The sequence below is a fragment of the Thalia democratica genome, chromosome 6 (genome assembly GCF_965202585.1).
Source record: "Thalia democratica chromosome 6, ktThaDemo2.hap1.1, whole genome shotgun sequence".
Lineage (NCBI taxonomy): Eukaryota > Metazoa > Chordata > Thaliacea > Salpida > Salpidae > Thalia > Thalia democratica.
The window spans coordinates 59,986,324-60,058,412 of record NC_139170.1 but is presented as its reverse complement, the minus strand read 5'-3'; the positions used below and the strand labels follow the sequence as shown (position 1 = coordinate 60,058,412).

At 23.3% G+C, this 72,089-nt stretch overlaps 2 protein-coding genes across 2 annotated transcripts; both read right to left on the bottom strand.

Annotated features, from left to right (window-relative positions):
• Nucleotides 1-21,297: 21,297 nt before the first annotated feature.
• Nucleotides 21,298-37,404, bottom strand: LOC145839281 (uncharacterized). Its single transcript, XM_082946878.1, has 2 exons — nucleotides 37,100-37,404; nucleotides 21,298-21,916 (listed from the first exon to the last, which is right to left on the bottom strand). The coding sequence occupies exons 1-2, from the start codon at nucleotides 37,402-37,404 to the stop codon at nucleotides 21,298-21,300; spliced, it is 924 nt and encodes a 307-aa protein (XP_082803004.1).
• Nucleotides 37,405-41,804: 4,400 nt separating this feature from the next.
• Nucleotides 41,805-59,398, bottom strand: LOC145839280 (uncharacterized). The gene is made up of 3 exons (XM_082946877.1): nucleotides 58,948-59,398; nucleotides 51,498-52,058; nucleotides 41,805-42,415 (listed from the first exon to the last, which is right to left on the bottom strand). Exons 1-3 carry the CDS (start codon nucleotides 59,396-59,398, stop codon nucleotides 41,805-41,807), a joined length of 1,623 nt encoding a protein of 540 aa, XP_082803003.1.
• Nucleotides 59,399-72,089: the final 12,691 nt, after the last annotated feature.

Below are 72,089 nucleotides of genomic sequence, written 5' to 3'. Positions count from 1 at the left end.
TTCTCTTTGAATCATTCTGTAAAAAATTAATTTTATAGAATAGTTTAAATTATTACGAGAAAATTGCTTTTAATTTCTTATTTTTGAAGTATTCATGTAAATTACTTATTTTTATAGTTAGTTAAAGCTAGTTATTAGGTGTTAAAAACCATAAATCTAATCACAACTAATAACAATTAACAAATACTTAAAATGTTGAACTGTTTGAAACAATTTGTTATATAAGAAAACTACTTAATATTTTTTTGATACGTCTTACCATATAACTGTACTAAAATAAGAAATTTTGGTTTCTTTCATATTAAACTGTTGGCAACTGTTGTGTCTGGCACGGTAGTTGAATCGTTTGCGATACTAAGATTAATTATAATATATTATTAAATAGATAACAATAAAGACTCCGTAATTTTCTTTTTTTTTACAAATGAAGTTTGAAAACTTGCATTAAAATAATCGACTGTGTATCAAGCCTGCGTTTGTAAATTTAGATCTTGTATAACTTGGAAATAGTCAAAACTAATGCTTCCACATTTTATTTCTGTGTCGTTTACAAAACAAACGGTCGGTAATTTTGTCTTCAAAAATGTATAACACTTGCTAAGAATTGCACACAAACGTAAGCGAACGCAGTTTGTTTTAAATGACATTTATACAGTTACTTTTTCAGTTAAACTTTTTGTTATTTCTAATAAATTTTCTAATCAACAATCAAACAAGTATTTAATTACTTCATAGATGAAAACGCGTTCTTTCAAAATTTAATATTTAGTTCGTATAAGCAAGTACTAAATATTTAGGTATATAACTATTTAACTTACATTTTTATGTACAATAAACGTATACAAACAAAGAGATCAACTTTATAAATTTAAAAAAGACAAAGTATATCAACATTTAGTTTACCCACAAAACTGTCATGCAGATTGAAATCATTTTCAGGTAGGTAAGTATAAAACTCGAAAAAAACAGTTTGGTTTAATATAATTATAAAGTTAATACAAACTATGTAATTTAAAGAGCTCCATGTATGGCTTAAGTAGTTAGTTAACTACAATTTAATTACTTTAACTAAAAAACCGACTTATAAGAGTAATTCAAAGAATTTTAGTATAAATAAATTTTACAAAAACATTTTAAGTTTGAATAAATGAAACTAGGTTGTAAGAAGTTTGACAATCATAGCAATAAGTAAAAAGACTTGTACATTTTTTTAAACTTCATTATAATTCAAATTTTATTGAGTTTAAATTGCTAATTAGTAAAAATATGCTTTAAAATTAAACTTAAATTAATAATTCAAACGCTTATTAGATTCTAAATTAAATAGAAACGCGTTCTCTATATTTTTAATATTTAGTTCGTATAAGCAAGTACTAAAAAGTTAGTGTATTACCATTTAACTTACTTTTAATGTTTTTATGTAAAAAGACTTATACAAAGTCTGAATTTGACAATCGTAGTAATTAATTAAAATAACGTATACAAAATTTAGCATTACAATGAAGTTTAAAAATGTATACTTGTTTGACAGCAATAGGTATAAACTAAACTCTTAAAAACTATCTTTTCGAGTAAATTTATTTTGACAAACTTCACATTATAAATCTTTTTTATCGTATGAACTAACATATGTCTCTTTGCACTTCTTTTTCTAGTAAAACTCGTTTTATTTTTAACTACATAAATAGTTTAAAAAGTAATCAATTGTATCTAATTTTAAAACCGCAAAAAATTGGCATAAAAAGTAGTAATAAAATAATTAATAAAACACAAAATACATTTATGTAAAAGATGTGTACTATATAAACACATTTTGCAAAAAATACAACATAAGTTAACAGTTTTTATTAAATATTAATATGTTCATATATTTTCGAAATTCAAATCACTTTGGAAGGTAGTCATAAACTATACTTCTAAAAACTTTACACCTTAATTCTGATTGTTGTTGTTTACTCAGTTCCTTATGAAAAGTTCGTATATGATAATCACGACAAGAAATTTGATTATACCATTTGCCGCATTCTGCACAACCATAAGGTTTTTATCCTAATTAAATTCTGAAGTGTGTAACTAGATGTCCTTTTCGTGAAAACTTTTTAGTGCAAATATCACATTCAAAAGCTTTTACTTTAGTGTGAGTCAACATGTGTCTTGTGAGACTACTTTTTTGAGTTAATTTCTTTTCACAAACTTCACACTGAAAATCTTTCTTTCCATTGTGTACTAACATATGTCTCTTAACATTTCCTTGTCGAGTAAAACTTTTGTCGCATTGTTCACATTTGAAAAGTTTTTCTTTAGTATGAGAAACCATGTGTCGTTTTAAATCATGTTTACGAGCAAACTTTTTTTAACAAACTTCACACTAAAAGTCCTTTTTACCACTATGGACCAACATGTGAGATTTTAAATTTTTTTTGTTACCAAACTCTTTATTGCAAACACTACAACTATAAACTCTTTTCATTGAATTTTCTTTTTTATTTTTAACATTGCTCATGTTGAGAAATTAAACAAAACTAAGCTTTAAAATTGTTATAATAAAATATTCAATTATGTTGAATTAAGAATAAAAATCAAGATAAAAAAAGAGTTTAATAAAAAAACTCAAATAATTAAAAATAGAAAAAAAACTACGGTTTAAACACACATTTTAATAAAAGTACTAACTTTTGTAAGTACACTTATTTTTAAAATGTTGAAAAAAAGAATATATTAGTTTTAAAAACTATTAAATAAATTATTAATTAAAAAAAAATTAAAACTTTGAGACAATTACTAAAACACTACATTAAATGAACGAATAAAATATTTAATGTCATCTAAAGTAAGTAGTAGTCTGAAACATACAATCAATAAATATTTATTTTTTCCAGTTTAATACTTGAAAATAAGCCAATGATAAATTATAAAAACTACAAAAGCTAAAACTGCACATTACTAGCTTGGGGTTAATATTGAGGCTAAGTTTTTAAAAACCCTCCTATACAAAACAAGCTGGATGCTACTTGCATCGTTTTAAACTACATAATGTATCCACTAGACTTTATTTATATACCAGAAAGTTGCACCTAACAACTAACTTTTACTGCTGAGAAGCATGTTAGTAAGTCAAATTCTAGCTAATGACTTTAAAATAAATTAGATTGCAAGTACAACTTTAATTGTAACAATTTTGTAACTTTATACAATTCAACTTATAAATGATAATTTACCTTATTTAACAAATAAGATTTAATCTTTCTTAACTTTTTAACCACTTATTTAAATTATTATCCATATACTAATTACATGTTGTTTACAATTATTTATTTAACTTTTGAGAAGTATAATAAACCACGGTAAAGTTTTATTTACTCGCGATTTAAATCTTAATGTACTAGGATTTTTTTTCTTTAAAAAACTAAAAATACAATAATAAATTTTTAATCATCAAATAATAATATAACTACGGTAGTTTCAGTACAACCGTTTGGTTTTTTATTTTTACATAATTAAATAAACAAAAGACGACACTGAATTTTACGATAAATTTGTTTAGTTACTAAAAATTAATTTAAAATAACTTACTGTCGGTGTTCTGCAGAAAATTGAATCCAGAAAATCTTAAAACTCAACCAGCGACAATGTTATTTAATTTACTAAATTTATTTCTAACAAAAAAGTCTTTTGAGGTAAAAAATTTTGTTTAAAATCATAAAAAGTGGTTGTTAGTAAATAAATATTAATAGCGGTTCAATGGTGTAAATTGCCTAACATTTATGTATAAAAACCTATATATTTTCTAAACTTTTAAAACACCTGCAGCCCTCATTGTTGCTACTTGGCTTGCAAGTAATTAGTTTTAGAAAAGTTTTATTAAAGAATGTCTATCCCTAATGTAGTAAAATTGAATATATTGAAATCAAAACTTTGGTTTAATAACTAAAAGAAGATTTATTTTATCACCATTTGTAAGCGTTAAACAATTCGTAAAGACAAAAAATCAAGTAAAAAACTTTTTATTTTACCTTTTACACAGATGTTTTTTTACTGCAGCTGTTTATAATTTAGTTGTAATCTAATTTAAAAAGAAATGTAATTACTGTGTAACCAGTCGTTTTTAATTTATTTTACATATTAATACACATTTTTTAATTTAAATTTGAAGTTTTTATAACCCAACTAATATGTTTAAGTAAAAAACTTATTTAGAAAGATAAATAAAATACAATCACCACCCGTTGTTTGTAAATAAAAGTTCATATAAAACAATATTCAATTGTAAGATTTTTATAATATTATAATACGTTTTATAGTTTTTCTAAGTTTAGATTTCCTTTAATATGAAACAAGTTTTAACAAAGTTAAAATCAAAGATATGCTATTAGAAATATATTGTTTTTATGTAATAATATAAAATTGGATTAACTATGATTTTAAATAATGTTAATTTTATTTAACTGAAACTTAAGTATAATTTTTTTGAGATAGTTTTTTACGTCTTTTAAACGTAAATATATGCGTAATTAACGATATGTTATTTATAATAAGTTTTTTAAAAAATTTTATTTGAACCGTAGTTTGTTTAAAGTAAAACCTTTCCATTAAACATTTAAAAAAACATATATTAAAACTTAAAATATTATTTTTTTCCTTCTAGGATGCTTTAGCGCTTAAATCTTGTATTTACAGACTTAATTTTGTTTTAATATTTTATTTTTATGTTGCTTCTAAATAACTTATTTAATTTGATCAAGTGAATTTTTTAAATTTTATTGATTTCATAACTTTAAAAGTCGTTGAAAACCTGCTCAACAACCAAATAGTTGGATACCTGGGAATTGTGTTTTATTTATGACTAAGTATTAACTGAACAAGGCAAGCAAAGGTTTAAGTAAGTACTTAATGACAGATAGCAAAAGTAGAATTAATTTTAAATGTTTTATATATGTTTTAAAACCAATTGTTTTAAAAATTCATGTGCAAGGAATAACTTTTATGTGTTATACTTTAGTATTTGTAAAGTATTTGTAAACTTATTTTTATCTTAACTATTGTAAATTTAGTTTTACTTTAAAGTAAAACCTAGTTATATAGACTTTAACTTTATAGATAGTTTATATGAAAAAGATATACAAATGTTAAACAAAGTATTAAACAACAAAAAAAAAATCTATTTTATTTAACTAGTCAACAAAATTAGTACATATAATTGCAAAACCTAACATACTGATAAAACATTCGTACACAATGAAACAATTTGAAAAAATAAAATAGTATTGAAAAACTAATATTCTCCATTATTTGTAAACTTCAATACTTATTTTAAAGAAAAACTGCTTCAATTGTTTTTAAAGTCTTAAATATTTATCGACTTATTTATATGATTTTTCTATATATAGTCAAAGAATTACTTTTAGATTTTTTTTTTAAATTTAAGTCTGTAAAACATTACAGTATTGAATTTTCTAAGCCTTAGCTAAAAACTAAAGTGTTTATTTATTTTGGACTAGTAAAGATAATATAAATAGTGTGTTGTAAATATTTATGTAGCCATTAAAACAGCGATTTTTCACTTCTGTGAAAGCAATTTAAACCAAAAGGCTACCTTAAAAATAATTTTCAGATAGCCAGTAATTTTTTAGTTTGCATATCAATAAATTTTCCTTATATTTTAGCTATCGACTTGAATTAAAAGTATATTATAATAAAATATTATTCTTTTTTTAAATTTAGCCACAGTTGCTAATGACTGCTCTTGGTTAGACTTTTATAGTTAAAAAAGCCATAATATAAATTTGATAAATTTTGTCTAGAAAATTTTATTATTCAACTTATAACACGAAATTTAAAGTAGAATTTGCTAAACTATTTATAACCGAAACCTTCTTCAACATTAATTTTTAAATTAAAATAAATCAATTTCTAGTTTGAAAAGCGAGTTAATTATAAAGTTGATATAAAAGCTTAGAATTACAAAAATAATACTTATTAAAATTTGTTGTTAGCGATTTTAAATTTTTTAGTGAATTTGTAAGTTTATGATAGAAAACATGTAGCATTACAATTTTTATATATCATCTGTAAAAATCTAATTACAAATGTTACACTTAACTATATTATCATTTACAACTTGAAATACCTTAAAGGTTAAATACAAACTTTTTTGTAGTATTTGCCTAAAATTTAAATTCTAAATGGTCTTAGATAAAACTGTTAGAATTTTAGTGAACAGCGGCTTGCGTGGTATTTTACTATACTGGAATAAAACGGGCAAATGTAAAGTTTTAGCAACAACTATTTAAAAATTCTCTTTAGTATAATAAAGATTATATAGCAAAACCGATTGTAAATGAAATATAATGAGTTTATCTGTTTAGTTTATGGATTTATAAAAGTAAAAACTTTAACTCTATACTTTTCTCATAATTCCTACACTGAAAATAGCTATATTTAATATACAGTAACAAAGTTTACTAAAATAATAAACTTATGTTATTTGGAACTACAATGTAGGTAAATTATAATCACAGACAGCACTTTAGTTATAAGTAATTATAAGTTTGTTATAAGTAAAATATTGGTGTTATTTTTACGATATAAAAATTATGTGGATAACTTATTTTGTATAGGTTTTTATTTATCCCTGTACAGCAATTTGTTCTTAACATATGTTATATGTAGAAATCTTATATTGTGCTGTTTATTAGGTTTTCATGACTGCAAAACTTTTAATAATTAAAAAAGTTAGCAAAACAATTAAATAGCTTTTAGTCTTCAATATAAATTAAAACTCTGTAAGTTTATGTTAAGTAACTAATTTTTCTGGTGGTTTAAAACTCTACTGTGTAAATAACTTTATTAATAGTTTTAATCATTTATAACCAAAACGTTTTTAAAACTGATTTATGCATTAAAATTAATTATTTTTTTTACTGCAGAAGTATTTATCTAGTAATTAAACTAATAATTTTAAAACTAATGTCTTAATTTCATAATTACAATTTTAATTGCGAAGTTAAACATAAATATGAAGTGGCTTGATACGTTAAAAACTTAATAATGAAACATTGAATGAAACGTTTTAAAATCATTATTGTTAAATATGCCCTAATACTTTAAAAAATATTAATAAGAATATATATTAAAGAAATTTTACTTATTTTGTGAGGATAGATGTACATTAATTTTAAGATAAATCTAGTTAAACATGGATAAAATAAAGCTATTAAAACGTTATAATTAACAAAGTCATCATTTTTAAATTTTGCAAGAAAAATTATAATTATCGATCGCAATTAATTATGCACAAAAGAGTCCATTCAGGAGACAAACCATTCAAGTGTTAAGTTTGTAGTAAAATGTTAGCAAACAAAAATTTATTTGAAACGTCATATGTTGGTACATACTGGTAATAAAGACTTCCAATGTCATATATGTTTGAAGTGTTTTACTCGTAGTAACGATTTGAAACGACATATGGTTACTTACACCAACGACAAACTATTTCAATGTCATTTGTGTAACAAAGGTTTTACTGTGACAGGTAGTGTAAAGACACATATGTTGGTACATACTGGTGAAAAAAATTTCCAATGTGAACTTTGTAAGAAAAAGTTTTTACTACAGAGCAATTTAAAAGTTCATATGTTGACTCACACAAAAGTAAAAGCTCATGAATGTTCTATTTGCATGAAGAAATTTTCACTTAAAGGAGGTTTAGTACAGCATTGCAGAATTCATTTAGAAGAAAAACCTTATTGATGTGCGGAATGTGGAAAGTGGTTTACTACTAGTTCTGGTCAAAATCAGAATATAAGTTCACATCATAAGGATCTAAGTAAAGAACAACAATCAAAATTGAAATGTAAATTGTATAAAAGTATCGTTCATGATTATCTTAAAGCAATCTCTGAATACTGAATTTAAATTAGACTTACTGATGATATTACTTAAATGAGGCTTTTTTGTTGGTATTGTAAACAATCATACATTGGAAAACTTTATTACAATGCTGAACTATATATATGTAATATTACTATATGCTACGATTGTCAAGTTTACTTTAAACTAGTATTATATATTGTTACAAAATTGTATTTTTAAACTGTTTAGTTTTACGTTGAATACAAAAGTTAAAGTTTTTCTTAATATTAAATACAAAAGTTAGGCACACATGGAACACTTTGTAATACATCGCCTTTAAGTATAATATAAAATATTTATTTTAAAATTAAGTTTTATAATTGTTATATTTATTGTTTTTTTATTTCTACTTGTAAGTTTTTTTAATTAAAGCTTTTAGGCTAAAACTAAGTGTTATATCAAACAATCGATAAAAAATACTTTTATGTTTATCTTGAATGTGTTAGACGATAAATGTATAGGTTTTTAAAAGATAGTTTTTATAAAAAGAATGCAAAAAGAAAGTGAATGAAATTATATGGTATTAAATTTTTCTTTTACTAAATCAAAATGTTGTAATGTAAGTTATCACAAAACGTTCTCCTTGAAGAAAATTAATCTACTTAACATATTGTAAAATATAAAATATTTTAAATTTTCAAGTTTTTTAATAGTTTTCCTTCTCGTTTTATTTTACTTAGTTAAATCTAATAACATTAAACTAGTTAGTAGATTTCTTTTATATTAATATCACAATATGTATTAACTCTATTGAAAATATTTTTGAAAACTGTTTTTAAAAGATCATAATAATTTCAAAACAATATTTACTTTTTACAACATTTTTCATACTAGGAAAAACAATTAAATATTAAAACTTAACTATTTTAATTATTTCATGTAAATTTTGTATAATATATATTTAAGGCTGTAAGGATTTAATTAAATACTTACGTTTCTTTTTAAAGAAAATATTTAACTTTAAACTAATTTTAAAACGGATCTTAGTTATACACGTTAAAGAAAGAACATATAAATGTAATTTATGTAAAAAATATTTACTAGGAAAGGTAATATAAAATATTAAATTTTGCGTTTAAATTTCTAAACACTAGTTTATAAAAGTATTTTTATTTCACAGGAATGTGATATTTGGGTGTAGAAGTTTTCTGAATAAGGTCAATTATTTGCAGACCTAAAAATTTCATTGTGAGAAAATTATATGGTTGTGCAAAATGCTTGTTAATAGTTCTAATGGTTTCAAGTATATTTTTATTAGTAGCTAAGTGAATAACAGTAATCAGAACAAAAGTGTATATGACACAGAACTATTGTTTATGATTATTGCTATAACATAATCTTTTATATTACTTTAACTAGTAGAGCGTAGTTAATTTTGATATTAAAACATTAAAAAGGTGTCATTTGAAATGTTGATTGACTTATGAGTCTTTTATACATTTAATTTATGAGTCATGTATCTATATAAGTTAGCAGTTAAAGGTAAATACATTTATTCAATATTTACCAAAAACACATTTCATAAAACTATAATGTATATTTCTATTAGAAAGTTTTTTATATGTAAGCATTTAATATTGTGGACATAATTTAGATTAAACTATTTACCTTTATATAGTTTAGTTTCCGTCATTAAGTAAACATACTTTTAATCTCAAACACTTAATTTTAATTGTTACACTGTTTGACAAGTATTAAATGTTTTACAATATAACATTTTTCAGATATTAAAAACATTACCTATTTGTATTTCTTTATCAATAAATATATCAAAAAAAGGGTTTATCATATGTTTTAAAAAATATATATGAAAAATATAGCTTAATTACAGCCTCACCTGAATTGATGGCAATTATATGGTCTAAAACAAATCAAAAATTTTTTCAACAGCTATAAATGAATATAAGGAAGAATAAATAAAGTATATAAATAGTATCTACTAACTTATCTGTTAAATTCTTTTTTTTTAATGATGTAAAAATGCAACGAGAAAATGCTTTTAAAAATCATATAATTTTTTAATTTGTTTAACATTTTCTAATATATTGATTAAATAAACATACTCTAACTTTCGCATTATTTCTCTTTAATTAGAACGTGTTGTGTAAATTAATTTTACAAAATATTTTGAATTAGTACGAAAAAAAACTGCACTTACTTATTTACATAATTGCAGTTTTTATACGACATATTTTTATTTATACTAATAAGCAGTTATTAAATGCTTTTTGAAATATCAATAATTTTACTAATTTATCAAAATAATTAAAACTCATAAAAATTAATTAGTAATAAATTAACAAAAACTTTGTTATAATAAACTGGATGCAATAACGTTCTAATGTTAAACAAAATTCATTATAAATTCTTCAAAACATACTATCATCTAACTTCACTAACACTAGAAACTTTGTTGTATTTACGTTTTTAACTATTGACAACTGTTTTTTCTGACATGGTAGTTGAAACGTTTGCGATATTTTAGTAATTAAATACAAAAACGATGTTTTAATAACAACAAAAACTCAGTAAAAAATTTTTGTTCTTTACAAAAAAAGTTACAAAACTTGCATTAAAATTATCGACTGCGTATCTAGCAATACCAGTTTCTTTTTTTGAGTGTCTTAAAATGAACAAAATTAAAACTCTATATTTTTTGACAACCTTACAAAACAAAAAGTAATGTAAGTTTAGCAACAAAGAAATACTAACATTTCACTCAAACGTAAGCGAAACCAGTTTGTTTTAATTTTATGACAATTATATAGTTATCTAAGAAGTAAAACATTTTGTTATTAGTAAAAACATGCATAAAACTAAGTTTGAATTGATATATCAAACGATTAATAAATTCTAAAATAGATAATAAGGCGTTTTCTCAAGTATTAATATTTAATTGTATCAGGAAATACTGATTAACTAAATTAATTACCATTTGACTTACCTTCAAAATCTTTATGTACGATAAACATATATATACAATAATATCAATATTATAAATTTATTTTAAATGTTTTTAAATATAGTTGAGCATTTAGTTTATCCAAAAGACTGTCATGCAGATTGCAGTCACTGTCAGGTAAATAAATATAAACCATAAAAAATCAGATAGGTATTGACAAGTTATAAAATTAATATAAATTATGTATTTCAAAGAGCGCCATGTATAAGTAATTAAATTATAAAACAAACTTATATGATAGTAAACAAAATTTTAGTAAAATTATATTTTGTAAAAACGTTTTAAGTTTGAATAAATGAAACTAGTTGTGACAAATTTGACAATCATAGCAATTAGTATAAAGACTCATACAAATTTTAACATTATAGTGAAGTTTAAAATACATATACTTAATTGTAAAACCAGCAATAGGTCTATACTAAATTCAATATCCAGATATTGCTTTAAGGTAGTCATGAACAATACTCCTCTGTATTTTACATTTAAGTTCTGATTGTTGTTCCTTACTTAAACCCTTATGATGAGTATATATATGTGTATTACGATTAGAAGCTGTAGTATACCACTTTCCACATTCTGCACAACCATAAGGTTTTTCTCCTATATGAATTCTAAAGTAGTTTACTAAACTTCCTTTCATAGAAAATTTCTTCATGCATATATCGTATTAATGAGCTTTTACTTTGTTATGCGTCAACATATGTTGTTTTAAATGACCATTTTGAGTGAACTTCTTTTGACAAATTTCACATCGAAAATATTTTTTAACCATATGAATTAACATATGATTCTTTACACTTCTTTTTCTAGTAAAACTTTTTTCACATATTTCACAACTGAAATTCTTATCTTTAGTGTGAGTAACCATGTGTTCTTTTAGGTGTTGTTTTTGAGTGAATTTTTTTAAACAAACTTGACACTCAAAGTCTTTTTTGCCACAATGAAGCAACATGTGTCTTGTCAAACAACTTTTGTAAACAAAACCTTTTTTGCAAACATCACAAATATGAACTTTTTTGTTCAAATTTTTAGTAACTGTTTTGTTACTGTTCATGTTTTAATAAAGTAATAACAATGCTAAAATGTAAAGTACTATTTAAGCGTTGACAAAAAAACTCAGCAACTTTTTAAAGTTAAATGTTAAAAATAGTGTTAACGCTATATTAAATTTAATAAATATAATAACAAGTTAATTTTGAAGCATTTTTCCCTAAGTCTACTAAATAACTTTAGTTTTATAAACAGTTACCTTTAGATACGTGATAATATACATTTTACATGTTTATAAACATATATAATTAATTTTATATTTATTAGTATTATCTAAAGATATCAATGTAACTACATTACAGCCATTTGCAAACTTAAGAATAATTCTAAAGTGTATATAAAATAAGAACATGTAAATGCTCACAAATATGGTCAATTGATTGGTTTAGTGAAATACCTCTCGGTCATCGAGCCTCACATAACATATTTTGTAAATATTTATTGAGAAGACTTAATTAAAGCTGTAATAAAAACAAAATTTTAAGACCAATACAAAAACATATATTGTTTTTTTAATATTTTTAAATAAAAACGAAACTAATTTCAAAAGTAGTGGAGCGCACTCTGTTTCAAACCCTTTTTTGTCAACATTAGCAATATAAACCATAGTAACCACACCGTCTCCTAATATTTTTATTTTTTAAATCTTGTAGGTTTAGATTTTTCTTCTTATCCTTTTGACAAAAGCAACCACAAAAAAACGATAAAGAAGTCAGTAATAATAAAAAAAAGGGAGAAGTTGTAAAATTACAAGTACAGTAGAGCTAAGAAGAATACACAACCAAATTTAAAACAATTAGTTTATTCTACTTCGATACTTTTAATGATAACAAAACGTTAATTATATTCAAAATAATAAATTATTAACTACATACAAACAATTACGACCATAAAAAATTCCAACCAGTTTTATACCCAACCGATTAGTCCCAAATTAAATCAACTTCTACTAAACCACTTTTGTTTTCGATGTCACTTTTACACAAAATATTTTTTGTTTTTTTAAGATAAAACTTAGTTGACTAAATTATTGTTTTAAAGTTTTATATGTTTCGTTACTTAGTATGCATTTTAAAAGTTTCTGAAGCGTAATATTGTACGGTATACCAAAAGTAAAAAATATTTTCTATTATGAAATAACTACAGTACTGTATTCGTTTTTCTAAATGCCCAAAAGTCAATCATCAAGAAATCTACAAAATATATTAATCGTCATTACCTTTAAAATATCAATTAAATTATTTAATTATATAACATAATAGCAACTAGGAAAAATTCCGGCCAAAGGATATATATTAATGATATTTTTAAAAAAAAGTCATTTTATACTTTTACTCATGGATAATGCTCTTCAAAATTTTTAGAAAAAAAAAAAAAAGTAGATTACTTTTATTATGTAACAAGATGGAAAGAGCAATTCGTTTTTGTAAATGTTATTATTTTCATATAACTAATTTTTTTTAATGTTAAACATATCGAAAGAAAATAGAGATACTTTTAATTATAATCTACAAACCTATATGCTAGCATAAATTTAGTATGCTATAAGTTAAAATTTATTATACTATATTTAGATATTAGTTTACTTACTTGAAATCATTTATATCCTTAGTTATTAAAACTTTATCTATACTTAATGCTGTATTGTTAAATACTATTAAAAGTTTTTCTATTCAATTTATTTGGAAAAAAAGTTTATCTAAACATAAAACTGAAGAATTAACTGTTTTAAATAAGCAAAATATATAGGAGACAGTTAAACAAAAAGTTTTTCAAATTCACTTTATTCTTTTTTTTAATTTAACTATAAAATAGTGTTTATTAACTACAAATTTTAGAAAAAAGGATTAGTTTTAACAATCTTTTTGTAGTTAAACAAATTGATTAAAATAACTTACAGCTATTTGTAAAGTTTTTTAACTGTCTTTTTATTTAATAAAAATCAGAATTGTTCCACAGTTTTTTATTAGTATGCAAGGGACTACTTAATTATTTCTTGGAATTTTTTAAACTACTTAAGCTTATACATTACCAAAAAAAAATTATTAAACTACTACTAATATCAAGCTACTTTTTAAAATATTTTTTTATTATTTACCCTGTAAAAAAAGCTATAGTATAACAATTCTGAAACTTTTTACTGTAAAGGTATAAAAAGGAAGAAAGAAAAATTGAACGCTCACAACTATGGTCAATCATTTAGTAAAAGTATTAAAATATTAATTTCATTATATTTTTAGCTAAATTTCGATACTAATTCTAAAAAATGGTATGAACTATTTTTAAACCCCTTATCTGTCAACATTAGCAGTAAAAACCATAGACTACAGTGGCGACACACTTTGTTTTTTTTTTTACTTTAAAATTTTTGTTTTTGCATTTTTTACAAGAACAACCACAAAAACATGATAAACATGTCAATAACAAAACTAAAAGGGAGAAGTAACAAAATAACAATATATAACATAGTTCTTCTATTTTAGTATATATAAATAAAAATTTATACAAAATTAAACTGTTGAACATAAAATATCTTTTTAATATATACTGTCTTGTATGTGCTTATAATTAAATAAAAATCGAAGCTACTTATTATTATTATTTTTATTTTTTTTATGACCGACTTACAAACACTAGTTTTCACATTAACCACCAGAAACAAAAAAGAAAAAAAAAACATAAAATGATATCAAACTTATTGTTATCTGAATGTTAAAAAACCAAACTTAAGATCAACTTAATAAAATGATTAGTTAATTACTTTCACATAATTGAAAAATACGTTTTGACAATACAAGTTAATAAATTTTTTTTATTTAAAAAGTAGTTATAACAACTATTTAAAGAAAAAACAATCATACAAAATTAGAAGGCTAGCATAAAAATTTAACTATGTTACTTCACAACTATGTTTCACTTTGATTTAACAACTTATTACAATAAAAAAACGATCAGATTCTATTAAACAGCATATCAGTTAAAGATGTAATTTAAGTCAGATAATACGTCCAATAAACTTAAGATTCTGTTGAATGTAAATAAGACAATGAAAAAATAATGTAATAGAAAAAATCTCAAAATCTCACAAAATTTACGTTTGTTAGTTGTTCAAATTTAGTTTCTAGAAATTAAAATGAGAGAAAACTATGAAGTTTATTTTTTTAAGTGTTTAATAGTATACTTTTTCATACTTAAAGTGTTTATTAGTATATTTTTTTATATTATTTATTCACTAACAAGTTGAAATAAGTTTAAATTCCCGTATAAATATAGCCGGCTTATATGTTGACAAAGTTGAAATTTTATGTATCAAAAAAAAAAGTGAATGAAGCAAACCATTAAAGTTGTATTTAAACTTCAAGCTCTAAAAATTTATAATATAATATCAATTTTAACCCTTATAAATTCTCACCCGATCAGTTAAAACCTAAAAAATAACTTATTTTTTTAGATTAATTCTCACTTATACAGTTCCAACTGAAATCAATTCCTACATAAAAACTTTAGTTTTAATTTTACACGGTGTCATTTTAAGTTCATAAGTATGTAGTATTCCTATTATTTCGATGGTTAACTTAATATTGAAGAATTTTTTGATTATGCAGTTTTCGTAAGTCTTTTTTCAATGGTCTTTTTTCAAAAAACAAACCTTACCTCTATTCATTAATTTTTTGTTCAATTAGACAAATAAAATGCACTTGCAAACAAATATATCGTAACTGTTTAACTTAAAAATAAAGTAACATTTTTTTAAACAAGTAGTCTAAAACAGTATTTTATTAAAATAGTGATCTTGCGTATTAAGCCAGATCTAACCTTTTTAGTTTAGATCAAGACAAACACCAATTTAAAATCCTAATGTTATGGATCTGGTAAATCAATGAATTTGCTTTTTATATTTCAGCTACATTCACTGAGTATGTTTAAACTATCATTAATTTTTCTTAGAGAATCTAAAACATTTATTTTGATAGGGCGCATCAAAATACACACTTATGTGCAAACAATAAATTAATTGGTGCACGAGAACTTCAGGGTCTTATCAATGTTCATAAATCAAACTATCATGTTTAAATAAATTCTTCTGAAACAAGTCTGTTTACTTAATATAAAATTTTCAAATAAATAAAATTATTTTAGTCGACTATATGAAAATAAGCATTCATAGGTAGGTAAGCATCTATCATGTAAAATTAACTAAATAAAGAAATACTTATAACTAAAAAATTTTCAATAAACGGTTAAGATAAGACCGTCGTATTTATAAGAACATGAATTATAATTAAAGTTGATGCGTAAAAAATTGTTCATAACCTTATGTTTCATTTAATCTCTGTTACTATTGTAATATAAAAATGTTCACTTGTGTATAATGTGCATTTTTAATATATTTAAAATACTGCAAATACTCATAAGCTTGGTAATAATAAGGTTAAAAAACAATTTTAATAACTATATTTGTTATAACTAATGACCAAGAAAATAATAAAAACTTTTTTATTTATTAAGAATTTTGTTTATAAAGCGTTTAATAGTAAAAATATTATGAAACTTAATGCAGTGTACTATTTTTTTGTACTGCTAAAACGTAATGCTATAGTATATTGTGATTTTTTTAGTAAGTTACTATGTTTTTAAAACGAATTGACCAAAACCAGTAATGAAAACAATTGAATATTTATTAAATTTAAAATTTCTAAAAATATCTTAAAACTAGTAGAGTTATTAAGTCAAAATAATAAAATGTGTTACTTGAGGAATATATATATATAATTTAAAATTTTTCATTTTTTTAGTTTATTAATTTTATTAAAGTACAATGAAAGTACACAGTATTTTGAATTTTTTTATTAATAAAAATTAAGATGCTAAAAAAAATTAAAAAAGTGACTCAAGTTGATTTAAAAGTTAAGCCGAAAAAGTTGGCAAAAGTGTGAATAATAAAATAACGTATAAAACACAAAAACACATTTATGTAAAAGATGTGTACTTTATAAAAAAAATTAGCAAAAGATTCGACGAAAATTGTCATTTTTTATAAAATAATATCTAAACTTTTTTTTATATCTTATCAAATTTTAAATTATTTTGGAAGGTAGTCGTAAACTATACTTCTATAAATTTTACACTTTAATTCTGATTGTTTTTGTTTACTTAGTTCCTTATGAATAGTTCGTATATGATAATCACGACTAGAAATTTGACTATACCATTTACCACATTCTGCACAGCCATAAGGTTTTTCTCCTAAGTGAATTCTAAAGTGTTTCACTAAACTATTTTTAAGTGAAAACGTTTTCTGGCAAATATCACATTTATAAGCTTTCATTTTATTGTGAGTCAACATGTGTATTTTTAGATTACATTTTCGAGCAAATTTCTTTTCACAAACTTCACACTGAAAATCTTTCTTTTTATTATGTACTAACATATGTATCTTCACACTACCTTTCATAGTAAAACTTTTGTCACATATTTCACAATTGAAATTCTTTTCTTTAGTGTGAGAAACCATGTGTCGTGTTAAGTCATGTTTACCAATAAATTTCTTTAAACAGACGTGACACTGAAAATCTCTTTTACCACTATGGACCACCATGTGTCGTTTCAAATCATGTTTACGAGCAAATTTCTTTAAACAAACAGGACACTGAAAGTCCTTTTTACCATTATGAACCAACAGGTGTCCTGTCAAATGACTTTTGTAACCAAACTCTTTATTGCAAACATCACAACTATAAACTCTTTTCATTAAATTTTCTTTGAGGTTTTCAATTTTACTCATAATGCAGAAATTTAACAAAAATAAGCTTTAAAACTGTTGAATGAAAATATTTGATTAAATTGTAATAAGAATGAATAGCAAGAATAAAAAAATATTAAATTAAAAAATTTATATCATTAAAAAATAAAAAATAAACTACGCTCGAAAACTCTCATTTTAGTATAAGAGCTTTCTTTTTGTAAATAATACAAACTTTAAATTTTGAAGAATATAAAAAATTAGTTTCTAATGCATTAATTAAATAATTGATTAATGAAAAATAAAAACAAATCAGACGACTTTTTAAACAGTACATTTAATGAACTAACTAAGATATATAGTTTTGCTTATGCTAACATCTTAAGTAAGTAAAAGTGATTTAATATCCAGATTAACTAAAACATACAATCAATAAATAGTTTAAAAGTCCAGTTTATTACATAAAAATAAGCGAATATTAAATTATAAAAACTACAAAAGCTAATACTGCACATTACTAGCATGGGGTTAATATTGAAGCTATTTTTATAAATCTTCCAATACAAAAAAAAGTTGGATGCTACCTGACTCGTTTTAAACTACATAATGTAACCACTAGACTTTATTTATATATCGGAGGTTGAACCTAATTACTATATTTTACTGCTGATAAACATATTAGTAAATCATATTCTAGCTTATGACTTATAAAAAAAATTAGATTGCAAGTATAACTTTAATTGTAACAATTTTATAATTCTTTACAGTTCAACTTGTAAATGATAATTTACCATAGTTTATAAACAAAATTTTACCTTTATTAACTTATTTAATCACTTATTATCCTTTAGAAAATACATCGTAGTTCATAATTTTTTATTTAAAATTTTAGAAGTGTAATAAACCACTGTAAAGTTTTACTTACTTGCAATTTTTAATCTTTAAAATTGATTTTTTTTCATATAAAAGCTAAAAAGAAAATAATATGTTTTATACATCAAATACTAGTATAACTAGGGTAATTTAAGTACGACCGTTTTGTTTTTTTATCTTTTACATAATTCAATAAACAAAACACGACAATTAGTTTTACTATAAATTTGTTTAGTTACCAGAAAGTAATTTTAAATAATGTATTGTTGGTATTCTACGATAAATTAAATGCATACATATCAGTTTTAAAAAATTGCAAAACTCAACCAGCGGCAATTTTATATAGTTAACTAAATTTATTTTTAACTAAAAAGTAGTTTTAAAGGTAAAAACTTCAAATAATTTTCGTTTCTTAGTTGTTCGAACTTAGTTAATTAAATTTTAAAAGAGAAAAAACTTTTTTAATTATTTTATTTAAAATATTTAAAAGTCTACTTCTTTTTATTATTTTTTCAACATTAAATTGAAAAGTTCAAATTCATGTATAAATATAGCCCAGTTATATGTCAATAAACTTGACATTTTATGTATGAAAAGAAAAACTGAATAAATCAAACAATAAAAGTTGAATATGACTTTCAGCTTTAACAATTTATAGTATAATATCAATTTTCACCCTTATTAATTCTCACCCAATTTTAAACTAAATCTAAAACAAAAGCTAAATTTTTAGCTAAATTTTCACTAATACGATTTCAATTGAAATCAATCCCAAAAAAAATATTTTCTGTTTTTGTTTAACTTTTAAACGGAACATTTTGGAGTTCCTTAGTATGTATTATTCCTGTTATTTTGCTGATTAACTTAACTTTTAACTAATTTAATGATTTTACCATTTTCGTAAGTCTGCTTACGTCGACTTTTTTCAAAAAAAAAACACACCTTATCTCTATTTTTTAAATTTTTAGAGGTCAACTTTGAGCAATTTTGACAAATAAATTGCACTTGCAAACAAAAATGTTGTAACTGTTTAGCTCAAATAATAAAGTAATTTTTTTAACAAGTAGTCTAAAACAGTACTTTATTAAAATAGAGTGATCTTACGTATCCGACCAGATCTAACCTTTTTAAATCCGGACCAAGGCAGACCCTAATTTAAAATCATAATGTTATCACCAAATTTGCTTTATTTGTTTCAGCTACTTCAACTTTTTGTGGTTAAATAATCATTATCTTTTCATATAAAAATCTAGAGCAGTCATTTAACATCAAAGTACACATTAGAGTGCAAACGATTTATTTATTGGTGCAAGAGATATTTAGTGTGATTTAAATTTTCATTTATAAAACTATCCTATCTAAACGCATATTTCATAAACAAGTCTAATTATTTAACACAAAATTTTCAAATAAATTATATTATTCTAGTCTAGTATTTCAGTCTAGTATTTCATAAAAAAGTACTCATTATGTAGTTATTAAGCAAATAACTAAACTAGAAAAATATTTAGCATATAACATAGAAATATTTAAAACGAAAAAGCATTTAATAATTGGTTTACCTGAAACTATGTTTTTTATAAGAATACATTTTAGCAAATAAAGTTAAAGCATATAAACTTGTACAAATCTAAATGTTTCATTTAATCTCTTTTGCTATTATAAAATAAAAGTGTACACTTGTGTCTATTGTGAATATTTTAGTATACTTATACTACCGTACAATTAAACCATTTTTCAAGCATAATAAAGTTACTAGCTAATATAGTTATATAATTTACTTTTTATAATAAATCTCCAAGAAATTATTTAACAGTCTTTTTCTTTTCAGTTATTAATTTAATTTATAAAGCGTTTTAATTTAATTTGTAAAGCGTTTAATCGTAAAACTATTATAAAACTTGTTGAAATGCACCATACTTTTTTGTACTGCTTAAAACGTAATGCTATAGTTTATTTTATTATTTTTAGTAAGTTATTACGTTTTTAAAGGGAATTGACTATGAGCAGAATTAAAAAAAATAAACTTTAAACAAAATTACTATTTTTAAAGAGTTTTCAAAACTAGTAAATTTATATAGCAAAATAAAGTCGCTTTAAGATAATATACAACAAATATTTATTATAAATATTATAAATAAAAACAAATTATACAGTAATCTTCCTTTATTCTACCAACATATGTTTCTGTGTGTCAACGAATCAAAACAATTCAACTGGGTTGTTAATGGGAAAGATAACTTCTTTTAACAACCCAGTTGAAGTGTGTTGATTCGTTGACACACAGAAACATATGTTGGTAGAATAAAGGAAGATTACTGTATAATTTGTTTTTATTTATATTCCAGTGTAGTTACCTCACTAGGATCTTTTAACAAACGATTAAAACTATATTTTGAACAGTTATAAATATTATAATCATTTTATTCAAGTACAATAGAAGGAAATCAATCAATTACAACGCTTGCAATAAGATTTAATCATAGTAGATCATAACCGATCTTAGCTGGTTAACTTAAATTAAAAACAACAAACACTATAACTAGTTTTAAAAAATTCAAATGGATTAAAAGTGAAAGACCAAAAAATGATTTAAAAATAATATAATAACAATATAAATAAATAGAAAAAACAAAAATACATTTAAGAAAAAGACGTGTACTTTATAAAAAAAGCTTTCAAAAAATAAAAAAATGTTACCGTTTTTACAAAAAAGCTTTTTAATTGTTTGTTTATATGCTGTCAATCATAATTTAAATCACTTAGGAAGGTAGTCATAAACTATACTTCTATAAATTTTACACTTTAATTCTGATTGTTTTTGTTTACTCAGTTCCTTATGAAAAGTTCGTATATGATAATCACGACCATAAACTTGCTTATACCATTTACCACATTCTGCACAGCCATAAGGTTTTTCTCCTAAATGAATTCTGAAGTGAGTTACTAAACTTCCTTTTTGAGAAAACTTCTTCATGCAGATATCACATTGATGAGATTTATTTTTATTGTGAGTCAACATGTGCATTTTTAAATTACCTTTTTGAGAAAACTTCTTTTCACAAACTTCACACTGAAAATCTTTCTTTCCATTATGTACTAACATATGTATCTTTACACTACCTTTCCGAGTAAAACTTTTGTCGCATTTATCACATTTAAAAAGTTTTTCTTTAGTGTGAGAAACCATGTGTCGTGTTAAGTCATGTTTACGTGTAAATTTCTTTAAACAAACATGACACTGAAAGTTTCTTCTACCACTATGGACCAACATGTGAGTTTTTAAATTTGTTTTGTTACCAAACTCTTTATTGCAAACGTCACAAACATAAGGTGTTTTCATTAAACTTTCTTTAACATTTTCAGCATTGTCCATGCTTCATAAATTCAAAATAACTACGATAATAGAATTTAAAAAAATAATTAAATTAAAGTAAGGTTAACAATTAATAAACTGATAGGTTTAATTTACTAGAATAAAGTATATAACAAAACTCTAAAACACTCATTTAAAAACATAACTTACTCTTTGTTAGTATATTGAATTATAAAGCGTTCAAGGCAAGATTACATTTAGTATTCAATGTCATAAACTTAAAAGTTGATTAAAGAAAAAAAAATGAGACAATTTTAAAATTAGTATATTTGATAAACTAAAATAATAAACAATATTAAGTTTACTAAATTCTTTTTAACATCTAAGAAAGGTAGAAATGATTTTATATCCAGAAATATTGAAACTTACAATCAATATTTTTGTTTCTTCTGTTTTATACATAACTTTAAAAAACTTTAGACAACTTATTGAAACTTAAAGAGCTAACATTGCACGAAACTGACCTTTTAAAAATTATTTATAATAATGTTCTTCCAGTACCAGTTTTTTTAGTTATATAAAACTATAGAAAAAAAACGATAAAGTTTTAGCATCAAATAAAAGTATGATTATGTTAATTTCACTACAACCGTAAACGTTTTAATATAATTTGATTTTTTTTTAAAATCTTAAGTATGAAACATAGTTTCTTTTATCATTATTAATTAAGTACTATCTATAAGGTTGCTTGTTCATTTATTCAACTAATTATCTATTAGCACCAACAAAATAAAATTATAAATAATAAATTCATATAAGTTAAAAATTTAAACATTAAAAATAGTCCGTGTTCTAAGAGTTAACACTTTTACAACTCTAGCACTAAGCACTCACTAAAACATATATCAACTTAAAGTTTTCTAACTCTATTAGTTGTGTCGTAAACGATTAAAATCAAAATGCACTAAAATACAATTTTTTTGGTCACTAGTGTTAATATTATAACTATATTACATAAAATATTTAATTATAGTTTCAATATCGTAATTGTATTGCAACTTATCGAGCAGTGCAAATCAGGTAAAGAATTCATCTTTAAGTTTATGATACTCAATAAAGCTTAAATCTAATAGAGTTGGGGGCTGGTCAAATATGCACGAAAGGACTTTTGCACAAAGAGTCAAATGTGCACGAGATATTAAAGATGAAAAAAAAACATTAAAAAATAAGAACTTCTAAAGTAAGTATTTAAACTACTTTTGTTGTTAATAAATTTGTTTTATTTTTTTAAAGTTTTTTTAAACGATAGGATATAGTTGTAAACACTTAGTTCTAGGTAAATTACGTATTTTTTATTTGAAACATATTAATTTTAGTTTGATAGTTTTTAAACTTTATCTTAGTTGTATTAATTAAAAAAACTAATTAAGTATTTTTAATTTTTTGAATTATACAAATGAACTTTGTTATTACACATTCAACTAGTATTCTTACATACTTTTACATTACATCACCTAGGCAAAACTAAAATGACAAACGCAAAATTTTTAATAAATTATAATATATTTTAGATAAAAAATTGTTTTAATTTAATCATTATACAAATTTAAGTCGTGAAACAAGTTTTAAAACATGTAGTTTTTACACAAACTTATTAAAAAATTTTGCTATTACAACAAACATTAAGAAATTAAACGCATTGAATCTAACAATTTTAAAAGCTATTAATCATTTCGATATATATTGATTTTAAACGATATAAACAGCGCTCAAAAAGTTTGTTCTAAGACCTGGTGTATAAAGGAACCTTTCGGTTATCGAGTCGTACACCACATACTTATATTTTTTTTACGAGCTACTAGATTTATTTTTTTATCATTTAAAATTTTAATTTTTTAAGTAAAACAATCAGTTTTACGAAATGAAAGAAAAAAACTAGATGAAAATTCACTAAATTTTGTGTAAAAAAATATACTTAAAAACTTGTTCAGAACCAAACAAACTAAAAATAGATATACCTTTAAACAACTTATGAAATTAGATAATCAATACTTAAAGCAAACATTTGATTAATTCTAATCGTTACAAGTATGTATATACTTATTCATCATAAAGAGCTAAGTGGAGAACAACAATCAGAACTTAAGTGTAAATGACATAGAACTATTGTTTATGATTATATGCCATAAAATATACTTTTGTTTTACTTTAACTAGTAAAAGCGTAATAAAAATTGAAAACGTCTTATTCAAAGTGTTGTTCAATTTATAAGTATTTTAACCATTTAGTTTCAAAGTTATGTGTTTTTATAAGTAAAAAAATTTTAATACTAAATGTGTGTTTTAAACATTTCCCAAAGAATAAGTTTTGTAAAACCAAATTGTAAATTTTTACTGAAACGTTTTTTATTTAAAAATCGAAAACATTTTTAGCACCTTTTTATTTAAATTATTTGCCTTTAATAGTTTTGTTACCATCACTAAGTAAACATATTTTAAATCTTAAACACTTAATGTTAATTGTTACAGTATTTTATAAGTATTATTTTTTTGTAATGTTAATAAAAAACTTTAAAGTTTAAAACACTAAAAACTTTGGCTATTTTTATTTCTCTAACTACAAATATATAAATAAATAGTAATTACCAATACCACTAGAAACATATTTAATGATTATAGTGTGATTATACCCTTAAATTAATTTATTTATAGCATTATTTACGCTTATGCAAACCAAATTTGTTTTCCACAGCTTTTAATAAAGATTAGTTAGATTTTACTTATAGAATAAACAAATAAATATCTATTAACTTATCTGCTAATTTCTTTTATTTAAAAAACGTTAAATTGTAACAAAGAAAAAAGCTATAAAAAATCCTGAAATTTTATATTTAGTTCCAAAATTTAAAATATGTTGGTTAAATAAAAATACTTTCACTTTTAACGTTATTTTTTTTTTATCAGAACACTCTGAGAAAAATTAATTTTATAGAACATTCTGAAAAAGTACGAACAAAACTGCATTTATTTTCCCATATTTACAGTACTTATGCGACGTATTTTTGTTTAAACTAATAAGCAGTTATTAAATGCTTATTAAAAAAAAACATTTTTTTAAAATTTATCGCAACAATTAAAACTCAACAAAAACTAATTTTTACTTAAGTTTAAATGACTAATTAAAAATATATTAAATTTTTAATAGATGAAAACGCGTTCTCTCAAGTGTTAATATTTACAAAGTTTACAAGTACTAAATAATTATAATAATACTAATATAATAGTATAAAATAATAATAATTCAATATAATACAATAGTTATACTAAATAAGTTAAAGTATATAAATAGTAATATAAGTATATTACTATTTAAATTACTTTTAAAATTTTTATGCACGTTAATTCTATATAAACAATGCGATATATATAGACAATTTATTTAAAACAATATAGTTAAACACTTACCTTAACCAAAATAGTGTCTTGCATATTGCAGTCAATTATAGCTAGGTAAATATAAACTTAAAAAAAAAAATTTTGGTTTGAGAAAAGTTTTAAAGTTAATATAAACTATATAGTTCAAAGAGTTTGATTTATGGTTTGAGTACTTAATTATAAATTAAGAACTTGAATTATAAAAACAACTTATAGGTATAATAAGCAAAACTCAAAATTAACAAAGTCTTGCAAAAGCGTTTTAAGTTTAAATAAATGACACTAGGTTGTAGCAAGTTTGACAATCGTAGAAATTAGTAAAAAGATATATAAAAAGTTTGCATTTTAATGAAGTTTAAAAAACTTATACTTGTTAGTACGTCTATTTAAGCCACAACCGCAGCCATAAGCTTTCTATCCTAAATAACAATCCCTACCTAAATAACTTCTGTTTTAGTTTCATTTTAAACAGTGTCATTTTTAATATCAAAAGTATGTATAATTTCTGTTATTTTACTGATTAAGTTAATATTTAACTAATTATTGATTATACAATTTTCGTAAGTCTTTTTTCGTTGGTTTTTTTTTTCGAAAAACAAGCCTTATCTCTATTTATTCATTTTTGGAGGTCAACTTTGAGTCATTTTAGTCAAATAGACAAATAAAATTCATTTGCAAACAAAATTGTAGTAACTGTTTAGTTCAAAAAATAAAATAATATTTTTCTAGAGAAGTAGCTTAAAACAGTTGCTTTATTTAAATAGTGATGTTGCGTATTTGGCCACATCTAACTATTTTAATTCCAGATCAAAGGAGATTCTAATTTAAAACTCTAACGTTATGGATCTGGTAAATCACTAAGTTTGCTTTATTTGTTTCAGCTACATTCACTGTATATGTATAAAATACAATTAATTTTTCTTAGATAATCAAGAACATTTATTTTGATGTGGCGCATCAAAATACACACTAGTGTGCACACAATTTATTTATTTGTGCACGAGAACATTAGGATCATTTCAATGTTCATAAATCAAACTATCATTTTTAAATAAATTCTTTGTTAACAAGTCTGTATACTTAAAATAAAATTTTCAAATAAATAAAATTTTATTTGTCTACTATATAAAAATAGGCATTTATTAGGTAGGTAAGCATCAATCATGTAACCAAACTAAAAAAAAGACATATTTAAAACTAAAAAGAATTCAATAAACGGTTGAGACAAGACCGTCGTATTTATAAGAATATGAATTATAATTAAAGTTGATGCGTAAAAAATTGTTCATACCCTTATGTTTCATTTAATCTCTGTTACTACTGTAATATAAAAATGTTCACTTGTGTATAATGTTCATTTTTAATATAATTTTAATACTGCAAATACTCATTAACTCGTTAATAATAACGTTATAAAACAATATTAATAATTTAATTTGTTATAACTAATGACCAATAAAATATCTTAATTTTTTTTTTATATTGTATTTCGTTTATAAAGCGTTTAATAGTAAAATTATTATAAAACTTAATGCAGTGTACTATATTTTTTGTACTGCTCAAAACGTAATGCTGTAGTATATCATGATTTTTTTAAGTTATTATGTTTTAAAAACGAATTGACCAAAACCAGTAATGTAAAATATTAAAATGTTAAAAATTTAAAATTTTTAAAGGTTTCTAAAAACTAGTAGAGTTAATAATCAAAATGATAAAACATGTTGCTTGAGAAATATATATATAATCTCAAATTATTAACTTTTTGTTGAAATATCTTTATTGATGTACAGAGGAAAAAAATCAATTGGTTGTAACGCTTGCAAATAAGATTTAATCATAGTTGAAAAATCATTTTAACCGATCTTAGCCAGTGAACTTCTACTTATACAAAATTCTTATTTTTTATCAATATAAATTAAGATTGTATGAAGAATTACAATAAAATGTGTTAAAGTACTTTAATAGTTTAAATAGGTAATTAAATAGATTTAAATTTATATCGGCACATAACCAAAAATTGACAAATAAGTAAATAGTTACATAATTAAAAAATCACCAAAAAACACATTCATAAAAAAGACGTGTACTTTATAAAAAAGTTTTTGAAATAATAATACAAAAGTTAACAGTTTTTACAATATGATACATAAACTAATTACATATTTACGCATTTCAAATCACTTGGGAAGGTAGTCATAAACTATACTTCTATAAATTTTACACTTTAATTCTGATTGTTGTTGCTTACCAAGTTCCTTGTGAAAAGTTTGCATATGATAATCACGACTAGAAATTTGTTTATACCATTTACCACATTTTGCACAACCGTAAGGTTTTTCTCCTAAGTGAATTCTAAAGTGTGTAACTAAATTTCCTTTCTGAGAAAACTTCTTCTTGCATATATCACATTCATGAGCCTTTACTTTCTTATAAATTAACATGTGACGATTTAAGCTTTCTTTTCGAGAAAACTTTTTTTTACAAATTTCACATTGAAAATCTTTTACTCCAGTATGAACTAACATATGTCTTTTTACACTACTGTTCCTAGTAAAACTTTTATCACAAATTTCACAACTGAAGTTCTTTTCTTTAGTGTGAGAAACCATGTGTTGTGTCAAGTCGTGTTTGCGGGCAAATTTTCTCAGACATGCATAACACTGGAAGTCTTTCTTACCAGTATGAACCAACATGTGTTTTGTCAGATTACTTTTGTAACTAAAACTTTTTTTGAAAACATCACAAACATGAAAATTTTTGTTTAAACTTTTTGTAACAGCTTTATTTTTGTACATGTTTCATTTAAGTAACAACAATGCTTAACTGTGAAGTATTATTAAAAGGTTGACAAATGTCCAAGCAACTTCTAAAAGTGAAATTTTTAAATTAGTTATAACGCTAAATTCAATGTTATAATGAAACAATACAGATTAATTTAGAAGTTATGTTTTCCTAAATCTAATAAAATATTTTAACTTAATAGATAAATACACATAGTTAAGTAATATAAAACGTTTTAAATACATATATTACTTATGTAACTACGTTACAGCTACTTGCATACTGAAGATTAATTCTAAACTGGTAAGGTATATTAAGGAAAGATACTATGAACGTTAACAACTATGGTCAATTAAATAATGTTCAGAAAGACCTTTCGATCATCGAGCATAACATTTTGTAGAAATTTATTGAGCAGATTTATTGAAAACCTTTATAAAGAAATATTTAAGGATAAAAAAAAAACTTTTAAAAAAGAAAACTAATTCTAAAAAAATTATGCACTCTGTTATAGATCCTATTTTCTAAACATCAATTTTAGATAGCAATAATAACCTTAATCTAAAATGGGCTCCAAACCGTCTTCCCTCTTGGATTTAACTTTCAAGTTCGTGTAGGTTAACGTATTTTTCCCTTTTTTACAAGAGCAACCACAAAAATACAATAAACAGGTAATTAATAAAGCTAAGGTGCAGAAATAGTAAAATACAATGTTACTACTATAAATTAAATACTTCTTATATTTTAGATACATAGAAATATAAGTTTGATTAAACATTAACTGTTAAACATGATTTTTTTTAAATATCCATAGGTCTTTTATGTGCTTATAAGCAAAAAAAAAAAAACTACTTGGTAACTTTTTTTCTCCTTTGGTTTTTAAATTATCGAGTTAGAAACACTAGATTTTACACTGATAGTTATTTTAAACATGTATGAAAAAAAATCACATTTACAACTTATTTTTCAAAAAATAAAGCTTAACAACTACTTAACAAAAAAAATTAACAAATTACTTAATAAACCTCACATAAAAGTTTGTAAACTTACTTGACTAAACAATTTGAATTTTTTTTATTACTTATAAAGTAGTCATAACAAGTAACTAAGGAAAAAATAATAACATTAAACTACAAAGCTAACATAAAATTGAACTATATTAGTTAATAAGTATGGTTTACTTTGTTATAAATACATATAACAGTTTAAAAAAAAACAGATGTTATTGAACAGCTTATCAATTAAAAATATAAATTTATGTCATAGAATACGTAGATAGAGACTTCAAAAAATTTAAACCGCTAGATGTAGATAAAAGATTAAAAAAATAAAAAACATAGCAGAAGTAAATGAAAAAAAATCAAATAGTTTTGGTTTATTAGTTGTTAACTTAGTTTGAGGAAATTTAAATAAGAGGATAGTAAGTTAACTTGTTTACATATTATATTTAGTAATATGTTTCTTTATAATAGTTTTGCACCATTTAACTGAAATAAGTTCATATTAACGTAGTAGGTTATAAATATAGCCCTGTTATATGTTTAGAAATTTTAATTTTTATCTTTGAAAGTAAAAACTTAATAAAGCAAACTATTAAAGTTTCATAAAAACTTCCGGCTTTAAAAACTGTTGACGATAATCTACAGCTTTAAATTTGATTTTTTTATTTGTGCACTAATTAAAAAAAATTAAAAACATTCGTTTAAATACATTTGAAAATAAATTAACTTTTTTTTTTAAGTTTTAACTTTCTCAAACCAAGGATTTAGGGCTACCTAATATTTTTAATTAAAAAGTTGTGTTTGGTATTTTTGCTAAAAACTTTTTAATCTAAAATAAATAAAAAACTCACATATTTGTTTATAATTGAATTATGTCAATTAATAATATTTTTTTATAAGTTAAGTTAACAAAACATTTTGTTACCTACAGTAAAGCTTACTGAAAAGGTATTAGTCTAAGCTGAGAACTAAACCAGTCTAGCTTAAAAAACAAATTTAAAATATCCATTATAATTAGTTAACAAGCGATAAGTTTTTATAAAGCTAGAGTTGTAATTTATTTTAAATACTTACAATTTAGTTTTGTAAAAGTAATCATAACAGTTATTAAAAACAAGAGACTAAGTATTTAAAAGAAACAAAATTGTAATTGAAATCTTTCATTAAAGTCACTTTAATAAAACACTTAAAATAGAACTACAGTAACCTCTCGCATTTTTACGCACTCGTTACGTCACGCACTCTCGTTTAGTTACGCATTTTAGAATTCTGAAAATTTCAAAAAATTTATTTTTCTAATCCTTTTAATATGCACAAATTAGGTTTATTCTATATTTTTAATAATACATAATATCCTTATATTGGCAAAGGTTAAATTAAAAAAGTTGTACTAACATAAACAATTTTATTAAACGTTTTTTGTATATTTTATTTTTTTTGTTCAAAAGAAGAAAACCAAATGCATATTTTTGTAAAAGGCTATAGAAACAATTTTTAATATAGACACCATACCATTTTCTAATTCTAGACAAATGCTTATTTATAAATTGAAATTGCTAAATAAAATAGAATATAAATATGAAGTATAAAATAAGTCACATACAAATAAATATAAAATCTACTTATTATTAAAACTAATAAATTTATTCTATAAGTATTATTATTTTATATAAACTTAAATCCTTTTTTTATTATATTGATAGTTTTATCTTTTGTTTTCATATTTATAAAAAAAGTAAACAAATTGTTAAAGTGGAAATGTCTCCAGTCTGCTTTTAACTAGAAGCGATATCAAAAAACAGCCATTATAGTAAGTACATTTGGTACCTCTCGTATCTTAACGATCTCTTGTATCTTTATGCATTTTTTCTGTGGACAAACTGATATTGTAAATAAGCGAGAGGTTACTAAAATAAAATATTCAAAGTTTTTAATATTTAACAATTATAACAACAATTCAGATAGTGCAGAAATAAGCGACAAAATGTAAGATAACTTTTAATTGCTTTGTTGTTGTATTAAGTTTAAAAGTTTCATTTTTGTTTAAATGATCAAACCAGGATTTAAATTCATTTATAGAGAGAACGTTATATCACAGACATCAATTACCTTAAGTTTGTGTAAGCAATTATTAATTACAAGTATTTATTTAAAACATGTAAGGAACTAGTAAAGAGATTAATACTAAAATAATTTTAAGTTAACTTCAGTTAAAAATAAGTTTCATCAAAAAAAACTATCAGAACAATATTAAAGCAAATAGTTTTAATATTATCAAGTACGAAAAGTTTATTATAAATTAACAATTTAAGAAAATTTCATCAGCGATTTAATACCAAAAACTACCTTTATGACTTTCCTTACTTCATGCTACATTAGCTAATAATTTATAAGTCTCAATATGTAAAATATTTAAAAAATAAAAGTTCTTTTGTTAATATGTTTGGAAAATCGATAATATGTAGAGTATATATCATGTAATATAATGTTTTTTAATTACAAATGTTATGTGACCATTTTGTGTTCACCAATATTTTAGTAGTACAATAGTTTATAGATTTCATTGCAGTTGAAAGGAAATTTATTTTCTTAAGAATAGTTTTTTACGTACAGATACTATTTACTTTTCAATATACTCTTTATTGTTTTAATATTTTAGCTCCGAAATTAAACTAGTTTTTCTTCATTTGATTTATAACAAATGCTCATTTAACTTTTAGTTTACTAATTACTTGTGCTAAATTTTCCTTCAATACGTGTATTCAGAAAATTAATAACTATAAACTTATTTTATAAATTTTATTATACAATATGTTTAAAAAGCTTTTATATATTTAGTATTATTTAACAAAAATTAAAATAAAATCTTTTATTTCTAAAATCTTCAGAAACTTTTTATAAAAGGCAGAAATAAATTGTTTTTAACAACTATTTAAAAACATTAATTAAGTATAACAAAGTGTTTAAAGTAAAACTGATTTTAAAATAATATATCATTTAGTTTATCTAATTAGTTTATGGATTTTTGAAAATAATATCTATACTTTTTTCAAACTTCCTACACTAAAAATAGTTATTATTAATTTGCACTGATAGATTTCACTAAAAGTACATAAACATATGTTATTTAAAACTACACTATAACACGTAATCAAAAACTGCAATTTTGTTGTCCTTATTTTGTAAGTAAAATGTTTTTGTAATTGTTACGATATAAAAATCATAAACATGACATATTTTATATGTGTTTTTATTTATCCCCTTTACAACAATATGTTCTTTTAAGATCTTATATGTAGATAATAACTAATAAAAAACTTATATTGTTATTTTACACTTAAGTTTTCATAACTGAAAAACTATCAATGAATAAATAAATTAATAAAACTATCAAATATATTTTACCTTTTATATAATTTAAAACACTATACATTTATGTAAAGTAATTAATTTTGCTGGACATTTAAAACTCGACTATGTAATTAACTTTATGCTAATTTTAATCATTTTTAGCCGAAACGTTTTAAACACTGATTTCTGAATTAAAATACGTCAATTTACTTATTTTACACAAAAAAATAGTTGTCTAGATGTTATTTTAAACTTAATGTCCTAGTTTCTTAATTATAGTTTAAATACGATGTTAAACATACAAGAAATGGCTTGATACTTTAAAAAGTTAATGATATAAAATTAAAAAAAAAATTTTTTACAATCATAGTTATTTTTAAGTGGTGGGTTAAACATGTCATTATGCTTTTAACAATTTTAAGAAGAATATATATTGAAGAAGTTTATCTTATTTTGTGAGGATAGTTGTACATTAATTTTAAAGTATTTCTAGTTAAACATGGATAAAAGTAAGGCTATTAAAAATATTGTAATAAATGAACTAATCATTTTAGATTGTGCAAGAAAACTTTAAAGTATAATCGCAATTAATTATGCACAAAAGAACCCATCCAGAAGACAAACCATTCAAGTGTGAAGTTTGTAGTAAGATATTTACAAAGAAAAGTTACCTGAAACGTCATATGCTGGTACATAGTGGTAAGAAAGACTTACAATGTCGTGTTTGTTTGAAGTGGTTTACTATTAGTAATGATTTGAAACGACATATGGTTACTCACACCAAAGACAAAATATTTAAATGTGATGTAAGTAACAAAAGTTTTACTCAGAAAGGGAGTGTAAAGAGACATATGTTGGTACATACTGGTGAAAAAAGTCTCCAATGTGAAGCTTGTAAGAAAAAGTTTTCACTAAAAGGTAGTTTAAAAGTTCATATGCTGACTCACACAAAAGTAAAAGCTTATGAATGTGGTATTTGCACGAAGAAGTTTTCACAGAGAGGAAATTTAGTTCAACACTTTAGAACTCACTTAGGAGAAAAAACCATATGGATGTGCAGAATGTGGAAAATGGTATACTCAACCTTCTAGCCGAAATTATCATATGCGTTCTCATCATAAGGAACTAAACAAAGAACAGCAGTCAAAACTGAAGTGCAAAATATACAAAAGCATCGTTCATGATTACCTTAAATCAATATCTTAATACTGAACTCAAGTTAGACTTTTGTTGGTATTGTAAACAATCATACGTTTGAAAGCTTTATTAGGTTTAGCTTCATAAAACTTATTTTATTATATGCTACTATTGTAAAGTTTGCTTTAAGCTAGTTTTAATTATTAATACAAAATGATATTTTCTAAATTTTTAATGGTCTAAAATCGTATCCTCATAGTTTTATTTTGATTGTAAATATATAAGTAAATAATTGTAAAAATAAGTAAGCTATACATTGAACTCTTTGTCATACAACGTTTATATAGATATCTTAGTTGTTTTTTATAATAAAACTGTTTAACTGTGATATTTAAAACTTTTTTTTTCTTGTAAGTTTCTAAAATACAGCTTTATTAGCTAATATTTAGTGTCGAATCAAACGATTATAAATCGATATTCAATGATATTTAGTGATATATCTTAGCTGTATTATATAAAAAAGATGTATAGATTTGTTAAAAGATAACTTTTCTGATAAAACTGCAAAAAAGAGAATGAAATTAAATTTTTTTTTATTTACCAAATAAAAATATTGAAAATAAATTATTACAAAACTTTCTCTTTTTGTAGAGAAATGATGTAAAAGGTTATAGAATTTTTATTTAATCAAAATATTGAAAATATTACAATAAATTAGATTTTTGTTTTTTTTTAACTTAACTTATTAGTTAAATTTAATATCATTAGAATAATTAGTAGATATTTTTAATAGTTTCACATTATATTTAACCTCGATTGGTATTATTTGTGAGAATTTTTTTTTGAAGATTGTTATTTTAAAACAAGCTTTACTATCTACAAATTTTTTTACACTAGGTACACCAAACAAATATTAAATAATTTTAACCGTTTTAAATTTTGAAGTAAATTTTATATAATTTTCATTCAATGCTGTTGAAAAGGATTGTTATTTTTTTAGAAAACTATTTAGCTTAAAGCGAATATTAAAACGGATTTTAGTTATACACGTTAAAGAAAAAAAAATCTAAATGCAGTAGACGTAAAAAACTAATTACTCTCAAAGGTAGTATATAATTACATGAATTAGTACATACGAATCAGAAACGTTTTCAATGTGCTGTTTGTGAGAAAAGTTATTCCATAGCTTTAGTTTTAAAAAAATATTAACTGCACCAAATTAATATCATATGAATGTGATATTTGAGTGTAGAAGTTTTTTGAAAAAGGTCATTTATTTACAGACTTAAAAATATAGCTGTGAGAAAACAATATGGACGTGCACAATGCGGAATTTGGTTAATAGTTCTAATCGTTGCAAGTATATTTTTATTAGTAGCTAAGTGAAGAACAGCAATCAAAACTATAGTGTAAATGACATAAAACTATTGTTTATGATTATTTCTATAAAGATTATTTTTGTATTACTTTAATTAGTAGAGCGTAGTTAAATTTAACATTAAAATATTAAAAAGGTTTATTTGAAATGTTGATTGACTTATGAGTCTTTTAAACACTTAATTTATGAGTCATGTATCTATATAAGTTAGCCAGTTAAAGTTAAATGAATTTATTCAACATTCACCAAAAATACGTTTCATAAAACTATAACCTATACTTCTATTAGAATGTTTTTTATATGTAAGTATAACATATTATGATCATCTTCTAGTATAAACTTTTTGCCTTTACATAGTTTAGTTACCGTCATTAAGTAAACATATTTGTAATCTTAAACACTTAATATTAATTTTTACAGTGTTTGACGAGTATAATTTTTTCAAATGTTAACAACTTTCAGACATTAAAAACAAGTACTATTTGTTTTTCTCTACCAATAGATATAACAAAAAAGGATTTACCATATGTTTAAAAAAATATATATGATAAGTATAGTTTAATTTCAGCCTCACCTGAATTTGTTACATAATAGCATTTATATGGTTTGAAAGAAGTCAAATCTGTTTTCCACAGCTATAAAAAAAGATTAGTAAGATTTTACTTATAGAACATAAATACTTTCTACTAAATTACCTGTTAAGTTCTTTTATTGAAATGATGTAAAATTGCAATAAGAAAGAAGCTATTAAAAATAATGAAATTTCATAAGTAGTTTAAATTTTCTAATATATTGATTGAATAAATTTTTACATTATTTCTCTTTAATCTTTAACTTTATAGAACACTTTGATTTAGTATGAAAAAAATTGCATTTGCAGTATTTATGCGACATATTTTTGTTTATTCTAATAAGCCGTTATTAGATGCTTTTTAAAAACTATAATTTTTCTATTTTCATTCGCAATAATTAAAACTTAACAAACATTTTGTTATAATAAACTGTGTGCAATAACATTGTAATGTTTAACAAGCTTTTCAATACAACTATTATCTAACTTTACTAACACTAGAAATGTTGGAGTGTTAAATATTTAACTGTTGACAACTGTTGTGTCTGGCACAAAAGTTGAAATGTTAGCTATAGTAAGAATAATAATAATATCTTAATAATCAAGATACAATAAAAATTCGGTTAAATACTTTTGTTCGTTACGAATAAAGTAATAAAACTTGCATTAAAATAATCGACTGTGTATCTAGCCGGTATTTTAAATACCTTGTTATTGACTTAAATGACTTAATACATATTTTTTGACGTCGTTGCAAAACAAACGGAATAGTGATTTTAGCAACAAAGAAATACTATCATTTACTTAAGTATTTCACACAAGCGTAAGCGAACGCAGTTTGTTTTAAGTGATATTTATATAGTTATTGATGAAGTAAAAGATTTTGTTATATTTTTTCTAAGGTAAAAACGTGATCATTGAAGTGTTAATATATAATTCGTACGAGCAAGCAATAATCAATTAAGTTTACTATTTAACTTACTTTTTAAACTGTTATGTATAATAAGTATACATTTATAATGACATCAATGTTATAAATTTATTAAAAACAAGGTAATTCAACATGTAGTTTACCCAAAACACTGTCATGTAGATTGCAGTCATTTTTAGAGCTAGGTAGATATAAGCCTTGAAAAAACAATTTAGTTGAAAAAACATTATAAAATTTATATAAACTATGTAATTGAAAGAGCTAAATGTATGGCTTGAGTACTTATGTAATTAAAATTTAAATACTTTAATTGTAAAACCAACTTATAAGAGTAATAAACAAAATTCAAGCATAACAAAATCTTGCAAAACGTTTTAAGTTCGAATAAATAAATGAAACTAGGTTGTAGAAAGTTTGACAATCGTAGCAATAATTAAAAATCTTATACGAAGTTTAACATTGTAATGAAGTTTAAAATACATGTACTTAATTGTAAAACCAGCAATAGGTCTATACTAAATTCAATATCCAGATATTGCTTTAAGGTAGTCATGAACAATACTCCTCTGTAATTTACATTTAAGTTCTGATTGTTGTTCCGTACTTAAACCCTTATGATTAGTTTTTATATGATAGTTTCGACCAGAAGGATCAGTATACCACTTTCCACATTCTGCACAACCATAAGGTCTTTCTCCTAAATGAATTCTAAAGTGATTTACTAAATGTGATTTCTGTGAAAACTTTTTCATACAAATATCGCACTTGTGACCCTTTACTTTGGTGTGGGTCAACATATGTTGTTTTAAATTACCTTTTTGAGTAAACTTCTTTTGACAAACTTCACATTGATATTCGTTTTTACCCGTATGAACTAACATATGTCTCTTTACACTTCCTTTTCTAGTAAAACTCTTTTTGCATATTTCACAGTCGAAATTCTTATCCTTTGTGTGAGTGACCATGTGCTCTGTTAAAATTTGTTTTCGGGCAAATTTTTGTAAACAAGCATGACATTGAAAGTCTTTTTTATTACTGTGTACCAACATGTGAGTTTTTAAAGTACTTTTATAACCGAAAATTTTTTCACAGACTTCACAAGCAAACATTTTTTTACTAAAACTTTTCGTAACAGTTTCGTTACACATGGTTTACAAAAATTTAACAATGCTTAAATGTAAAGTGTTATTCAAGCTTTATGAAAAATTAAGCAATTTTTAAAGTTAGTGTTTATATAGTGTTAATGTTTTATTGATTGTTATAAATATGGAAAAAAAAAGTTTAGAAACGATTTTTCCCTAAATCAACTTTTAATTTTTAAAATAAATATAATACATATTTATATATATTTATTTATTTATCTATCAACGATACAGCCAATTGCATACTGAAGAATAATTTTAATTGTGAATATAAAAAAAAAAAAAGAAAATTTGAATGCATACAACGATGGTCAATGGATTTATCAGCAAAAAGACCTTTCGGTCACTGAGGCTCACACCATGTACTTTATAATTAACTATTAAGTGACACATGATAAAAAATAATAATTTAAGATCAACAACAAGTTATTTTTTTAATAATCAATTTTTAACATAGTTACGCACTTTTTTTGAATCATATTATGTTTTCTTAATACTAGAGATATTTACCGTGGGCACCACACCGTCTACTATAGTGGTTCCCAACCTTTCTGATGCCCCGCACCCCTAAAGTCTCTTAATTTGATTTCGCATCCCTAACACTATATGATTTTATTATTTAATAATAATTAGATTATAGTATCATTAGTTTCATTAATTAGGAATTTGTATTTTTATTTTTATGATAGTGTACTATATTATCAAAAATAAAATACTTGGAATTTTACAAAACATAGCAAACTATATTCGGACAAGTTTTATCTATTTTTTATAAGGTATTAAATATCAGCTGTTCTAAGTTAATCGTATATAAAGTTTATTTTCAAAACTATTAGCAGCTATGAATTTTCAAAATAATAAAGGTTTGAGTCAAGATTTTTAAAATTTAAAAGATATTTAGTTTTAAATTGCAAAAGATATGCATAAAAGCAAATACAAAAAACGTTTCCATGCTTACAACAAAAATAAAAATAAATAGATTAAAAAAGGTAAACTAAACATAAAAGGAATAAATAGAAACAAAGCTGATGCATTGAATACTTTTGCTGATCTATAGAAATTGGTTTCACTTAAGCTACAAACAAGTTTTCTTAAATGGTATAACATACAGTAATTGCTGTAAACTTTACAACTTACTGCTGTTAAATCTTTAAGCACCACTTTCTGCAAAACTAAGCTTAATAAACGATTACGTTACAAATTTAATAAAGTTAACAGTACCTGTTCTTAACAGCTAATAAAAAACCTGCTGAAGATACTAATTTTTATCTTTGTAATTCAATTAAAATAGATGCTAGCTCATGAATTGTTTTGAACAAGTAAAAGCCAGTTAAGAAAATAAAATGTTTAAAGAATAGATGATTGAAATTTACAGGTGTAAAACTCTAAGAAAGCTTTACTGAAATGTTAATTCTAAACTAACGGCTTTTAAATGAAATTAGTAAAATGAATTTACTTCTAGAAAAGCGCTCTTGCTCTATGATATATTAATAAAATTAATATAATCAGAAAATTAGCGCCAACTTTTTTTTATAACAAAATGTACCTTTTAACTTTATAAACTTTATCAGAGAGTGAAAATCTCCTTATTTATAATTCAAAAATTAAAAGCCATCTCGCACCCCCTGGAATGCTACCTCGCACCCCCAAGTTGGCAACTCCTGATCTACTAGATTTTTACTTTCAAGATCGTGTACGTTTAAGTTTTTTTGTGGTATCCAATTTACAAAGCAACCACAAAACTCGATAAAAAGTTAGTAATAAAGTTGAAGAGGAAAACTTTAAAACTATTCTAAATAAAATATTTATAAAAGTTTTTTGGTGGGAATTAACTTAGTAGCACACTTTAGAATTCACTTAGAAGAAAAACCTATTTGTCAGTATGTAACTATTTGTTACAGTAAACTATATAAATTGCGAATATAATAGAGCTTTTTTATTGATATTTTTAGTTAATAACTTTAGACTTTAAAAATTTTTCCATATGCCTGGATAAATAAATTAATGTGTATAAACCTGTTACAATTTAAAAAAATGTTGCTTTATCGTTTCTATTTGAAAACAAAATTAAATAGTTATTTAAATGTGTTTCGTCAAAGTTTTATGCTTGAAAAGATATTTTTAATTATTAATAATTAACCATTTATATTTTAGTATCAAGTTTAAAAAACTTAATATAAAAAAAAAGTTTATTACTCAGTCCTGTTAAAACTAGCTTGTAAATTGCAAATGTCAATATATAATTAAAACTAAATACGAAACATTTATTCGTTACTAATAAAAAAAATCAAAACGTTTTTACTTCCAAACCAGACTATACGATGATTTCCATTTGTGATGCTGATTAACAAAAAATTTTTAGAAGCAATAAGCTTTGAAAATTTTTAGACTTCATTTTATTTATAATAGTTTTTTTTTTTTTGAAATTTATGTTGTAGATTTTATAATTAAGTTATTAAAAATCAGTTTTGTTATTACTAATGTTTTTTTTACTATTGTGACCTACATTAATTAGACAGTTGTTTAAAAACTTTTATAGCCTCTTGTTTCATTATGTTGTTTTAAGTTTATGAAATCTAAACGTTACCTAATTACTAATTAAGTTCAAGAAGTAAGTTCATATAATTAAGATATATGCAGTAAAGATAATGAATTTACAATTAGCCTATATTGTAATTTTGTTCATAATAGCTACGTTATGTTTTTTATAAAAGTATAGTTAGTATGTAAAAAACTGAATTTTATTATAATTTAACCTTTGAAACTTTGGGTAAAATTACAGTAAAAATAATTATCTATTAACTTATCTGCTAACTTTTTTTTAATGAAATGATGCTAAATTTAACAAGGAAAAGAGCTATTAAAAACAATGAAGTTTTATAATTAGTGTTAAATTTTCTAATATGTTGATTAAATAAACTTTTCACATTATTTCTCTTTAATCAGAGTGTTCTGTATTAGTTAATATTATAGAATATTCTGACAAAGTACGAGAAGAATTGCATTTAATTTTCTTTGTTTGAAGTACTTATGCAATATATTTTCTTATACTAATAAGCAGTTATAATATGCTTATTATAATGAAAATATTTTTAAAATCCTATCACAAAAATAAAAACTTAAAAACACTTAGGTATTATAAACTGTAAACATTAAAGTTGTAATACTAAACAAAACTTGTTATAAATTATCAAAACATAGTATCATTTAAATTTACTTTTACTAGAAATTTCTGTGTCTTACATATATAAATATTGACAACTTTTGTGTCTCGCACGGTACTTAAAAGGTTTGTGATATTAAGAAAAATCATAATATTTAAATAATTAAATACAATAAAAACCCAGTAAAATAATATTTTTTACTAACAAAGTTAAAAACTTCCATTAAAGTAATCGGCTGTGTATCTAGCCTGGATTTACAATACTTTAATCTGGTCTTGAATGTCCTTACTAAGTAAAATTAATACACTACAGTTTTTGACGTCCTTACAAAACAAACGGTATAGTTAATTTAGCAACAAAGAAATACTAACATTAAATAAGAATTGCACACAAACATAAGTGAACGCAGTTTGTTTTAAATTTATGACAATTGTGTAGTTATCGATGAAGTAATTTGTTATTATTATAAACATGCTCAAAATTAAGTTTGAACTAATAAATAAAAAGATTTCAAGTTGTAAAATAGAATAAAAACGGGTTCTCTAAAAATTTAATGTTTAATTTGTATAAGCAAGTACTAATTTATTTACTTTATTAGCATTTAACTTACCTTCAATACACATAAATAAATATATACAATGATAAACATATATATACAATGAGATCAATATTATAAATTTATTTTAAACAAGATAGTTAAGCATCAAGTTTACCCAATAGACTGTCATGCAGATTGCAGTCACTGTCAGGTAAATAAATATAAACCTTAAAAAAAACAGATTAGTATTAAAAAAGTGATAAAATTAATATAAATTATGTATTTCAAAGAGCTCCATGTATAAGTAATTAAAATGTAAAACCAACTTATAAGGATAATAAACAAAATTTTAGTACAATAAAATCTTGTAAAAACGTTTTAAGTTTGAATAAATGAAACTAGTTGTGACAAATTTGACAATCATAGAAATTAGTATAAAGACTCATACAAAGTTTAACATTATAATGAAGTTTAAAATACATATACTTAATTGTAAAACCAGCAATAGGTCTATACTAAATTCAATATCCAGATATTGCTTTAAGGTAGTCATGAACAATACTCCTCTGTATTTTACATTTAAGTTCTGATTGTTGTTCCTTACTTAAACCCTTATGATGAGTATATATATGTGTATTACGATTAGAAGCTGTAGTATACCACTTTCCACATTCTGCACAACCATAAGGTTTCTCTCCTAAATGAATTCTAAAGTGATCAACTAATTTTCCTTTCTGAGAAAAATTCTTCATGCAGATATCACACTCATAAGCTTTTATTTTGTTATGAATCAACATATGTTGTTTTAAATGACTTTTTTGAGTAAACTTCTTTTGACAAAATTCACATTGAAAATTTTTTATACCCGTATGAATTAACATATGATTCTTTACATTTCTTTTTATAGTAAACCTTTTTTCACATACTTCACAACTGAAATTCTTATCTTTAGTGTGAGTAACCATGTGTTCTTTTAGGTGTTGTTTTTGAGTGAATTTTTTTAAACAAACTTGACACTCAAAATCTTTTTTGCCACAATGAAGCAACATGTGTCTTGTCAAACAACTTTTGTAAACAAAACCTTTTTTGCAAACATCACAAACATGAACTTTTTTGTTCAAATTTTTAGTAACTGTTTTGTTACTGTTCATGTTTTAATAAAGTAATAACAATGCTAAAATGTAAAGTACTATTTAAGCGTTGACAAAAAAACTAAGCAACTTTGTAAAGTTAAATGTTAAAAATAGTATTAACGCTATATTAAATTTAATAAATATAATAACAAGTTAATTTTGAAGCATTTTTCCCTAAGTCTACTAAATAACTTTAGTTTTATAAACAGTTACCTTTAGATACGTGATAATATACATTTTACATGTTTATAAACATATATAATTAATTTTATATTTATTAGTATTATCTATAGATATCAATGTAACTACATTACAGCCATTTGCAAACTTAAGAATAATTCTAAAGTGTATATAAAATAAGAACATGTAAATGCTCACAAATATGGTCAATTGATTGGTTTAGTGAAATACATCTCGGTCATCGAGCCTCACATAACATATTTTGTAAATATTTATTGAGAAGACTTAATTAAAGCTGTAATAAAAACAAAATTTTAAGACCAATACAAAAACATATATTGTTTTTTTAATATTTTTAAATAAAAACGAAACTAATTTCAAAAGTAGTGGAGCGCACTCTGTTTCAAACCCTTTTTTGTCAACATTAGCAATATAAACCATAGTAACCACACCGTCTTCTAATATTTTTATTTTTTAAATCTTGTAGGTTTAGATTTTTCTTCTTATCCTTTTGACAAAAGCAACCACAAAAAAACGATAAAGAAGTCAGTAATAATAAAAAAAAGGGAGAAGTTGTAAAATTACAAGTACAGTAGAGCTAAGAAGAATACACAACCAAATTTAAAACAATTAGTTTATTCTATTTCGATACTTTTAATGATAACAAAACGTTAATTATATTCAAAATAATAAATTATTAACTACATACAAACAATTACGACCATAAAAAATTCCAACCAGTTTTATACCCAACCGATTGGGCTGAATATTCTACACATGTGTCGCTGATTGGCTGATCTATTTTCATAGAGATAAAACTATCCAACCGTAAATTTTGATGCTTATATCATATTTTGGAGCCACAAGTTGTTACAAGTTAGCAAAAGACTTAGTTTAAAATTCAAAAATCTGTTCTCAAATATTAAACCTTACTAGTTTCAGAAATTTGTATACAATTTAACTGTAATACATCTGTAGGATGAGAAAAAATTATTAAATAATAATTTAACTTAATAATTATTTAATTAGGATTATTTATTTTTACTGCTATTATAAGGTTATGAGTGGTGAGGTTCATTATTTTGGTTTAAAAGTTCACAGTAATTACCTAGGATGAAGTTGCACCAATGTCAAGGTGAAATTATATTGAATTTAATGTCTTTCTAACCATTATTTTAGGCTAAAAATAAATTTTTTATGCTAACTATGTTTAGCCTGAAATATACTTTGTTTTAAACAAGAATTAAATACATAATGCACATAAATAAAATTTATTTATGACAAACTGAAGTATTCGATTGATTATGTTTTACAATATCATAATCAATATAAAAATTGAAATAATTTAATTGCTTTATATTGTTTAATAAAAGCAATTATATATTTAAGTTTTATTAATTTATGATATATAACTCAATTTATGTACTTATAAATATAAATTTTTAGCCAAAAATTATAGTTAAGATTACATCAAATACAATATAATTTCAGTTAGATATTAGTGCAACATCATACTAGATAATTATCAAATTCACATTGGCTTTTATTTAATAAAATATATATAGGATTGCCACACACTAATGTGCTCAGAGAAATTTCAAATAATAGAAAATCTCAGGGAAACTCACGAAACTTTATTTTTTTTTAAACTTTGGGAAACTCAAAGCAGTTTTAAGATTTTTAAGAAAACCTCAGGAAATTTTTTAAATAGTTTATTAAAAGTATTTAAGGACTTGAAAAAACCTCCAGGAAGGTTAAAGTTACTCACAGAAGATTTTATGACTCAAAGAGTGGCAAACAAGTATATATTAGGATTTAATTTATATTATTTCTTGAAGTATTAGCTTATAATATTTACAGTTATAGTTAGTTTTAATTAAGTTCAGGTTAAATGTATAAAATAAAGTTCACAGGGTAACTTAGGCCTCTGATTGTTTTAATAACTTTGTTTTGGATCTAAAACATTGTTTGAACAACAGATATCTAATTTGCCACAAGAACTTTTTGTTAAGGGTATAGGGGGTTAAAAGCCATTCACTTCCATGTTTTTGTTTATTTATATAACTATGATTCTTCCATTAAATAAGCAAAAGGAAATTACAGTTGAGGCCAGGGGGTTACATCCATGTAAGATACTCACTAAATTTTTAAAACATTTATGTTTTATATTTAAAGGGTATCTTTAAGAAGTACGCATCCGTGTAAGGTACGCACAATTTTTTCAAAATATTTATCTATTACATTCAAAGAGTATCTTTAACAAGCATGCATCCGTGTAAGGTAAGAATAAACTTAGGGGCATAGGGAGGTTAAAACACTTTTTTTAGAAATAAATACTAGTTAAAGGTTAGTTAAAGGTCAGTAATTCATTAAGAAAAAGTGTAACCCCCCTGTAAAAATAAATTTAGGGGCATAGGAGGTTTTAAACACTATTTTCGCAATGTGATCTTGTTTTGTATAGTTTTTAATAAGCTACAAGTTGATTTTTACAGACTTTAAAAATTCAAAATATTTTTTGAGATATAGCCGGTCAAATTCTGAGGCAAAAATAGGTTCCATATTGGAGGCACAACTAAAACAGCAAGTAACTAGTATTCACTCAAGATATACCTCCAAGCATTTTTTAAATTACTATCACAAAATTTTAGGAAATGTTCCTTGCAATATTTAAAAATACTGGTGCAAGGAAATATTAAATTTATTAAAAGAAGTATATAAAAAATAAAACAATTTTTTTTTTGTTTTTTTGCTATAAAATTTTTATTTTATTTTTTTTTTCAAAAGACTTTTCTAAACATTGCAAGGAACATTTTCTAAAAAATTGAGGTAGTTATCTCAAAAAACCTATTTCTAGGAGAATATATATTCTTAGTGATTTCTAGTTATTTGCTGTTTTAGTTGTGCCTCCCATAAAGAACCTATTGTTGCCTCCGACTTTGACCGGCTATATCTCAAAGAATGTTTTGAATTTTTAAAATCTGTAAATAGCATCTTGTAGCTCAGTAAAAACTATATAAAATAAGATCACATTCTGAAAAAAGTATTTTAAATCCCTATGCCCTTAACCTTATCCTTATCTTACACGGATGCGTACTTCTTAAAGATACTCTTTGAATGTAATAGATAAATAATAATTGGCTTTTTATTTATTTTTTATAATTATATGTGGTTACTTACATAATTATATAAATAAATAAAAATATGGAAGTGGTGGGCTTTGAACCCTAACACAGGTGTTTCTGAGCAAAAATACACTGCTTTAACTTCTCGTCCAAGTTGTCTGTGGTAAAACAGCACATTTTGCGTTTATTAATGTAAAAATTTTAACAACTTTTCAAAAGTTTTTGCATTGAATAATTCATTTAATCATAAATACTAATTCAATAAAAATATGATAACATAATTAATTATGTACGAATTTTGTTAACATAACAAAACAACTAAATTAACATTTAAATTAATTTAATCATTATATTTAATCAAGTATAACACTTGCTATTTAAAAAACTACAAAACAACAAAACAAAATTATACGTAATACACACAACAAGTTAATACATAAAACAAACAAGATAATTGACTTAGTTAAACTAAATAAAAGTATAAGCTTAATATTTTAACCTATAATTAATAAAGTTTTTTGAATCCTACGCCTACCCCTTACACTCATTTTATTTCTAAATTATATGGATCTCATAAAATTTACTCCTTTATTAAACTAACTCTTAATTATTTTTAGAGTTTTGTTTTTCAATAATTTTAAATTTTTTTTAACTATACTTATATGTTTATTTTCGCCAAAAAAAATATTTTAAGTTTATATTAAAAACTTGCTTGAATATTTTTTTTACTATTTTTTGTTTATATGTGATAAAAATTTGAATCAAGATGTTTTGTAAGCGTTTTGTGTTATTTTTTATCTAAAATTTTGTTTTCTCTGAGTGTTTTCAATGAAAACAGCTTAAATACAAATGAAAAATATTGTTTTATAGTACAAAAAATTAATAAAATTCATTACTAAACGGGTTATCAACCAATGAGAATTTAAAATAAAGTTTTTGATTGTACGAACCTTGATTTAATTTCTTTGGTAAACCTGTTTTGACCATATATTTAATATTCTGTCATTAATGTATTAAAGGGTTATAAGTAGAATTCAAAATGTTTTTAAAGTGTATTCTTGTCTCTTAAAACGTGAAATTTTGTTTATACATAATTTTTCTATAAACTTCTCATCAAACCATCTTTTAATAATATTTTAATATTTACATACAAAAAATTGATCTATATATGACGTTTAAACGACGTTTTATTGTTTGTTTTATATACAAAATGTACTAAATACCATTGTTTTTATTGAAACTGATAAGTTATAACGTTTTTAGGTTTTCTTATTTTTTTCTGAGTTTTAACATAAAAATTTAATCGCTATTGATTATTTTATATATTTTTACCCAAAACTACGTTTCTTTTAACTTTTTATTTTAAAATTTACGTAAATTTGGTTTTTTATAGGTAATTATTAATACTTTGTGGTTTATAAAAACACTAATTAAATTATTAAAAACTAACTGTTTTATGTTATATTACTTAAATTAGTTATTTTTCAAGTTAACTTAATACATCTAAGTTTAAAATATTAGAGTTGTTTTAGATTTTTTTTAACAATATGTTTGCTTTTTTAATGTTATCGCATCATTTTGTCCCTGGTTTCGTAATAATTTAAAATTTAAAAAATTTTTTATGCTCTTTAGCGCTACAAATTTTAAACAAATCAGCGACGCATTGGTGGAATATTCAGCAGCAACCGATTAGTCCCAAATTAAATCAACTTTTTCTAAATGCCCAAAAGTCAATCATCAAGAAATCTACAAAGTATATTAATCGTCATTACCTTAAAAATATCAATTAAATTATTTAATTATATAACATAATAGCAACTAGGAAAAATTCCGGCCGAAGGATATATATTAATGATATTTTTAAAAAAAAGTCATTTTATACTTTTACTCATGGATAATGCTCTTCAAAATTTTTAGAAAAAAAAAAAAAAGTAGATTACTTTTATTATGTAAAAAGATGGAAAGAGCAATTCGTTTTTGTAAATGTTATTATTTTCATATAACTATTTTTCTTTTAATGTTAAACATATTTAAAGAAAATATAGATACTTTTAATTATAATATACAAACCTATATGCTAGCATAAATTTAGTATGCTATAAGTTAAAATTTATTATACTATATTTAGATATTAGTTTACTTACTTGAAATCATTTATATCCTTAGTTATTAAAACTTTATCTATACTTAATGCTGTATTGTTAAATACTATTAAAATTTTTTCTATTCAATTTATTTGGAAAAAAAGTTTATCTAAACATAAAACTGAAGAATTAACTGTTTTAAATAAGCAAAATATATAGGAGACAGTTAAACAAAAAGTTTTTCAAATTCACTTTATTCTTTAATTTAACTATAAAATAGTGTTTATTAACTACAAATATTAGAAAAAAGGATTAGTTTTAACAATCTTTTTGTAGTTAAACAAATTGATTAAAATAACTTACAGCTATTTGTAAAGTTTTTTAACTGTTTTTTTATTTAATAAAAATCAGAATTGTTCCACAGTTTTTTATTAGTATGCAACGGACTACTTAATTATTTCTTGGAATTTTTTAAACTACTTAAGCTTATACATTACCAAAAAAAAATTATTAAACTACTACTAATATCAAGCTACTTTTTGAAATATTTTTTTATTACTTACCCTGTAAAAAAAGCTATAGTATAACAATTCTGAAATTTTTTACTGTAAAGGTATAAAAAGGAAGAAAGAAAAATTGAACGCTCACAACTATGGTCAATCATTTAGTAAATGTATTAAAATATTAGTTTCATTATATTTTTAGCTAAATTTCGATACTAATTCTAAAAAAACGGTATGAACTATTTTTAAACCCTTATCTGTCAACATTAGCAGTAAAAACCATAGACTACAGTGGCGACACACTTTGTTTTTTTTTTTTACTTTAAAATTTTTGTTTTTGCATTTTTTACAAGAACAACCACAAAAACATGATAAACATGTCAATAACAAAACTAAAAGGGAGAAGTAACAAAATAACAATATATAACATAGTTCTTCTATTTTAGTATATATAAATAAAAATTTATACAAAATTAAACTGTTGAACATAAAATATCTTTTTAATATATACTGTCTTGTATGTGCTTATAATTAAATAAAAATCGAAGCTACTTATTATTATTATTTTTATTTTTTTTATGACCGACTTACAAACACTAGTTTTCACATTAACCACCAGAAACAAAAAAGAAAAAAAAAACATAAAATGATATCAAACTTATTGTTATCTGAATGTTAAAAAACCAAACTTAAGATCAACTTAATAAAATGATTAGTTAATTACTTTCACATAATTGAAAAATACGTTTTGACAATACAAGTTAATAAATTTTTTTTATTTAAAAAGTAGTTATAACAACTATTTAAAGAAAAAACAATCATACAGTATTAGAAAGCTAACATATAAAAAAATTAACTATGTTACCTCGCAACTATGTTTCACTTTGATTAAACTACTTATTACAATAAAAAAACAAACAGATTCTATTGAACAGCATATCAGTTAAAAGATGTAATTTAAGTCAGATAACACGTCGAATAAACTTTTGTTAAGATTCTGTTAAATGTAAATAAGACAATGAAAAAATAATGTAATAGAAAAAATCTCAAAACCTCACAAAATTTACGTTTGTTAGTTGTTTAAATTTAGTTCCTAGAAATTAAAATGAGAGAAAACTATGAAAATTATTTTACTTAAAGTGTTTAATAATATACTTTGTCATACTATTTTTGCACTAACAAGTTTAAATAAGTTTAAATTCCCGTATAAATATAGCCGGGTTATATGTTGACAAAGTTAGAATTTTATTAAGGAAAAAAAAAAACTGAATGAAGCAAACCAGTGAAGTTGTATTAAAACTTCTAGCTTAAAAATTTATAGTATAATATCAATTTTAACCCTTATAAATTCTCACCCGATCAGTTAAAACCTAAAAATAAACTCATTTTTATAAATTAATTCTCACTTATACAGTTCCAACTGAAACCAATTCCTACATAAAAACGTTAGTTTCAATTTTACACGGTGTCATTTTTGACTTTATAAGTATGTAGAATTCCTATTAATCTGCTGATAACTTAATATTTAAGAATATTTTGATTATGCAGTTTTCGTAAGTCATTTTTCAATGGTCTTATTTCGAAATATAAAATTTATCTCTATTTAATCATTTCTAAGAGGACAACTTTGAGCCATTTTGTTCAATTAGACAAACAAAATGCACTTGCAAACAAATATGTCGCACCTGTTTAGCTTAAAATCTAACGTTTTCTTTTTTGAGTCAAGTAGTCTAAAACAGTACTTTAACAAATTAGTGATCTTGCGTATCCGGCAAAATCTAACCTTTTTAAATCCGGATCAAAATTTAAAATCATAATTTCATGAATCTGGTTAATCACTAAGTTTGCTTAAATTCAATTTGTTTCAGCTACTTCCACTGTAAACGTTTAAATTATCATTATGTTTTTTATAAAAATCTAGAGCAGTTATTTAACATCAAAATACAAATTAGTGTGCACACAACTTTTTATTTGGTGCACGATAACTTTAGGGTGATTTAAGTTTCTATTTATTAAACTAAACTATTTAAATACAGAATTCATATAATAATCGAGTTACTTCAAATAAAATTTTCAAATATATAAATTTATTTTTGTCTACTAAATAAAAATAGGGACTTAATAGGTAGACGTCAAGCATATAACTATACAAGAAAAAGAATTATTTAAAACTAAAACGGTTAACCTAAAACTATTTCTTATACGAGTATATTTTAGCAAATAAAGTTAGGCGTATAAAATTGTACATACCGTTATGTTTCATTTAATTTTTGTCTTAATTTAAAAAAAGTCTACTTGTTGTTATATATTTATACTACTGCAAATACTTAGCAGTTTTTTAATAATAACGTTACATTATCTAAAAGATATAAAACTGTTTTTATAACTTTATTTGTTATAGCCAATGACCGAGAAATTATATAAAAATTCATTTCTTTTTGTTATTAATTTAGTTTATAAAGCGTTTAATAGTAAAAAAAGTTTTAAAACTTATTGCAGTGCATTTTACTTTTTTGTACTGCTTAAAACGTAATGCTATTGTATGTTTTAACATTTTTAATAAGTTGTTATGTTTTTAAAACGAATTGACCTAAACCAGAAGAAAAAAATTCAATTTCTAACAATTTTTTAAAACTAGTACAATTATAAAGTCAGCATGATAAAAGAAGTCGCTTAAAAATTAAATATAAATAACAAATATTCAATTAACTTGTTAAATCTGTTTATTGGAGTACAATAGAAAAATTTCGATCGGTTGTAACGCTTGCAAATAAGATATAATCATAGTTGAAAAATATTTTAAACGATCTTAGCCAGTAAATTTGTATAACAAATATACATTTTAGTTATTTAAATGTATTAAAAATAAGATTGTAAAAAGTACTACAATATAATTTTTAGGTAGTTAACAGGTTTAAAAAAGTAATCAAATGGATTCAAAGTTTAAACCGAAAGAATGAGCGATAAAACTGAATATAAAATAATTAAAAAGGACCAAAAAAAAATTCATGGTAAATATGTTCACATTATAAAAAAGTTTTCAAATAATGAAAAAATGTTATCAATTTATAAAATACTATAAACACTATTATGCTATTTGTTTGTATATTTAAAACTTATACTACTTTGGAAGGTAGTCATAAACTATACTTCTATAAATTTTACACTTTAATTCTGATTGTTGTTGTTTACCCAGTTCCTTATGAAAAGCTCGTATATGATAATCACGACCAGAAATTTGACTATACCATTTACCACATTCTGCACAACCGTAAGGTTTTTCTCCTAAGTGAATTCTAAAGTGTGTAACTAAACTTACTTTCTGAGAAAACTTTTTCTTGCAAATATCGCATTCATGAGACTTTACTTTGGTGTGAGTCAACATGAGCATTTTTAAATTATAATTTTGAGCAAACTTCTTTTCACAAACTTCACACTGAAAATCTTTCTTTCCATTGTGTACTAACATATGTAACTTCACACTACCTTTCATAGTAAAACTTTTGTCACATATTTCACAATTGAAATTCTTTTCTTTGGTATGAGAAACCATGTGTCGTGTTAAGTCATGTTTACTAATAAATTTCTTTAAACAGACGTGACACTGAAAACCTCTTTTACCACTATGGACCACCATGTGTCGTTTCAAATTTTGTTTACGAGCAAATTTCTTTAAACAGACATGACACTGAAAGTCCTTTTTACCATTAAGAACCAACAGGTGTCTTGTCAAATGACTTTTGTAACCAAACTCTTTTTTACAAACATCACAAACATAAACTCTTTTATTTAAACTTTTTTTGAGGTTTTCAATTTTACTCATATTGCAGAAATTTAACAAAACTACGATTTTAAACTGTTGAAGGAAAATATTTGATTAAACTGAAATAAGAATAAAGAGTAAGATTAAAGAATTGTTAAATTAAAAATTTAAATGATTAAAAAAGTTTAAAGAGTACAAAACTACGCTTTATAACTGTAGAGGAAAATATTTGATTAAATAGAAACAAGAATAAATAGTAAGATTAAAAAATTGTTAAATTAGAAAATTTAAAGATTAAAAATGAAAAAAAAAACTTGGCTCGAAAACACACATTTCAGTAAAAGAACTTATTCTTTGTAAGTACATTAAACTTTGAAATGTTAAAGAATAGAAAGCAATAGTTTTAAGACCATTAATTAAATAATTGATTAATGAAAAAATAAAAACTTGAGACGATTTTTAAAATAGTACATTTAATGAACAAACTAAAATATATAATTTTGCTTTTGATTAAATGCTTACTAACACCTAAAGTAAATAGAGGTGTTTTATATCAAGAATAACTTAAAAACAAACAATCAAAAAATAATTCTTATTTTCAGTTTAATACATGGTAATAAGTAAAAGATGAATTATTAAAACTACAAAAGCTAAAACTGCACAATACTAGCTTTGGGTTAATATTGAGGCTGGTTTTTTATAAACATTTCCAAAACAAAAAAAGTTAGATGCTACTTGACTCGTTTAAAACTAACTTTTACTGCTGATAAACATATTAGTAAATCATATTCTAGCTAATGACTTAAAAAAATTAAATTTCAAGTATAATTTAGTTGTCACAATTTTATAACTCTATACAATTAAACTTATAAAAGATAATTTACCTTAGACTACAAATAAAATCTTTCTTAATCAATTTAATGACTTATTTAAACTATTACTATTTCAAATTACACTGCAATTCACAATTATTTAATTAGTTTTTGAGAAGGATAATAAACCACTGTAAAGTTTTATAATCTTGATGTACTAGGATTTTTTTTTCTTTAAAAAACTAAAAGGAAAATAATAAATTTTTAATCAACAAATAATAGTATAATTACAGTAATTTTAGTACAACCAATTTGTTTTTTACAGAATTAGATAAACAAAAGACAACACTGAATTTTACAATAAACTTGTTTAGTTACTAGAAAGTAAATTAAAATAATGTACTTTTGGTTTTCTGTAGAAAATTTAATTCATCCATAACAGTTTTAAAAAATCGCAAAACTCAACCAGCGAAAATGTTATCTAATTACCAATTTTTTTTTTAAAGTGCTTTTAGGCAAAAATTTTTGTTTATAAACAAAAGTTAAGTCATTAATGGTGCTTCAATAATGCACATTGCCTATCATTTATGTGTAAAAAAATATTTTCTACACTTTTGAAACACCTGCAGACCGCATTGTTGCTACTTGGCTTGCAAGTAATTATTTTTAGAAAAGTTTTTTAAAGACTGTCTATCCCTAAATTAGTAAAATTGAAGAAATTGAAATCAAGATTTTTGTTTAAGAAGATTTCTTTTATCACCATTTCGTAAGCGTTAAACAATTTGTAAAGACGTAAAATCATGTAAAAAACTTTTATTTTTTTTTTACACAGGATCTTTTTTTATTGCAGCTGTTTATAATTTAGTTGTAAACTAATTTTTATAAAAGATGTTATTATTATGTAACAAGTCCTTTGTAATTTCTGTTACATATTAAACTAATTTCTCCAACTTAAAAACCAGTGGCGACGGGTGGTAGTTTTTTATTAGGAATAGTTGGAAGATTTATAACCCAACTTATATGATAAGTGAAAAACTTATTTAGAAAAATAAATAAAATACTATCACCACCCGTTGTTTGTAAAGTTCATATAAAACAATGTTCAATTTTAAGATTTTTATAATATTGTAAAACGTTTTATAGTTTTTTTAAGTTTAGATTTGCTTAAATGTGAAACAAGTTTTAACAGAGCTAATATGGAAGATATGGTATTAGAAATATATTGTTTTTATGCAATAATATAAAATTGGATTAACTATGATTTAAAATAATGTTGATTTTAATTAACTGAAACTTAAGCATAATTTGTTTCAGATAATTTTTTACGTCTTTTAAACTTAAATACATGCGAAATTAACGATATGTTATTTATATTAAGGTTTTCTTTAAAATTTTATTTGAACCATAGGTTTTTTAAAGTAAAACCTTTCCATTTTACATTTAAAAAAACATATATTACGACTTAAAATATTAATTTTTCCAGGATGCTTTAGCGCTTAAATCATGTATTTAAAGACTTAATTTTGGTTTAATATTTTATTTTATATGTTGCTTCTAAATAACATATTTAATTTGATCAAGTAAATTTTTACAAATTTGATTTCATAACTTTAAAAGTCGTTGAAAACCTGCTCAACAACCAAATGGTTAGATATCGGGGTTTTGTGTTTTATTTATGACTAAGTATTAACTGCACAAGGCAAGCAGAGATCTAAGTAAGTACTTAATGACATAAAGCAAAAATTAACTTAATTTTAAATGTTTCTTATAGTTTTTAAAACCAATTGTTTTAGAAATTCATGTGCTATGAAAAATATTTATGTGTTATACTTTAGTATTTGTAAAATATTTGTAAACTTATTTTTATCTTAACTGTTGTAAATTTAGTTTTATTTTATATTAAAACCTAGTTATATGAACTATAACTTTATAAATAGCTCACGTGAAAAAGATATACAAATGTTAAACAAAGTATTGAGCAAAAAATATAAAATTTATTTTATATTACTAGTCAACAAAATTAGTACATATAATTCAAAAACCTAACATACTTATAAAAAATTCATACACAATGAAACAATTTAATAAAATAAAATAGTCTTGAAAAACAAATATTCTCTATTATTTATAAACTTCAATACTTATTTTTAAGAATAACTGCTTCAATTTTTTTAAGTCTCATAAATTTAGCGATTTATTTGTATGTTTTTTTCTTATATATAATTAAAAAAAAAAGTTTTTAACTTAACTAAGTTAAATTTAACTCTGTAAAATAGTAAAGTATTGAATTTACTAAGCCTTAGCTAAAAACTTAAGTATTTGATTATTTCTAAGTAGTAAAGATAATATAAACAGTGTGTTGAAGAGATTTTTATAGCCATTAAAACAACAGTTTTATACTACTACGTAAAAAACTTTAAGCCAAAAGGCGACCTTAAATATAATTTTTAGATGGCCAGTAATTTTTTATCTTAAATATTAATAAATTTTCGTTGTAGTTAAACGATCGATTTGAACTGAAAATACATTATAATATTTTTTTTAATTTAGCCAGAGTTGCTAATGACTGCCCTTGGTTAGACCTTTATAATTTTGTGAGTTTTGTTTAGAAAATTTTCCTATCTAAAATATAACATAGAGTTCAAAGTAGAATTTTTTTAAACTATTTATAACCAAAACTTTCTTTAAATTAATTTATAAATTAGAATAAATATAAGATGTAACGTTAAAAGGCGTTAAATCCTGGAGATCCTGATGAGCTAAGCTTATCGGAATAAATACCACAGATGTTCTTGTGCTAAAACTTTATTTCAACTAACGGCGTTTCACTGCTCTCAAATAATTTTAAAGACTCTGTAGATCTATTCTTAAATTTTTTGAGAGCAGTGAAACGCCGTTAGTTGAAATGAAGTTTTAGCACAAGAACATCTGTGGTAAATTAGAATAAATTAATTTCTAATCTGATAAGCGAGTATATTAAAGAGTTTATATAAAAGGTTAGAATAATAAAACTTTTATCTATTAAAATTAGGTGTTAGCGGTCATAAATATTTTAGTGAATTTGGAAGTTTTTGATAAAAAACATGTCGTATTACTATTTTTATATATTATATAAAAAAAACTAATTACAATGTTACACTTAACTATATTATAATTGAAAATACTTCAAAGGTTATATACAAATATATATGTAGATTTGACTAAAATTTAAATTCTAAATGTTTGTAGATAACAGCTGTTATAATTTTAGTAAACAGCGGCTTGCGTGGTATTTTTCTATATTGAAATAACACGGGCAAATATAAAGTTTTAGTTACAACTATTTAAAAAGTTTCTTTCATTATAATAAAGATTATGTAGTGAAACTGATTTTTAAACAGTGTATAATGAGTTTATTGATTTAGTTTATGGATTTCTTAAAATAAGTACTTTAACTCAATGTTTTTTTTTTAAATCCTACACTAAAAAAAGCTATATTTAATATGCACTAAAAGATTTCACTAATAGTACATAAACTTATGTTATTAAAATCTACACTATAGGCAAAACCTTATCACAAACAGCATATTTGTTGCTCCTTAAAAAAAAAAAGAATTGGTGTAATTTTTACGATATAAAACTCATAGAGATGACAAGTTTTATAGAACTGTTTTATCCCTGTACAACAATATGTTCTTATCAAATCTTATATGTAGAAAACTTATATTGTGCTGTTTCACTTTGATTTACATAACTGAAAAACTTAAAATGATTTTAATAAATTAATGAAACCAACAAATAGATTTTAGTCTTTTATATAAGTTAAAACACTATAAGTTTAGGTTAAGTAAATAATTTTACTTGAGCTTTAAAACTCGACTGTGTAAATAACTTTATTGCTAATTTTAATCATTTATAACTGTAACGTTTTTTTTAGTTTAACTTATAAATTGAATTAAATCAATTTGTATTTTTTGCCTTAAAATATTAATTTTTTGTATGTACTGACTACCTTTAAGTTATATATAACTTACTTTTTGATTACACCATTTTTGTTAGTCTGTTGTCATAAATCCTTTTTCAAAAAACGAACCTTATCTCTATTATTCAATTGTTTAGAGGTCACTTTTTAGCCGTTTTAATTATTTCGACGTAAATCCGAATATATTGAAAAAAATATTCAGCAAAAATAAATTCTACTTTTGTTTCACTTGTACACGGAACAATTTGGGAGTTCCTGAGTATGTAACATTCCTGTTATTTTGCTGATTCACTTAACATTCAACGAATTTTATGATTTTACCATTTTCGTAAGTCTGTTTTCGTCGATCTTAAAAAAAAAACCTTATCCCTATTCTTTCAATTTTTAGAGGTCAACCTTGAGCCATTTTGTTCAATTAGACAAACAAAATTGACTTGCAAAAAAAAAAATTGTCGTACCTGTTTAGCTGACAAAAATAAAGTAATTTTTTTTAGACAAGTAGTCTAAAATAGTAGTTTATTTAAATAGTGATCTTGCGTATCTTTCCAAATCTAACCTTTTTAAATCGTGGTCGAAAATTAAAATCATAATTTTATGAATCTGGTAAATCAGTGAATTCGCTTCATTTGTTTCAGCTACTTATACTGTAAACGTTATAATAATCATTATCTTTTCATGTAAAAATCTAGAGCAGTTATTTTACACCAAAATAAACACTAGTGTACACACAATTTATTTATTGGAGCACAAGAACTTTAGGGTAATTCATTATTCATTTATTAAACTATCCATTTTAACACATTATTCATATGAATCAAGTTACTTCAAATATCATTTTCAAACAAATAAATTCATTTTCGTCTACTAAATAAAAAATAGAGACTTATTAGGTAGGTATTAAGTGTATGACTAAACTAGAAAAAGAAATATTTAACAAACGGTTTACCTAAAACTATGTTTTATAAATGTATATTTTAGCAATCAAAGTTAAGGCGTATATAATTGTAAAAACTGTTGTTTCATTTAATTTCTGTTACTAATGTAGTATAAAAATACTTATGTTTTTTTTTTCTCATTTTTAATGTACAATTTTGGTTTATTATTGTCTTTTTGTTGTATGTCTTTTTGTATAAGTGGCCTAGGTTTTGATGCCTGGGTCCTTCGTATGACAATAAACTTACAATAACAATACTGCAAATACTTAGCACTTTGTTAATAACAATTTTACAGCATGTAAATGATTTAAAACTGTTTTTATAACTTAATTTCTTATAACAAATGACCGAGAAATTATTTAAAACTTATTTTCTATTTTGTTATGAATATCGTTTATAAGTCGTGTATTAGTAAATTTTGTATAGAACTTTAGCAGTGCATTATACTATTTTATACTACTCAAAACATTATTATAATTAGTTATGATGTTTTAAAACGAATTGACCGAAAACAGAAGTAAAAAAAAATCTTGACAATATCTATTCTTAAGATTTATCAAAACTAGTACATAGTAGTATAAATGATAAAAGAAAACGGTTGAAAAGTACTTATAACAAATATTTATTTTGATTGTTGTAATAATTTCTTTTAAAGTACAATAGAAAAATAAATCGATTCTAACGCATTCAAGTAAGATTTAATCACAGTTAAATAATTATGTTAACCGATATTAGCCAGTAATCTTATACAAAATAGAAAAAAGTGCTTTTTAATTATTCAAAAAAAGATTGTATAAAGTGTTACAATACATTTTTTAGGTACCTAACTAGTTAAAATAAAATAGTCAATTATATTTTAAATTAAAACCAAAAAGTTGGAAAAAATTAAATAATTGAATAGTTAACAATACACTAAAAAACACATTTATGTCGAAGACATTTACTTTATAAAAAAGTTTTGCGAAAAATAGAACACAATTAATAGATTTTATAAAATAGTATATAAACTATTTAATTATATATTTTCAAGTTTCTAATCCCTTTGGTAGGTAGTCATAAACTATACTTCTATAAATTTTACACTTTAATTCAGATTGTTGTTGTTTACTAAGTTCTTTGTGAAACGTTCGTATATGATAATCACGACTAGAAGTTTGACTATACCATTTACCACATTCTGCACATCCATAAGGTTTTTCTCCTAAGTGAATTCTAAAGTGTGTAACTAGATCTCCTCTCTGTGTAAACTTCTTCTTGCAGATATCACATTCATGAGCTTTTACTTTGGTGTGAGTCAACATGTGCCTTTTTAAATTACATTTTCGAGCAAACTTCTTTTCACAAACTTCACACTGAAAATCTTTCTTTCCATTGTGTACTAACATATGTTTCTTCACATTAAACTTCATAGTAAAACTTTTATTACATATTTCACATTTGAAATTCTTTTCTTTAGTATGAGAAACCATGTGTCGTGTTAAATCATGTTTACGAGCAAATTTCTTTAAACAAACATGACACTGAAAGTCCTTTTTACCATTATGGACCAACAGGTGAGCTTTTAAATATCTTTTATTACCAAACTTTTTATTGCAAACATCACAACTATAAACTCGTTTCATTAATTTTTCTTTTTTATTTTTAACATTGCTCATGTTTAGAAATTAAACAAAACTACGCTTTAAAACTGTTAAAAAGATATTTAATTAAATTTAATTAAGGATAAATAGCAAGTTAAAAATAACTGTTAAACTAAAAAATTCAAATCATTAAAAATTAAAAAAAAACTTGGGTTTAAAACACTTATTTTAATAAAAGTACAAACTTTTGTAAGTACACCAATTTTTAAAATATTAAAGAATAGAATGTATTAGTTTTAAAAACCATTTTATAAATAGTTGGATAACTAAAAATTAAAACTTAAAGACAATTTATAAAAACACTACATTAAATCAACAAACTAAAATAATTAATTTTGCATTTGGTTAAATACTTACTGACATCTAAAGTAAGTATAAGTAAATATCCAGAATAACTAAAACATGCAATCAATAATTAGCCCTATTTTAATTTAAATATATCGTATTAAGTAAAAAATAAATTATAAAAACTAAAAAAGCTAACACTGCACATTACTAGCTTGGGGTTGATATTGATGCTATGTTTTTAAAACATTTCCAATGCAAAACAAGTTGGATGCTTCTTGACTCGTTTTAAACTACATAATGTACATAATGACTTTGTTGATGTACCAGAAAGATGCACCTAATAATTAATTATTACTGCTGATATACATATTAGTAAATAATATTCTGGCTTATGACTTTGAAAAAAAAGATTGAAAGTATAACTTTAATTGTAACAATTTTATAAATCTTCACAATTCAACTTATAAATTGCTTTAGACTAAAAATAAAATTTAACCTTTATTAACTTTTTGATCACTTATTTAAACTTTTATCCTTTACAAATTACATTGTAATTCATAATTATTTATTTAGTTTTTGAGATTTATAATAAACCACTGTAGAGTTTTATTTTAAATTCAGTTTTTTATTTGTTTTTGTAATGGCCATACACAATTTGATTATTTGACAATTACCATTTTGAATTATTTTTTAATTTTACCCTTATTCACAGTGATATTTACCAACTCTTTACAAAAACTATTCAAATAACAATAATTTTAAGTCATTTTATTAAAAATTAAAAAACTCGCTACTTATTGAAATTTTCATTTAAAGTTATACAAATTAAATTATTAAATAAAAAAAAACAGTTTTATTTATTTTAAAGAATTTCTTCTGTTAAAGTGTATTTTAAATTACTAATATATTTAAAAGCAAACTAATTACTTTTCAGAAAATACACAATAAATTATGAATTTTATATTTAACAATTATGAAATAAAAAACTTTTTTATAAATTGTTTAATATTGGCACTATGCAAAACAACACAAATTTATAAAAAACTTCAAGTTTTAGTTTAGTTTAGTAAAAAAATAAATAAATAAATAAACATTTAAGAATTGTTAATTTTAATGTTAGATTAAATTCAACAAAACAAAAACTGTGCTACTAAATTTAAAAGAATATTTATGGTAAATAATCCTTATAAAGTCAACTAAAATACTTTTGTTGATATGTATTTCATTAAATCATTAGAAAATTATTAATAATTTGTATATCCAATTTAACCAGCGGAGCGGAGAAGAAATTCTTAATCATCTGATCTAACGTCTATTTTGATATCACATATTTTAATAGAATCAGTTAATCATAATAAATAACTGTTATCATTTACAACTTGAAATAATTTAATTAAATAAATAGAGAGTACAGTTTAATTAAACTAATGTTTAAAATAACTGCGTTTTGATTTATCAAAGTGTCTGGCGTTTGTCTATTATTCTTTAACTGAAGTCTTATATGAGGGCAATTTCAAAAACAAAACTAAAATGTTAAAATACATTCTTTATTCATTTTTTAGGTAGATAAATTTCTCCAACGCCCCACATCACACGTCGCCACTGCTACAAACCATAAATATGCTAGTATGGTGTGTGTATATGCACTTCCACTGTGTATGTTTAATTTATCATTATCTAAAACAATTTTATCATTTTATGATATCATTTTTTACCCCTACTAATTTTCACCATATCAAAATCTAATTTTCAAGTTTATTTCTAACTAGAACAGTTCCAAATGAAATCAAGTCCCACCAAAAAAATTGCGCTCTAGTTTAACTTTTAAACGGCAAAATTTTTGAGTACACTAAGTATGTAGAACCTTTGTTATTTTGTATGTACTGACTACCTTTAAGTTATATATAACTTACTTTTTGATTACACCAATTTTGTTAGTCTGATTTCGTAGATCTTTTTTTAAAAAACGAACCTTATCTCTTTAATTCAATTGTTCAGAGGTAACTTTTTAGTCATCTTAATTGTTTCGATATTCCAAATATAGTAAAAAAAGGTTGTAGGTGTTTACCTTACAAATAGTAAAGTAGTCTTTTTTAAAAACAAACAGTCTAAATCAGTAATTTATTAAAATAGAGTGATTTTACGTATCCGTATCAGACCTAACATTTTAAACTTCGGATCAAGGCAGACCCTAATTTATAATCCTAATGTTATGCATCTGGTAAATCACTGAATTTGCTTTATTTGTTTCAGCTACTTACACTGTTTACTTATAAATAATCATGTTTTCTTCTTAAAAAATCTAGAACATTTTTCAACATCTTTTCTTATAAAAAGCAGTCGTTTTATTAAGCGTACCAAAATACTTACTAGTGGAAGACAATTTATTAATTGATGAACAACAACTTTAGGATGATTTATATATTCATTTATTAAACTATACTACTTTAAAATTTTCTTTGTAAACAAGTCTAAACACTAAAATTAAAACTTTCAAAAGACTTAAATTATATTCATCTACTATATAAAAAAAGGGAATCACTAGGTAGGCATCAAGCATATTACTAAACTAGATTAAATATTTAAAACTAAAAAGAATTAATAAACGGTTAACCTAAATATTTGTTTTTTTCAGAATATATTTAAGCAGGTAAAGTTAAGGCATATAAAATTATACATACCGTAATGTTTCATTTAATCTTTGTCACTATTGTAATATAAAAGTGTACACTTGTGTATGATGTAAATGTTGCAATATAGTTATAGTACGACAAATACTAAGCACTAATACTATAGTTAAATAGTCTTTTTTTTAAAACAAATAGTCCAAAACATTACGTCACCAATTTAGTGATCTTACGTATCTGTATTAGATCTAACATTTTTAAATTCGAATAAATGCAGACCCTAATTTAAAATCCTAATGTTATGGATCTAGAATCACTGAATTTGCTTCATTTGTTTCAACTACTTCCACTGTGTATGTTTAAATTATCATTATCTAAAACCAATTTATTTTTATTGTGATTTTAGTTTATAACGCGCTTAATAGTAAAAATATCATAAAACTTATTGAAATGCATCATAATTTTATGTACTGCTTAAAACGTAATTCTATAGTATATTGTATTTGTTTAGGAAGTTATTATGTTTTTAAATCGAATTAACCAAAACCAAATGTTAAATTAAATAAAAATCCTGACAAATTTACAGTTTTATAAGACTTTTCAAAACTAGTAGTTATAAAGTCTGCATGATAAAAGAAATCGCTTGAAAAACTAAAAATAACAAATATTCATTTTGCTTGTTATAACTATTTTATTGAAATACAATGGAAAGAAATCAATCGGTTGTAAGGCTTGCAAATAACGTTCAATAATTGAAAATTATTTTAACCAATCTTAGCAAGTAAACTTATATCAATAAATATTTTTTTAATTTCATATATTAATGATGAATAACATTATATAAAGTGTTTTAAGATTTTTTTTAATACTTAACTAGTTTAAAAAGTAATCAAAGTTTCTAATAATTCAAACTTTAAACCGACAAACTTAGCAAAAGATTAAGAATACAGTAATTAAAAAAACACCAAAAAACACATTTTTGTAGGATACGTGTACTTTATAAAGTTTTGAAATAATAAGAAACAGTTAAAAATTTATAAAATATATTAACACTATTTGTTTACATGTTTTAAATTTCAAATTACTTTGGAAGGTAGTCATAAACTATACTTCTATAAATTTTACACTTTAATTCTGATTGTTGTTGTTTACCCAGTTCCTTATGAAAAGCTCGTATATGATAATCACGACCAGAAATTTGACTATACCATTTACCACATTCTGCACAACCGTAAGGTTTTTCTCCTAAGTGAATTCTAAAGTGTCTGACTAGATCTCCTTTCTGTGTAAACTTCTTCTTGCAAATATTAAATTCAAAAGCTTTTACTTTTGTGTAAGTCATTATATGCATTTTTAAATTACTTTTTTGAGCAAACTTTTTTTCACAAACTTCACATTGAAAATCTTTCTTTCCATTATGTACTAACATGTGTATCTTCACACTACCTTTCTGAGTGAAACTTTTGTCGCATTGTAAACACTTGAAAAGTTTTTCTTTAGTATGAGAAACCATGTGTCGTGTTAAGTCATGATTTCGAGTAAACTTTTTTAAACATACATGACACTGAAAGTTTCTTCTACCACTATGGACCAACATGTGTCTTTTTAAATTTGATTTGTAACCAAACTCTTAATTGCAAACATCACAAACATACAGTCTTTTCATTAAACTTTCTTTAACATTTTCAGCATTGCCCATGATACATAAATTTAAAATAACTACGTAATAGAATTTAAAATAATAATTAACTTAAAGTAAGGTTGAAAATTAATAAACTGATAGGTTTAATTTACTAGAAGAAAGTATGAAACAAAACTCTAAAACACACATTTCAAAAAAATTACTTACTCTTTGTTAGTATATTGAATTATAAAGTGTTCAAGGCTAGATTACATTTAGTATTCAATGTCATTAACTTAATAGTTGATTAAAAAAAAAAAAATTGAGACAGTTTTAAAATTAGTATATTTAATAAACTAAACTAATAAACATTATTAAGTTTATTAAATTCTTTTTAATATCTAAGGTAGGTAGAAATGATTTTATATCCAGAAATATTCAAACTTACAATCAACAATTTTTTTTTCTTCCGTTTAATACATAACTTTAAAAAACTTTAGATAACTTATTAAAACTTAAAGAGCTAACATTACACAAAACTGACATTTTTGAAAAATAATGATGATAATGTTCTTCCAGTACCAGTGTTTTTAAGTTATATAAAACTATTAAAAAAAGACGAAAAATTTTTAGCATCAAATAATAGTATGATTATGTTAATTTCACTACAACCGTAAACGTTTTAATATAATTTGATTTTTATTTAAAATCTAAAGTATAAAACATATTTTTTTATCAATATTAATTAAGTACTGTCTATAAGGTTGCTTGTTCATTTATTCAACTAAATATCTAATATAACCAAAATATAAAACTATAATTAATAAATTCAATCAAATTAAATAATTATAACAATAAAAACATTCCATGTTCTAAGAGTTAATAATTTTACAACATTCGCACTAAATACCCACTAAAACCTTCATTAACTTAAAATTATCTAACTCTATTAGTTGTTTCCTTAACGAATAAAATCAAAAAGCACAAAAATACATTTTTTTTTTGCTTTCTAGTATTAATATCATAACTATGTTACATATATATACTTCTATTCATAGTTTTTAATATTGTAATTGTATTGCAAATAATCGAGCAGTGCAAATCAGGTACAGAATTCCCTTTAAGTTACTATTCAGTGAAACATAAATATAGTTGAATTGGAGACGAGTTGAACATGCACAAAGGGGCAAGAATGCACGAAGGGACGTTTTTGCAAGAACACACTTTTGCACGAAGGGCAAGTATGCACGAAGGGACGTTTTTGCAAGAACACACTTTTGCACGAAGAGACAAGTATGCACGAAGGCTTTTTTGCACGAAGAGACAAGTATGCACGAAGGGACGTTTTTGCACGAAGAGACAAGTATGCACGAAGGCTTTTTTGCACGAAGAGACAAGTATGCACGAAGGGACGTTTTTGCACGAAGAGACAAGTATGCACGAAGGCTTTTTTGCACGAAGGGGCAAGTATGCACGAAGGGGCAAGAATGCACGAAGGGACAAATATGTGCGAGAGGTCAATTTTGCACATGAATGATTTTAATCAAATTGGTAACATAAATAAAGATAATTAAAACTAATCCTGATTCTAATGCTTACACTTATTGTTCAATATTTTAAATTAAAATTTAAAATCAAATTAAAGACACTTTATAAAATTATTTTTAAACTTTCGGCCAAATTGACATGTTCGTGAGTTGCACATTTTGTCTTTCCCGAGCTTTAGTTTGCCAAAACCTGGTTTAAACTTAATTATTATAAATCTAAATTTTATGTAAATTCAGTAAAACATTGTTTCTTAATTAAATTAATAATAAAAAACTATATTAATTGTTAGTTGTCAATAATATTATTTAATTTCACAGTTGTATTTAACATAAAATTATTAAAAGAAATAAGTATACTGCTTTTTTAAACAATACTACTTATTTAAACTTTTTATTTGCAAACAAGTATTACAGATAAAATAAAACAGTAAAATTTCATATTTTTGAAAGGTATTATTGATTTTTTAAGTTGTTAAAGATTGCTGCAAATAAAAATAAACTCTAAAGTTTTAAATAAGCTTTAACTAAATTAAAAAGCCATTTTTTTAGGTACGACTTAAATGGCTTTCTTCATTAAATCTTTTCTTTACACTAATAATCCTTTAGAAACTACATTGTAGTTCACAATTGTTTATTTAAAATTTGAAAAGTGTAATAAGCCACTGTAAAGTTTTATTTACTTGCAATTTTTAATTCTTAAAATAACTTTTTTTTCATATAAAAACTTAAAAGAAAATAATAAGTTTTAATCACTTAATAATAGGATAACTACGGTAATTACAGTACAACCGATTATAGAATCGAATAAACAAAAGACGACACTGAATTTTACTATAAATTTGCTTAGTTACTAGAAAGTAATTTAAAATAATGTACTGTTGGTGTTCTGTAGAAAATTAGATTCATGCATAACATTTTTAAGAAATCGAAAATCTCTACCAGCGGCAATGTTATTTAATTAACTAAGTTTATTTTTAACTAAATAAAGCTTTTCAGGCAAAAACTTTTGTTTATTATTAAAAAATAAGTTATTAATGATGCAATAATAACGCATACTGCATCACGTTTATGTAAAAAGAAATAATATTGTAGTATATATTTTTTTTTATTGTCTGCAGCCCGCATTTCTACTTGTTGGTTTGCGAGAAATTATTTTTGAAAAAGTTTAACAAAAACTGTCTACCCCAAATGTAGTAAAATTAAGGTGGAAATTAAAATCAAGATTTTTTTGTTTGAAGACTAAAAGAGGATTTCTTTTTGTAACTATTTCGTAAGCGTTAAACAGTTTGTAATGACATTTTTTTTAAGTACTTTGTAATTTTTATTACTTATTAGTATTCATTTTATAACACAAAAACAGGTGGCGACGAATGGTAGTTTTTTAGTAGTGAATATTAAATTTTTTTAAAACCTAATTAATTAAATGAATATATAAAAATTTGAGACAACAATTCATTTTGCAGTATATTTAATTTTTTGTAAACTAAAAATTTTTCAATCTACCCTTTTCAATAGTTCTTGTAGATAACTAAATAGATTTTTGTAAAATAGTAAAATTAATAAAATTGTAAGATTATGCGTCATAATAGGTAAAAAAAATTACATGTATGTACTAGGCGATGCTAATATAAATGAATATAAAAACTAATTTAGTAAGCTAAATACAGTACGATCACCATGACTAGTTGATTATAAAGAAAAATTCATAGTATTCAGTTTATAACACTTTTATAATATTATAATACGTCTTATAGCTTTTCTAGGTTAAGCATTTGCTTTAAGGGTAAACAAATTTTAACAGAAGTAATATCGAAGACATGCTATTAGTTATATATTAGTCTAATGTAATTTATACAAAATTGTATTAACTATGGTTTGAAAAATATTATTTGATTCAAACTAAAGAATAATTTTTCAGATACTTTTTCCTTTGAGAACTTCTCATAAATGTAAATACATACATGTGGAGCTAACGGTATATTATTTATATTGATTTTTTTTAGAAATATTATATGAACCATAGGTTTTTTCAAGTAAAAACATTACATTAAATATTTAAAAAAGATACAATCAGCTTAAATTATCAAAAAAAGAAAGTTAAAGTTAGTCTATCGTTAAAATATAGTACTTATCGACTCAATTTTCATTTAATATCTTGTTTTTAGTTTGCTTCTGACAAACCATTCTCATTTAAAGCTGTATTTATTTACAAACTATCTGAACTTCATCACTATTGAGTACTTGCATAACGATCAAATGATAAGGTATCGGGGATTTTATCAAAAATCAAAACAACTTTGCTCAAATTAACCTAGCATTAAATTTATATTAAGTGCTTTGTTGTTTTAACTATTAGCTTAAAACTCTTTATGGTAAGACACTTTACAGTTTTGTATTTAAGTTTATAGAATTTTTGCTTGTTTTATGGTACTGGTTTTAGTACGTCATAAAACTTAATGAAATATTTTAGAAAAGATTTAGCATAGCAGTTATTTTGTTGAATTTTTAAACATTTAGACGTTAGAGACAAAAAAAGCTTACAATTAACTATTTACAATTTACTCAAACTTTTCATTTAATTAATTTGCGAATTAGGTCAAAATTTATATATGACTTTGAATTTTGGTTACTTAGTATGTGAAAAGTATGATTTTTATTGTGGTAATAATACATAATTTGGCCCATCCTTTAGTGAAAATCTAAAATAATCAAACATTTATTTATAAAAAATCAGTGTTAGTTAGATCTAGCATTATAACTTAAACCTATATTAGCCTAAAGTAGATTTTTTGTATATTTTTCTGTATTTTATTGTTATAAGTAAACTATCACTACTAAAATATACCAAATCTATACTAGGGTTTGTAAAATGAAGCAAAAAAAAGTTGTTGAAAATATCAATGCTAAACAACAAAAAGTATTTAAAACTTTCTGTTGGATACAGAAAAATCTTAAACTCTTGTAGAATACTATACTACTATTGTAGAGTTGTACACTAAAATCTTTGTTATATGCGTTTATATGAGCTATTTTAGTTACTTTTTAGTTGGTAGAATTAGTTTATTTCTGTAATAAATTGGTATTTAACATTTTTTAATCGACTAATATATCTTTGATACGAATTCAAGTACAACTATCAAAAAAATTATCATATGTTTTTATGTTTGGTTTGTATTATTATAACAGGGGTCATAAAACTGAAGTATATATTATAAATGTGATGCGACCTGCGAGCATTAATTGGCCAGCATTAATGCAGAAACTGCTTATGTTTACATTTAAGTTGTTTAAAAAAGGCTTAGGAATAATTGAGGAGAAAGAAACTTATAATAGATTTTTACGTTACGGCTTTTTAAATAATACACTAGATATGATTACAACTGTGGCCCTATCGGATAACCGAGAGGTCTATTTATGTATCCCAGATAGTTAGACAAATTTTTTGTTGAGGATCTTTGTTTGTTTTTATTTCAAAAACCTTACATTTTTACTGGCATTTAAAACTTTGTACCGCACCCTCCAAACATATGTCTGTCGACCCATGATCAATAGTATATTGTTAAACAGTTTTCTTTTTTAATACAGACAAAATATTTTTTTTTCAGTTTGATAGATTGTTTGTTCACAACTAATTTTTAGCTGTTTATAGTAAAATAAAATAAATATAAACTATACTATGGATACTGACGGCAACCTGAATTAATGATGCAACTCAACGCGTGAGTAACTTTTTTTATTTCATAATCTATTTTACCACATATTATATTGTTATTCTATTTTGAAATTTGGTTTTAATCAAGAAAAAAGTTAAATCAACAAACCCACAGACATCAGAAATGCTGGTTTGTAGTTTACTTTTTTACTATTTGTCTTTAATTAAATTCCAGTGCCATTTTTAAGTATGATTAAACGATTCTAAACTTTAAATTGAAGAACTTTTTTTAAATTTCAAATTCTTTTATTGTGTTGATAAAATAATCTAAAAAAATTAAAAAAAAGTTTTTAGGGCTTATAAGTTATAAGTTCTAATATTATTTATAGGGAATTAACGGTTTGATACTAGATTAAAATTAGATATTTTTTGAAAACTTTATGTTTTTTAGTTTAGGGATTGTTTAATGTTTGTATTCATATCAGCAACTTTAAACATGTGTAAATTGAATAGATAATATTTACTGAAGTATGCTTGAATTTAACTTATAAAGTAAACATCTGGTTTGGTACTTATTTTAAATGTTTCTTATGGTTTTATGATGAGGTTATAAGTAGCCTTACTATTTTATTAAAGGTTTTTATGTTTTAAATATTGTTGTTTTGCTAAAAACTGTATCTTGTATTATATTGTGTGTGAGCGTATGTTTACAGTAAAATGATCTAAAGCAATTTTAAATTTTGAACAAAACTTTAACTTGTCTTGTATTTTAATTTTCACATAGTATAATAATAAAAATAAGCACACTAAAAAATATTTAAAAAATTAAGTTGTATCCTTCATTTGTATTTTGACTGTTTAATTTTCTAAATAGATTTTTAAAATTACAGCACAGCATTAAAATTACTTATCAATTTGTTTTATGTTAAACTAATCAGTTTTAAAAAAAAAAAAATAAATTCTTTAGTAATAAAAACAACTTAATTTGCATCATTTCGAAAATAATTTCAAAGTTAAAACGTCTGCACTAAAACACAAACATTTAAAAATTGTAAAATTTTATATTTGTTGAAAACAAAATTTGCTTCTTAATTGAATAGATTACTTTTATTCTTTTGTTTTTTTTATTATTAATAGAAATTGAAATATTTATATATATATGTATATACTTTCAACATTATTAGACTGACATAATAACTTAGTTTTATACCAGTTTAGATATTTTAAAAACATTTAACAATGATTGCAGCCATGATTTCAGAAAAATATATAACTTTCATATCAACTGTTGTAGTAAATTTGTTCTTTTAGACTTAAATTATGATTTTCTTAGCACCTAACTACGAAGGGCTAGAAGTATCAGAAAATCTTAATTTTTCAAACAAGTAGTTGACAGTCTTTACCTGTAAGGTACTTTAAAACATTTTTTTTTTAGATTTTCACACTTGAAATATTTCACATAACATTTTATTTTATGTAGTTATAGTTTTCAGAGTATGTTGTTATTATTCAAGACATTTAATTTTTTAAACGAAAATGGAAAACTGTTTTTAACTTCACAGTTAAATAACTAAACGTGAGCATACAAAAGTCCAGGCTTCTATTTTACAGACTTTCGGCGATGTTTTTGTCAAATAAACGACAGCTTTTCTTTTTATGGTCTTTTATTATATTTTATATATAACTTCTAGCTTAGTTAATTATACAAAAAATTTTTGCTGTTAGGTTTTATTTTGTCACTAAAGCCCTTTAAAATATGATAAATGTTAGATTCGTAAAATTAGATTTTAATATTTAAAATATTTATATTTTTTTTTAACTTTTACTGGTTTTCTTGATTTGAAAAAAAAAACGTAGTTTATCAGAATTTTGATTATAAAATAAATTTAACACAGTTTAGTATACTGTCTTTTTTTATTTTTTTAGTTTTGGTCTTACATAAAAGTCTTTAAGTTATTAATTTAAAGAAGTTATTCAATTTATCTATACTAAAGTTTTATTACTTTACTTCCATTGCAGCATTTAAGCTTTCATATAAAAAAAACTCTTAAATTCCATTACTAAAACTAAAACCGTAAATTTCACCAAGTATGCTGACAATCCAATAAAACCTATTAATAAAATTTTGAAAAAAATTAAGAATGTACCATTATTTCATTTATGACTCATTTTCAAAATTATTGTTTAAGCTTTAAGCACGTAGTTAAAATTAATTTTAAATTAAACTAAAGTTGATTTTTAGTTACAAATCTCCTTATTTTCAAGTTTAATTACAAATTGTAAACTGTAATTACTACAGCTTCAAAATTTTGTCAACTACGGCAAACATCCGTCCAATTCCCACGAATGGTGTATAAATAATTAAAATTGATGTATATACGGAGTTTTGTTAAAAATGTTTCACTTTATGTAATATAATGGCCGCTAGGGGAAGTTTTTGAAATAATATGCTATTAATTAATAATGATTTCTAACAAATTTTCCCAACTACGTTTCTATGAAAAATATTTTTTTCAATTAGTTAAATAAAGCTGTTTTTATCGAATTTATAGTTTTGAAAGACTGCAAATTTTTATATTAGTAGATTAATAAATGATTATCTCCTTTATCTCCTTTATCTAATGTATATCTCCTTTAACATGTTTGTATGTATATAGGGTAGACAAATATCCAAGTATACGTTACTATATTTAAAATCATTAAAAAAATTTAACTCATTGTAGACTATTTATCCATCCCTTATTATTTTGTCTTATTTCTAATTTTGTAAAAATGCTAGTTTACAATTATTTGATCTACGTATAAATTAAAATAAAAATTACTTATAGTAAAATAATTAAAAAGCGTACTTTTCCTAAGAATGATTTAAATTAATTAAATATACTCAATACACTGAACAATTAAAAAAAGTCACAAAATTTTCTTTTATTCTTTAGAC

Coding starts and splice junctions, on each gene's coding strand:
- LOC145839281 (XM_082946878.1), bottom strand. CDS start 37,404: ATGGTCACTCACACAAAGGATAAGAATTTCGACTGTGAAATATGCAAA. Junction 21,917..37,099: donor TGTGCAGAATGTGGAAAGTG/GTATACTGATCC, acceptor GAATTTATGAAG/CATGGACAATGCTGAAAATG.
- LOC145839280 (XM_082946877.1), bottom strand. CDS start 59,398: ATGAAACGAGTTTATAGTTGTGATGTTTGCAATAAAAAGTTTGGTAAT. Junction 52,059..58,947: donor TTATGGATGTGCAGAATGTG/GTAAATGGTATA, acceptor TTTGTAAAAAAG/AGTTTGGTTACAAAAGTCAT. Junction 42,416..51,497: donor AGCTTTTCATAAGGAACTGG/GTAAACAACAAC, acceptor GTAACAAAACAG/TTACTAAAAATTTGAACAAA.